The sequence below is a fragment of the Opisthocomus hoazin genome, chromosome 18 (genome assembly GCF_030867145.1).
Source record: "Opisthocomus hoazin isolate bOpiHoa1 chromosome 18, bOpiHoa1.hap1, whole genome shotgun sequence".
Taxonomy (NCBI): domain Eukaryota; kingdom Metazoa; phylum Chordata; class Aves; order Opisthocomiformes; family Opisthocomidae; genus Opisthocomus; species Opisthocomus hoazin.
The window spans coordinates 8,397,490-8,453,121 of NC_134431.1; the positions used below are offsets into that span (position 1 = coordinate 8,397,490).

At 56.9% G+C, this 55,632-nt stretch overlaps 4 protein-coding genes across 7 annotated transcripts in view; 3 read left to right on the plus strand and 1 right to left on the minus strand.

Moving 5' to 3' along the window:
* Window positions 1-2,061: 2,061 nt before the first annotated feature.
* Window positions 2,062-18,325, minus strand: RBPJL (recombination signal binding protein for immunoglobulin kappa J region like). The gene is made up of 19 exons (XM_075438474.1): window positions 18,252-18,325; window positions 17,028-17,170; window positions 16,879-16,947; window positions 16,723-16,742; window positions 16,355-16,437; window positions 15,896-16,082; window positions 15,603-15,739; window positions 15,100-15,308; window positions 14,712-14,787; window positions 8,195-8,320; window positions 6,461-6,531; window positions 6,093-6,208; window positions 5,025-5,199; window positions 4,497-4,634; window positions 3,824-3,933; window positions 3,579-3,719; window positions 3,072-3,227; window positions 2,745-2,848; window positions 2,062-2,335 (listed from the first exon to the last, which is right to left on the minus strand). Exons 1-19 carry the CDS (start codon window positions 18,323-18,325, stop codon window positions 2,062-2,064), a joined length of 2,409 nt encoding a protein of 802 aa, XP_075294589.1.
* A 7,110-nt stretch (window positions 18,326-25,435) lies between these two features.
* Window positions 25,436-32,377, plus strand: MATN4 (matrilin 4). The gene is made up of 10 exons (XM_009936619.2): window positions 25,436-25,511; window positions 26,891-27,460; window positions 28,688-28,810; window positions 29,284-29,406; window positions 29,508-29,630; window positions 29,761-29,883; window positions 30,341-30,754; window positions 31,096-31,248; window positions 32,035-32,139; window positions 32,319-32,377. Exons 1-10 carry the CDS (start codon window positions 25,436-25,438, stop codon window positions 32,375-32,377), a joined length of 1,869 nt encoding a protein of 622 aa, XP_009934921.2.
* Window positions 32,378-36,419: 4,042 nt separating this feature from the next.
* On the plus strand, window positions 36,420-38,345 carry LOC104331326 (caltrin-like protein 2). The gene is made up of 4 exons (XM_009936621.2): window positions 36,420-36,496; window positions 37,409-37,530; window positions 37,711-37,872; window positions 38,072-38,345. The coding sequence occupies exons 2-4, from the start codon at window positions 37,467-37,469 to the stop codon at window positions 38,074-38,076; spliced, it is 231 nt and encodes a 76-aa protein (XP_009934923.2). The 5' UTR covers window positions 36,420-36,496; window positions 37,409-37,466; the 3' UTR covers window positions 38,077-38,345.
* Window positions 38,346-49,409: 11,064 nt separating this feature from the next.
* Window positions 49,410-55,632, plus strand: part of KCNS1 (potassium voltage-gated channel modifier subfamily S member 1) — a 15,109-nt gene continuing 8,886 nt past the window's right edge. Inside the window, exon 1 of one of the 4 annotated variants that reach the window (XM_075438906.1) lies at window positions 49,410-50,167. The gene's annotated coding sequence lies outside the window, so the exon portion shown is untranslated. Of the gene's footprint in view, window positions 50,168-50,575; window positions 50,637-50,750; window positions 50,896-51,430; window positions 51,802-55,632 lie in introns of those variants that run through there. The other 3 variants (XM_075438908.1, XM_075438909.1, XM_075438907.1) reach the window with 3 other exon arrangements.

Here is a 55,632-nt window from a genome sequence, read left to right on the forward strand (position 1 = left end):
TGCTGTGCTGTAAACATAACAAGGCAGGCTTGTTTCAAGCCCTTGAAGTCAACAAGCAATGCTCCTCCTGCCCTTCGGACCGAGCTGCTGCTAAATATAGCTGAGGGTGCTTTCCATTCATAAAATGTGAATTATGCACTGGCCTCTGAGGGAGGGGAGCAGGGTGCAGAGCCCACAGGCTCCAGACACACGGGATGCAGGCAGAAGATGAAAGGCTTGGCCCCATCCTTTCACTGCCCTCCAACTCTTCCCCGAGGAAATGGGAGGGAAATGCTTCTGGGGAGATGCGAGAGATCCTCTGCTCAGGTTGGTTAAAGGAGTTTCTTGCCTCTCATCCGCAGCTGTGTTAGGGCTGGGGTGGATTTGCTGGGGAGGTGAGCGTAGGGAATGGTAAATATGGGCTGATGGGGTGGCCCAAGCGGCTGCCGCACAGGGGAAGCCCCTGCTGCCCCCAGCACCTGTACAAGATGCTCGAGCATTTGCCAGGATCAGGGGCAGTAAGGTCTCGTGCCAACTGCTCCCAACACCTAGTGAGCACACGGGGACCTGCCTGCTGCTTGAGGGACTTGCTTCCTTTTGAAACCCTCTTCGTATCGTTACCCTTCCTCTGTCCTCCAGCCCTTTCCTCCACCAGCCCTTAGCTGTTCACATGCGCTGTAGTATTCTCCCTGAGTTTTTCCCCCAGCAGCTGCAGCTCCGGATGCACACAGATGTGTCTGCCAACAGCTTTTCACCCTCTGTGAGGTTCCCATTTTGGGGAATAAGGAACCCCAACTCCTGGTGGAATTTAGGGAGGTGCTGCCTGCCGGGAAGCCCTGGGTTAGGACCCCGGAGACCCAAGCGCTTGCGCTCCCATGGGAGCTGGGGCCACGCACAAGCTGCAGACAGAGGAAGCCGAGACTCCTGGCATCACTGTGGATCTTTGTGCTGGGGGGTGCAAGGCCATCGGTCCCCTGCAGCCCCACGTTCAGCATCTGGAGCCGCAGCGTGGCAGGGGATGCAGACGGTGAGGCTGAGGACAGGCTGCGTGCCAGGGCTGTTGGTCTGTGTGGTGCCGGCATCCGAAACGCGCTGGATGGTGCAGAGCATGGAGGTACGCCCAGCGATGAGCCGGGGATGCCCGTGTGCGGGCTCCCGGGGTGCTGCAGGTCGTGGGGCACCACGCTCCCCCTGCTCCCCTGCCTGCTGCCGCCCAGTTCAGCGTGGGTTAAACACCTCCGTGGGTTTGGCAGTTGGCTTGTTGAAAACCCAGCTCAGGACTGCCAAACCAGCAGGTTTCCAGGTACACCATGGGCCTTTTGATGCCGCGGAGATCTGAGGACTAAATAAAGCTGTAAGACCCACTCTGCGTAACACTCGGGTCTGGCTCCAAGAAGCCTGGCTGCTTTTTATGGCACCTTTAGATCAGCACTTCCCTGCTGATGCCAGCGCTGCACTTTCTGTGCGCATGTAAGTGTGCAGAACAACGGAGCTCGGCAGAGCCACGCCAGCTAGGAAGGGGCTGGGTTTCACACTGAAGTTTTTTTCTCTCTCTTCTTCCCTTTTTCTTTTGAAATAACCCCATCTGGGCCTCCAGTAAAAAACCAAAACATCTGGTGCCGGGTATTTGGCTGCTGGAAATCAGCTCCTCGTTACTGAAAAGCACGGAAGCGATGCAGGGATTCCTGGTATAGATCGATAACACTGACGGGTGCATTCGTGCATCAACCCTGTCCTTCCTGGCCTGTGAATATATGGACTGAGGGCACCAAAGGAGCTGTGATCCTCTGTGCCAGCATGGCAGGTAAATCGTGAAGGTTAGTAAAGAAGCAATTGAATCAGTAAAGAGTCCTTGAAGCTTGATTTATTGCTGCTTTCATGTGAGATCTCAGCAGGGTGAGATGCTGCCATGAAGAAGAGACAAATCAGCAAACTACAGTAACATGGTGAGCATTCAATGCGTGGGGAGGACCTTTTGACAGGGCCACCCCGAGCCCTGGATGGGGACCCCCCAGCAGGGCTCGGGGCTGCTGCCCTTTCCCAGGGATGGCGGCGAGGCCAAGCCTCTGCCCACCCAGCTTGCTAGCTCTGCATGAAGAGATGGAAGTTGGTCCTGGTGAACTCCTGATGGATGCTGTCAAGTAATTTGTCCGAGTCCTGGGGAACATCCGAGAGGACCTGCTGCCCCGGGATGAAGCTCTGCTCCGGGGTGTAGGTGAATGTGAACGAGCTGGAGTAGATGAGGCCATCGTCCCTGATCAGCAGGAGCGGGACCGTGATGGGGTATCGCAGCCACCTCCAGTCACTGCCGAAGGCAGAGACATCAGGGACAACGCACACAAGGGACTTGGGGCTCCTGGGAACAGCACAGGAGAGGAAAACATGCATTAGCCCAGGAGGGCCTGATGCAGGAGCGGCCATCAGCGAGTGCCAGCATGTCTCCTCCAGCCTGGAGCTCAGCGTGAAGCCTCCGGATGGTTTCCCCTCTCCTCCCCAGGGTTTTGCTGCTCTCTGCCAGGGTTGCTTCCTTGTTTGCAGCCCCCAAGGTCCATTGCCCACTGCTATCCCCAGACTGCATCCAGAGCCAGCACACGCCAGACTCATCTCTGCCTCTCCTTGCAATGCTCGTGCTTGGTCCCACAGAAGGGGCAGCGCAAGTGTCCCCGTCCCCGAGGTTGGCAGCCACGTCCCTCCCAGAGCTGCCAGCGCAGCCCAAACCCAGCTGCCATTCCCTGCCTGCTCCCCGGCCCCCTCGGCTGCGTTACCTGTACATCGTCTCTGCTTCCACGTCTCCGAACCAGACCTTGAGGTGTGCGTGGAAATACTCCCCCTGCACCTCCAGCATGGCCACATCCCCGCCGCCCGTGAGCTGTGATGGGCAGAGCACATGGCAGCGTGTTACGTGGTGCCACGAGCACCCGCAGGATGCTCTGCCCGCGTGTCCCATCCCCGCCGCAGCGGTCCAGACACGGGCATTCCCACAGCATCCCAAAACCGGGAGACAGCGAGCGCGGGTGCAGGAGCTCAGCAGCAGGAGCCACGATGGAGGCAGGCAACGCAGGGGCGAGGGTGGCAGCCGGCACCGTGCCTACCTGCAGCGCAGCGATGAGCGGCACGGGGCTGACGGGCTCACGGACGCAGGCCAGGCTCTCGCTGAAGGTGTACTCCACCGTCTCGGTGCCGATGATGGTCCAGCAGGAACCGTCATTCAGCAGCTCCCGGTTGGCTTCCTTCGGGCAGGGAGATGCCTGCGGAGAGCGTCACAGCTCCAAACACACCGCAGCAGGGAGGGTGGGGGACTGGGGCCAGGACACCTGGCTTCTGCCCTCAGTGTCTCCCTTCCAGCATGTGACTGCTTTGCTCACTGGGAAATGGGAATCGTGATGCCTTTGCAAAGACCTCAGTGACGATGTCCCCACCGAAGCAGGCAAGCTGGAGGCAGATGGCTTTGCAGCTATTCTAACCTTAATTTGGACAAAACCCCCTTGGCTGGAAGACCCCTTCCAGTGACATGTTTCCCAGCCAGCAGCAACACAGAGGAGCTTGGAGAGAGGATGGGGAGCACCCCAGGAGTCCGCACTCCCCCTGCGATGCCGTACCTGGAACTGGATCACTTTCTCCGTAGACAGGCACAGGTACATGCGGTCGCTGCCCTGGAACTGGAAGGCGCATTTGTGGAGCTGGGAGATGGGCTCATCCACGTCCAGCACGGCGTACTGCTTCGTCACCTTCCGGATGATCTGCGGGCCAGCAGCGGCAGCGTCCCGGGGATGGTACCAGGTAAGCTCAGAGGCACACAGCGGCCAGGTCCACGTGCCTGGCACCTGTGGGGACGGAGGCTTACCAGGGGAGGCAGGGTGATGCCGGTGGCCGTGCAGACGAGCTGGACCACGGAGCCGTAGCGGATATACCCTTCGCGCAGGGGGAACTCGCTCCGGGTGCAGCGCTCATCGGCTTGGAGGGAAGGAGAGAGGCAGAGTCACTGCCCCGAGCAGCCAGGGAGCAGGTTAAGCTGGGCTGCCTTGCTATGAGCAGCTCTGCCTGGGCTCCCGGTGCTTTCTTACTGCTTTTTCTGCTCTGCAGATGCTCACTGCTTGGAGAGACCATTGCTCCCTGGGAGTCCAGCACGGGAGGGCAGGACTGGGATGAGGTTCCTCGCAGGAACACTGCTGGAGGCAGCATGGGCAGGGATGCTGCTGGGCTTTGGCCTCTTCCAGGCAAATTACTTGCCTGGATTCGTGACCCTCCAGACTGGTACAGCTCTTGCTGCCCCGGTCACAGCCCGCGTGCTCTCAGGGCGTGATGCCAACCCTCAAAACCAGTGGGAAATGGCCATCGGCTCCAGAGCCACACCAGGAACAGGGGCAGAGGTGAGACCTGAGCCAGGTTCCTGCATTCCCAGGCTAATTCCCACCCCTTTTTCCCCCAAGAACTGGCTTTGCAGAAGGGGAGAGCCAGGGCTGGAGGCAGGCAGCCCTGGGCACAGCCGGTGTCAGCAGCTCCGGGAGGGTCCGTACCCAGGTGGAGGGTGAAGGCTGCCCACTGCCTGGCGCTGGCGATGAAGGCCCCCCCCTCGACGGAGAGGTAGCGGGTGCTGACGGTCTGGGAGCGCAGGCGGTTGAAGAGAGAGACTTTGGAGCCCGAGGAGATGCAGACTGTGGGGAGAGGCAGCTGGGTTAGTGCTTGCCAGGTCTGTGTGTGGCTTGAACTATGGCCTTGTCAAGGCGAGGGAGGACAAGTCCTGGTTACTGGTGTACCAGCCTGGCAGGAGCCAGCACCCCCCCCAGCTGCCTTGCTCTGCATCTGAGTGCCAGCCCAACTGAGCCTTTCAAAGGTGGGGAGCCTGTGGAGTGGGGAGCACACTGGCATCATGCGTCATGGTGGGTGAACCCTTCGGAAAAGAGACATCAATATGCCCAGATTCATCCTTTTTTGGGGGTGCCCATGGGCTTTGGGTCCAGCTTGGACCACTCTGGACCCAAGCTGTGAGCACTCGGGCAGCGTCGCGCCCGCTTTCCTCCCCGCAGAGCCATCCTCATACGCACGGTCCGTGTTCTTCAGCGACTGCTTCTTCTGCGAGGGCTTGGAGATGACCTTGATCAGCTTGCTGTGGAAGGTGCCGATCTCCTGCCCGTTGCTGAAGAAGAGCTTCAGGACCAGGCGGAAATGCTTGCGCTTGTCGGCGTCTGAGATGTACAGCGCCTTGGCACAGCCGAAGCCCTGCCAAGGGCAGAGAGGGGCTGTGGACAGCTCCAGACCAGCCCCACCAGCCTTCCTCGCCCTCCTCGCCCTCCTCACAAGGACATAATAGCACCCTTTCAAAGAGCCTTGGGTTCATTTAAAGGGGGAAATGACCAGAGATGTTATTACAGGTGGAATGAAGAGCTGGGGATCGGCAGAGGTTTTATTTACACTGGGGGCAGAGAATTCCTCATGGAAATGAATGTTCACGTGTGATTTATCCCACATAACATGAGAAATCGCCCTGGGTTTATGGTTTCCCCCACGTCGTGGCCGATACACCATGCCTTAGCAGCAACACAAGCACTGCAAACAAAGGCTCTTTCTGTAAGGTTTCTGGCCTGACTCAGACCCTGTGCTCTTTGGGGACCCCAGATAATGCTTTTTTTTTTTTTTTAATTTCTTTTTTTCCCCTATCAAAAGACACCACATTGGTGCTGAAGCTCTTGAACTTTGGCACCGATCGGGTCTCTTTTTAGCTGTTTATCTGCAAATTAAAGACTGGGATTTCATTTTGTGATAAGCAGCAGTGCTGCTCATTGGGAGAAGGTACCAGGGCTGAGGAAGCTGTGAAATTTTTGGCAGCTCGCCTGCCACGGGGCTGCGGACCTGAAAAGATGCTTCCAAAGAAAGACGGGCTCTTTGTAAGGCAGGGGAGCCTGCCAGGCTGCTCGGGCTGCCGCACGTGCCACAGCAGGGCAGCAGAGCAGGATTGGTGAGCGATGGCTAGGAAGGAAGGACCATGACATCCCGAGGAAGGGGACAATGTGACATCCCAGGGTGTGGGGTGACGCCAGGGAAAGCGCAGTCTCTGAGCGAGTGGGGTCCCCATGGGGTGCCACTGCGCAGCCCTGGGGAGCATCAGGCTTTACCTTCGCGTCCGGCTGCTCCTCGAAGCTGAGCTTCTGGGTCTCCATCAGGCTGCTGCCCATGCTGTCCAGCCCCATGTACCCGCACACCCGAAAACCTGCCTCTCCCAGGTCCCTGGCTGGAAGAGACGGGGAGAAGCACCCTCCAGCTCCCGTGCAGGCACCAGCTTGGGCTCAGCTCCTCCTGGCATGGGGTAGCCCAGGCTCCAGCCCCGCCTCGGTCTGGACCGCAGAGGGTTCAGCCTCGAGGGGGAAAGAGGAGTTGGGGATGGGGCAATGATAAAATACGCTGGGTCACTCTGCAGAGATGGAGGGCAGCTCTCCGTGGCACGGGAAGGCGGGGAGGGGAGGTCTGGTCTGCCAGTGCTTACCTTTTATCTGCTCCTGTTTTAGCTTCCATCCCGGCCCGCTCAGGTAAACACAAGGTGGGGGGCAGAAAAACCTGCAGAGACAAGAAGACATTCTCTGACTGCATTTCAGCATCCAGAAAAGGTGCTCGGGGTTGACGGGATGGCTGCGCTGGGAGCGGAGACCTTCACCCAGGGCTGTCCGGCATCGGGGGCAACTCTGCACCCTGGGAGGTACGTGGTGCTGCAGCGAGGGGCTGGGGACCCCCGCTGGGGGGCACGGGCAGGGCTGCCCGGAGGAATCGGGCTCTGCTGAAGCAGCTGCCTCCAGCCACAGCGACCGGCCACAGCCCCGGGGCGGCTGCCGCATCTGCTGGGGCTGCTGGTGGCCACGAGCCCACTGGCCCCAGGATGGCCCCAGGAGGGAAGGATGGGGCACCTCGGCCCCCCTGCCCCCAGCCGAGGGGGGATCGGGCCCCTTGCCTCTGCCCGCCTGCCATGTGGGAGTTTCGGCAGGTCGGGAACAGAGTATGCATTCACAGCCAGGTTCAGAGCCCAACGCAAATAAATCTATAGCCAGGGCTTTAGAAACCCATTTTCCTGTGTTTTATTTGGGTTTCCACTGTCTTTGCACTCGTGTGAATGGTGCAAATTCATCCTCTATTGATACTGGGTAAAGCTCTAGCAGAGAAAACACCAGTGCAGGGGGTTGGATATTTCAGAGCCCTAATGTCCTGGGTATGGGTTTATTTAAACAAGTCATCCACAGCACGGGCCCCCGACTCCCACCATGAATTAAAATGGCACCAACTTCTTTAAACTTTAATCCGGGAGCTCTGTTCTGGTTTTCTCTCCCTCTCTGGACCTGGCATCTGATTTTCACACTCATCCCTTGCACGGGGTCTGGAGCAGGGGAGAGAGGCTGTCCCAAAGGCGCAGCGATATGAGGGCTGCTCTCCTGGCTGGGAGACCGAGCCCTGAAATCAAACCTTTACCTGTGGACCAGCAACCCCTGGCAGGAGGCTGGGTGCGAGGAGGACTGTGTAGGCACAGCCAGCCCAGCCTAGAGCTGTCTCCTGGGGTCTCTGGGGTCTGGGTGGGTTACGCCTTAGAGGTAGAGCTTGTCACCTCGTAGCTACTCCACACTCGGTAATAACAGAGGATTATTTATATCACAAGGATTAATGGAGGATTAATTATATTACAGTGCCACAGTCTGACGTCACTGCCCAGGAGTAGCAATTTTGGAGAGTCAAGCCAGAACCTCAAGGTGTTTTTGCAGTGCAGGAAGGATTTTCAAAAATAGCAGCTTTTGGAGACCGTGGGCATTGATGGAAACACCCCAGTCCCTGCTGTGGCTATTTGGGTTTTAAGACAAGATTTCCAGAGCCCTTAAAACACTAACCTTTCCTCTTCTTCATCTGTGTAATTTCATTCTTGGGGGGTAAGATTTGAATAGCATCTTTCTTTCTTTTCCTTCATCCTTCTGCTCTCCAGTACTTCATGGGAGGAACCTAACCACTGGGAATGTCTAACTGGGATGGATGCAGGTGGGGGTTAACATCCTTCTTGTGTTATTCAGTTCATGAAGACTAAATGATGGGTTTGGATGCAAAGAGGTCACGAGCGGATGGAGAGGGGATATGTTAAGTCATTTGCTTCACCAGCTTAGATGAGAGAAATCTAGCAAGGCTGAAATGGAGCTTTAGGTAGCTGGGTTTGGGAGTGGCTATTAGAGAAGCTGGAGCGATCTCCTACCTTTTTTCGTTGCCGTATGACTTCTGTGCGACTTTGGCGTGCAGTATCAGTACCGTCTGGTCTGCTGGCAGCTGCAGGTACCTCCGCACGCCATCTCGCAGCAGGTTGGTTTGGTACGGGTTGGTTCTACAAGACAGCGGTCCCTCAGCATTGTAACACCAGAAATGGGCTCCACAGCTTGCCCTAGCAGCCCTACGCCGAGCAGGGAGCCGGGAGCTCCCTCCATGTCCAGCCTGACGGGGCGAGGAAGGTGGAGAGGCTTTCCCGTCGGAAAGCACTGGAGCTCAGAGAGCATCTCAGATGCTGCAGCACCATGGTTGGCATTGAAAAATATAAAGTTTGGATAACTGAATAACTGCTTCATCAGGTTTTCAAACACACACACACAATCAAACAGTATGTTTATAGCTCTGAAATGCCCGTTTCTAAGACTTGCAGTCACACGTGATGGTGGCAGTGTCCTAATTGATTATTAATTTTTTTTCCACCTGATGTTCTTGTTGCTGTAAGGCTTTTGGGTGAGTTGGGAAACGGTGCTGCTGAGCCGTGAGTGCAGCTGGGGAGCTGTCACTCAAGGAAGAGCTGCTTGATGGCTTTTCTAAGGGCTGTTGGGTGAAAATAGCTGCGTTTTTCTCTGAGACGTAAGGAGTGTGTGGTTTTGCTGATTCTTTCTGCTCTATTAACTAGCAGGAGTTCTCATGCACCCGGCATTTAACTCTGCTAACTTAGTAGGTTGGGCGTAACCAGCTGGAGAGAGGTCAGGTGGGTCCAAGCCTGAGGTGTCCTGCTCTGCCATCTAGGACATGTGTGCAAGAACGGGGGAATGAGATGAGAGGGTTATGAGGTGTCTACTGGTGAGGCCTTCTGTGGTGCTGACTTGCTTTCAGAGGAGGCGAGACCATCCATCTGATAACCATCAGGTCCTGCCCTACTGAAAGTCCCTAAACCCCCCAAGTACCTTTGGCTGGACAAGAAGAAACCAGAGGAGTGGGAAGGAGTGCTGGCTGGGCAGGAGCCCCTCCTTGGCTCATCTGCCAATGTCTGGGACATGCCAGCTGGGCACAAGCAAGAAATTGCTCCTACCAAGGGGACCCAGCCTGGCTGCTTATGGAAAGGTCTTGACTGAAGCCTGAGATCAATTCTTCCATGTGTTGAGCTCCCTTACCTTGTTGCAAAGGGGTGTTTGTGCCTGCTGGTATTTGGGCAACAGCCTTGTGTTTCTGCTCTGCATGTCCAGGGGATGTTTTTTGACCCACCTGCATGAGCACCACACCCAAATCATACCCAGCACCCTCAGGAGAGAAAGCTGTATGGAAACTGGCTTCAGGCTCTGGCTCTGGCCACTCCCAAGGCTGCTGGTGTCACTCCTGACCTCTCCACACAGCGATGGCCTTGCATCGGAGACAAACAGCAGTGGCCAGAGAAGGCTGTGAAACCCCAAGCACAACCGCAAACACATTGCCAAGTCACAGGGAGAAAGTGGCCGGGGACTACAGGCAGCACTGGGGGATCGCTCGAAGGAGAAGCTATGAGGATGAGGGGCATCAGCCATGGCCACCCAGGGAAAATCTTGCAAGAGGTACGCAGTGGAGCATCCCTGTTAAAAACCGTCTCTCTTTCTCTTAAATGAGCTAGAAATGAAGAATAATTGAGGGCATAAATGATCAGAAGAGAGGTAGACCTGGTCCTGCCAAGCACCTCTTGCTGAGCTCAGAGGCCAGAGCAAGCTCCCTTGGAGAGAAGCAGCAAGCGGTCATCCCAAGCAGCCTTTTACAAAAGTTCACCTGCCAATTCTGTTCTTCCCAGTGCAACATGTGTATTTTAAAAGGACTGTGCCCTTCACAGCTTCTACGATCTACAATTCACTTTAAACCTATATCCCTTCACTTCTAGCTTTCCCACATCATGGATGGAGCTGATGCTCTCCTGTTTGTATATGGAAGGCAAACACATCTCCCATACAAGCAAATATTTACCCAGCATCTCCTCTGGGTAGTCCTCTGGGACCTGACGCTTTGCACTCCATAGATGTTCCCATCACTGCTCTGTTCAGTTATTAGATGGGCAATATAATCTCCTGCCCTCCTCCTTCTCCATTCTTTATCCTAGACATGTTAGCTGGATCACCAGCAAGCATAAATCCACAGAGCTCTGCCAAAATCAGATTTACAGCCGATGCCAGTGTCACCCACAGCATCAGCTGCCGCTCTGTGTCTGGGAAATGAATGTTTTATGGCCACGGCAAGCCCGCTCCTGACTGCAGAGCACGGCTTGCAGAGAGCGTGCTGCAGCCGAGCTCCTCTGCTGCCCGCACACGGCTCTGGGCTCAGCCACGGCTCGCTTCGGCCAGCACTCACGGCAAGGCAGAAGGAGCTCCTTTGCCAGGCAGACCCTTGGATCGCCCTTAGCAGCTCCCATGCTGAGGCTGGATCGGTTCCCTCCGACCCTCCATCGCGGGGCTGGCAGATTCTTGCTCCAGCATACTGAAGTTGAGCTTTATCAACCAGTATCCCACCAGTGCCGTCTCTAGGATGAGTTACTTAGAACGGCTGGAGCGAAGCTTTTCAGCAAGACTGTCTACTGACTGGTTTGTATCTTTGCACAGCCAAAGAGATCCCGTAAGAAAGTCATTTAATCTTTTTCCATAATGGCAATCTGCAGCTGTCTCCTTCCTCTGCTGCCAAGTGATAGTGTGATCTCAGCTTTGATCCATCTTTGCTACTTTTCCCTTAATCTAAAAGCACCATCTGGGAATCTCTCTGCAAAAGTATTTTAATTTTTTTACAGAACTACTGATTGTGAGCAGGATAAACGTGGAAACGGATCGAAGGAAAGCCTGTCCATTGGCCTGACCTTGGCTATTCTTTCACACTAATACAACGTGGTGAAAAATGAGTATTAAACCTTGCTGTCTCTGTTCAGTAGCATTTTGCTCTTGGTTTGTCAGGGACATTGGGCACAGAGCAGGGGAGAACCAGGCCGGGTGTGTGGATTTTTTCCTGGTGAGTCTCATCGTTCAGTATCCAGTACAAAATGAGGAGTTTAGCTTTGGGTCTTTGCTCGTGTCTCAGTGGCGGGGACACATGCTCCATCCCTCTTAGTGTCACCCACCAGCACTGACGCGCTCACCAGCGCCCATCCATATTGCTCGTGGTCTGCCCGGGAAGCACCGATCCCCGTGGAGCTGCTGGGCTGGGAGCTGCTGGAGAAGCCTCTCCTGTTAACCCATCGGCAGAGTGAGGAACAGCCTAGTACCGAGGCCAGGCAGCGGCAGGGAGTGTTCAGGAGCAAATTGCCAAAACCTGCGGATTAAGACGTGTGCTGACAGCGTGGCCAGCAGCAACGCCTGCTCACAGAGCCTCCCGTCGTACCAGCTCAGGGCAGGGCTGGGCTTGTGCCGGTATCACTGCTCCCTGCCATCTGTACGTAATACCAGAGGCACCTGGGTTACTGCCTGGAGCTTATTAAAGAGCCTTCTGGAATCATTATCCACTTGCTATCTACTGCTTAAAGTTGGAGCGTGCGTGCCAAAGGCAGGTAAACAGGTTGTAGTTCTCCAGATCTGATGTCTAGCCAGAGGAACGACTACAGAGAAACTTCTTTTTCTTTCCTTTGTTCTGTGCAGCCATTGCCTTCCAGATTTTGGGGCTAAATTGTTTCAGCAACGCGCTTCTGAACAGTGCTCACCATTCTGCCCACCGAGGCGACCACCCAGCATCCATCGTCTGGTTTAAATTTACCTTCAGAGAGTCAAAGGGTTATTGCTAAAGCAGCTCAATGTACCCACTTGGCTCCTTCTGGCACCTACAGCCTCCTCGGGGTTACAGGGAATTATTCACTCCTTCTGACATTTATTATATTAAATTATTAAAATGCTTTGATTGTAGCGCAGTGCTAGCTCAGTGTCATGTTAGCAGCACCGCACGGGCTGGGCTCTTAGAGCTCACGCTAAAAGCTGCCTTTTCAGAGCCTGAGGTCTCAGCTGGGACCCGACGGCTCTCGCACACAGTTAGGCATTATGTGCAAGCGGGGGGGGGGGGGAGCGAGGGGGGAGCCACCACCTTTCTCCTACGCTGGTTTTTGCAAGCCTTTCCCCCTCCCTGCTCAGCCTGGCATCGCTTACGGCTGAAGCTTTTCCCGCTCTTTAGGTCAGGATGTGCCTCAGGAGAGGGGTGCGAGCACCCTTTGAGGTGCATCTCTGGGGTGGCTCTGCCCTGGTGCTGGGGACGGGGGAGACCCAGGGTGCCCACGGGTGTCTGCATGCCCTGGCCGTGTTGCTGTGCCCCCTTCCACGGGGAGGGAAGCAGAGGAGGAGGAGTGCCCTGCGTGCTCTTCACAGGAGACACGCAGCTGGGCACACAGCCACCTTGTGCACGGCTGCTTCACGTGGGCACGCGGGGGAACGCAGGCAGGCGCTGAGAGGCTTTAGTAGGGTCGGACCCTGCAGTCATCTCGCTGATTTTAGGAGAGCTGATGTTCATCACCGCGGCTGAAAACCAGCCCTCGCCTTCCCAGCAGTGAGCATGGGGGCCTCACTCAGCGCCTTGTCCTACCTCAGCCTCCCCCCGACTGGGCTGCCTGTCCCTCTGAGACAGCCACACTTGAGGTGTGGGACATAACCTGGTGCCCGCATCACCTTCTGCTCTGCAAGGGCAGAGCAGGCCGGGAAGTCCCACCACACCCCGTATGTGCACCCTTGGGCAGCCGCAGGAGCAGAAAAAGCACTTTACAGGCACCGGGAGAAGCGAACCGCCTCATGCACTGCTGCTTCCCAGTTCGCTGACGTTCACTGGCTCAGTCTGCAGAGAAGGGATACGATTTTTTTGGTCCCCTAGGACTCAGGAGACCAAAATACGATCCTGGCAGCTATTGTTCAGAAACTGGGTCTTCAAATCAACTCGTTATACAAGAACTGTAACTCATGGTAACACTGTCCTCAAGTGCAGATAACACCAGATTCAAGTGCAGAGATTTAATTTGTTGCTTTTCCTCGTTTGGCTTGCTCAGAAGATGGCTGCTCGGCAGCTTGCTGGGGACTTGCTGCCACAGAGGGCAATTGTTCTGTCGTGGGCTTGGGGAAACCAAACATCCTAATGAAAAATATCCATTTTAGGAGTCTGGGTTGTATTTTGTACAGAGCAGGGGAGAAAATGCCTGCAGTGCTCTTGGGTATGGAGTGAATGCGATGTTTATGCAAAAGGAAAAGCCATTAGAAATCACAGAAATGAGAAGCCTGCAGTTTCTGGCTTCCCTCATTTTTTAATACCTCCTCTAATCCAGACCAACCCAACCCACAAGCCCTTGCATATATGCATGGGTATTTATAAATCCTATATTTTCCTCACTGCACACACAAGAGAAATTCAGCCTTTTCTGGGCTTGGGGGATTTATCGACCACACCAATGGCAAACACCAGCCGAGAGCAGGAAGCACGAAAACCCTGCGGCGGTGAGCTCTGCGGGGGACCAGGGGCCAGCCGGGGTGGTCACCCCAAGCATGTGCCCTGCTGCCCTGCGCCTGCCCCAGCACCACCAACACCCTCCAAGTGCCCGAGTTTGATAACGCAGTAGTGGCTCGTCTGGTAGAAAATTCAGATAGCGTGGGTGATTTACTGTAGTCTCCTTTCTCTTTTCCTCATGTAGCCATTGACGTTAGTGCAAAGAGGAAGGAAAGTGCTGTTAAAGCACTAAAACACAGTCCTGTAAAGCACTAAAGGTGGTTCCTACCACCATGAGACTGATGCAAGTGCTGAGACGAGGTGGAGGGCTGGGAAGGTCTATCCCAGGGTGCCTAAGGAGCCTCTGCTGGTGATCTCCACCGCCACAGTCAGGCACATCAGTGGACGTTCTTGCTGGAAGCTCAACCTGAGGCTCCGCAGCCCTCAGAGCTCTGGCCTGCAGCTCCCCGGTCAAACCCACCCCTCCGCACGCTAACGGCAGCCACTGCCTGCAGAGGTTCCTAAACTCCTAGGGCACTGTGGCTCAAACGGACGTTAAGCTTGGACTCTCCTTTTTCCAGGACCTTCTGAGTTTATGGGGCTCCAAGGCGCACTCCCACAGCAGGGGAAGATGAAAGAAAAAAAATAAAAGAAAAAAAAATGCAGAAAAAAGAGAAAGAAGAATACAAGAAAAAAAGAAAAAGAAAAAAGGAAAAAAAATAAAGAAAAAAGGAAAAAAGAAAAGTAAAGAAAGGAAAAAAGAGAAAGATGCCCCGCACACCGACCGCGCCCGCCGCTCCCAGCTGCGCGCAGCCCCCGCCCGCCCGTGGGCACCTGCGCGGACCCGATCCGCGGGGCGGGGGGGCTGGGACCCGCGGGCATAATTCCCCCCCCCCAGCCCCCAGCGCTGCCCCGGGGCCGGGCCGGGGGTGGCGGCCGTGCCCGCCCCCCCGCTCCCCCCGCCCCGTTAAATGCCGCGCGGGGCCTCGCCGCCGCCCAGCGCTGCCGAACCGCGCAGCCCCGCGCACCGCACCGCGCAGCTCCGCGCACGGCACCGCGCAGCCCCGCGCCCGCCGTACCTGACCCAGCATCGCGGCGGGGAGCGGCTCGGCGGCCGGCACGGGTGAGTGAGGGGCTCCGCGGGCACTGCCGCCCCTGCGGGGAGAGAAGGGAGAGGAGGAGGAAGGTGAGGGAGAGGGAGACCCCGGCCCCGCCGCTGTGAGCAGCGCCTAGCACTGCGCGGGGGTCGGCAGCCCCCGGGGCACTTTCCCTTTTTCTAGCAGCGGTCCTGGGCGTGAGGAGCAGAAAGTGAAGCCGGGGTGGTGGTATTGGGGAGGAAGAGCAGAGCCTTTGAAAGGGGTTTTATTCCCCAAAAGCTGTGGGCTAGAGCCCTCCCGCAGCCCCCTGTCTCTATGCCCCGTGCCTGGGCTGGGGGCTGTTTTGGGGGGCGGGAGGAGGGCACGGTACCCAGCTCGCTCGCGGGGTGCCAGTGCGGAGGGTGGAAGCTCTTTGCCGTGGGGATGGCGCAGTTTGCCGCCTGCCTGCTCCGCTCACCTTTTGCCTGGCTTTCGGGCAGGTTCCTGCTTATACGAGCAAGGATCTCTTTTAGCAGAGAATCATAAGGTCTGGGGCAGCTGGGCAAGGCGAGGCGCACTGAGCAGGAGGCGGCTGAGATCCTGCGAGAAGATAAGCTTGAAAGTGCGCCTTAAGTTTGTTACTCACCGTTTCTGCACGACTGGGAAATTGGGTCTGTGCATACTCATAAATACGTTCGCACAAGCAATCACCCACCTTTGGCCCGTAATTCCAACTGTTTCACAGGGAAAAACTAGCTTTGGGCACTTTTGTTTCAAGCAGTTATGTGGGAAAACTTGTTTGGGAAATCAGATTATTCTGCACTCGTCGTATTTGTGCTAACAGGCAGCCATCCAAGATCAGTGGAGCTGAGCAGATACGCGATGTGATGGTACGTGCTCCACTGGGGTTCTCCCCCTGGTGCTGCCAGGACAGCCTTTGCTGCGGTGCAGAGAGCTGCCGGATCGTCCGGGAGGCAGGGCGCGGGAGTGGGAACCGGCGAGGAGGCCGGCAGGGCAATGGGACCGTCCCGCTGCGGAGGAAGCCTGCGCGGGTGTGCAGTGGGACTGAGGGGGGAGAGGAGCCTGTTCAGAGCCCCAACTCTGAGACAAGGCACACAACTTCACCTCCTCTGCTTAAACCCGCTCTACTTTTGCTTCAGTCAAGCCCAGTTTATTTATAAAGTTACTATGAAGTCCTCCCTGTGGGACCCTCTGTAGCATCTTTTGATAGTGAAGATTGTATTTTTTTTCCCCTTTCCAAGGACAGGAGCAATTAGTCGCAGGCAGTGAGTGCACAGGTTCTCAGTAACAAGTAGAAACTGCACTTCACAAGCAGATTCTTGTGATCTCTTCAGGGATTCATTAGATCGGCATCTGGTGTTGGCAAAAAGTGTGCATGGGGAAATGTGCTTTCGGATGTCAGCCCTGGTATTTGCCACCAGGATATGGATAAATTTGGCCTCATCCGAAATACAAATTCCCATCTGGAAGGCGTGCAAGAGATCTTGGTGTTTGTAGTAAAATGACACTTTTCATCAAAGCGGGCAGGGTATTGCCGCATCCAACTGGAAAAAGCTGTTGTTGATTTTTGTGGAAGTTGCAACTTTTTTTCTTGAAGAATTAAAGAAATTTTACATGATTGGTACAAGATGGTCTCAGGAGCCGCACTGGTTGGCGACGGTAGCAAATAGAAAAGACGAAGCCCACAAGGCAGCCCATTGTAGGCAATCTGCGGTCACAGAAGATGTTTGTGCTCCGATTGCTCATAACATAGCATTTCCCTTTAGGTTGGCATTAGGGGTTAAAGGTTTTCAAGAGAAGCCTTTGTTTAAACATCTTTAAAGTTTCCAATAGGGGCCCCTTTGTTCGCTTTCCGAGCAGTGTGCCTGCCTTGTTAAAAACTCAGCGCTCATAAAATGCCATTTAAAACCGCTTGATGAATAGGGCTGGAACACGGAGGGGGAGAGAAGTAGTGTTTGTATCTACATGCACATGTGAATTAGACAAGCCCTACAGTGGGTGGATAAATGGGACCTAGAAAAAAACACAGGGGGAAAAAAAATATTGAGTGGTGCTTATAAAGAAACCTGTCAGTCCCTCTTGCCAGACGTCACACGTGTCTCCTCCAGCCGTGCGAGGAGGCTGAGTGGCTCCTGCCACTTGTCATTACCTCTCAGTAATCGTGTTTTCTCCACTTTGGGCCCCAACAGTAGCGAATTGATCTCTTGGGCTCCGTTGGCTGGAAGGGAGCCGACGCGGCTGCCATAAGGTCTCCATTGAGCAGCCGGGCGCGGGGACCTGGACTCTGCGCTCTGTTACCTGCCGCGGGCTGGCAAGAATCACCCCTCTGTAGGTACTTGCAGCACAGCTGTAGCTTTAGGTGTCGAGTGACATTTTTAGCCCTTAGAAGGCTTTGCTTCCCTCTCCCATCCTGGCTAAATGTAAAGGGTTTAAAACCAGCTCTGTTAAAGCAGAGGAGGGTATAGGTGTGTGCTCAGGAGACCCCAGAGACTGTGCACAGCTATGGCAGTGTTTCTGGGCTCCCATGCCTGGTCCTGTATCTGAAGCTCTTCTGGTTCTCAGGCAGCGTGTCCTTCCCAGCATTTTTCTTGGGAGGCCAGATCCTTCTTCCCCAGCAGGTTCCTGCCTTTGCCTGTGTGTCTCTCTCTGCAAGCTTCTGATGGTTTGCAAGGGAAGCCCTTTGTTGCACACATTAATCCATCACTAACCTGGTCCCTCTGGTGCCCATCAGCAAAACCCGTAGGGATCAGCTGTGGTCACAGAATCACAGAATGGTAGGGGTTGGAAGGGACCTCTGTGGGTCACCCAGTCCAACCCCCCTGCCGAAGCAGGGTCACCTACAGCAGGCTGCACAGGACCTTGTCCAGGCGGGTCTTGAATATCTCCAGAGAAGGAGACTCCACAACCTCCCTGGGCAGCCGTTCCAGTGCGCCGTCACCCTCAAAGGGAAGAAGTTCTTCCTCATGTTCAGCTGGAACTTCCTGTGCTTCAGTTTGTGCCCATTGCCCCTTGTCCTGGCACTGGGCACCACTGAAAAGAGCTTGGCCCCATCCTCCTGACACCCACCCTGCAGATATTTGTAAGTATTTATTAGGTCCCCTCGCAGCCTTCCCTTCTTCAGGCTGAACAAGCCCAGCTCCCTCAGCCTCTCCTTGTAGGAGAGATGTTCCAGTCCCCTCACCATCCTTGTAGCCCTCCGCTGGACTCTCTCCAGTAGCTCTTCATCTTTCTTGAACTGGGGAGCCCAGAACTGGACACAGTACTCCAGATGAGGCCTCACTAGGGCAGTGTAGAGGGGAAGGAGAACCTCCCTCGACCTGCTGGCCACACTCTTCTTGATGCACCCCAGGATCCCATTGGCCTTCTTGGCAGCCAGGGCACACTGCTGGCTCATGGTTAACCACCTGTCGTCCACCAGGACACCCAGGTCCCTCTCCACAGAGCTGCTCTCCAGCAGGTCCACCCCAAGCCTATACTGATGCATGGGGTTGTTCCTCCCCAGGTGCAGGATCCTGCATTTGCCTTTGTTGAACCTCATGGTCCCTTGCAGAGGGGTGGCAGTAATTTGGTTTCTCTCCAGACTTCAGTCTTCCCATCTCTGGGCTGTGTCATGCTGCTTCACTGATTGATTGTCAACGTGCAAGTTTGGGAGTCCTTGAGTTGTAGTCTATGGACCCGTAGGAGTCCATGGTCTGGTGGCAGGAATCGGTAGGAGCGCATCTGTTGACAGCAGAGGCAACCCACTATACAAGACTCTCTGTCTTGACTGGAAAATTAGCAAGGTCCACAAGCTGAAAAAGATGGGAAAATCCTGCCTTTGGGTATTCACAGCTCCTACACTTGCAGCTGGACTTGGATGGCTTCCTCAGAGTGTCACATTAGGCATCCCCCTCAATCTTTTTCTCCTTTCACAGCATCTTGCTTTGGCTTTAACAGTACCAGCTGGGAGGAGATGACACAAAACATTTCAGTCTGTGCTCAAATGCCAGGCGGCATTCTCCCTAACACTCCTCCATTTTGCTCTCCCTGTCATCTGCTGAACCTCTCATGTCAAGTTGTTGAGGCAGATGATGGGCTGAGAGCGGCTGCCCTCTGCCCAGGTTCCCTAAAGCACGTCTGGGCATTGCCTCAACTGTTTGAAGTGCCCTTGTTTCACCCTGGCTGGTGTTAGTGTGTGTTTTTTTCCCCTAGAAATATTCATGTTCTGTGCCCTCATCCTGGGGATGCAGGTGGGAGGGCCAGCTCGGGTCTCCCCTCTGCCACAGACCTCCCACAGCATTGAGCAAGTGGCTTTGACTCTCCTGGCCTCTGGTTCCTCATGCCATGCTGTAGGACCCTCCTTGGAGAGCCTTGTGAGGCCTGAAAGCTTCAGTGAAGCAACCTTGGACTCTTCCCTCATCTGTCCTGGAGGCAAAGACCTTGTAGGCACCTTTGGCAAGAACTCAGTAAATGCAACAGAATTAGGTGATTTCAGCTAGTTGCTCACAGGATGACCAGAAAGGGCTAATGCTGTGTAGGGGTGAGGTTGAGGTCAAGTGCTCCTCAGTCATGGCCTCAAATGCTGCTTTGAGTCCCTGGGGAGGTCTTGCAGGAGGTTTCCGCACAGCATCGGTGTGCTGACAATGACAGGATGATGCTGAGTCAGGAGGGTCCCCAAGGCACCTGCTCTTCAGCGTGGGCAGAAGTGGGGCTGCAGGCCACTGTGGTGCTGGTGGAAGTTCTTCTCTGGTGCATCCCCTGTGGGGTGACGGCATCCTGCTCCTGGGACGGCAGTTCTCCTGCTGTCGTGCTGTCAGAGGGGCATGGCAGCCGTGAAGTTAGGCGGGAGCAGTTTCCCATGCTACCTTTTGGGGTTCTCGCTGTAAAAAGTGTCTGGACAAAGAATTCAACCAGCTTGCTTTTCTGTCTTGAGGAGGGCTGAAAAGTCTCCGCGTGCTTTTCTGCAGCCGCCAAGCATGCCTCGCTTTCTGCTATTTCAATTAAACACATAGCAGGATGGGTAGGATGAAGGGGAGAGGCACAAGAGTATTCTCCCTGTGTGTTTCCTTGTGCCAACACATTGAGTCACGTCTCCAGAGTGAGAAATGTGATATAAAGATTTAGGGAAGGAGGTCAGGCAATGAATGTATGATTGCGGGGCTGAAATAGCAGGCGCGCTCTGTGGTTGTCTGTGCTGGGTAAGCTTGCTGGAGGTCAGCTGGGGATATTGGTCCCAGTGGATTCAGGAGACGGGCGTCCTGCTAGTCACTATCAATCTCATTGCTAGAGGGACCGGCTCTGCTGCATCAGGAGCTCAGCTGACAAACTGCACCAGCCTGGGAGCTGCTCTGGGCCACTTCTCTGTCCTTGTGGTTGAACATGCATATTTCTAGGGGAAAAAAATGCACACTAACACCTTCCTCCCAGAACAAGAACTTGGGCAATGGATTGCTGCCTCAGCTTCTGGATGGCCCAGACCTCCTTTCCTCCAAGGAAAGTCTCTTGGCCCAGCTCAGCTGTCCTCCAGGGGCCTGTTTGCAGAAGAGCATTTGCTTTTTGAAGAGAGTCAGTGAGGGGGGTCTTTCCCCTGTTGATCACTCTCCATCAAATCTAAAAGTATTCCAAGATCCCTCCAGTTTGCTTAAAATACCAGTCAGGAGCAGGACTGAGTTTGCCTGTCACACATCTCAGGGGCCAAGTGCAGGACTTCAAATGTCATCTCATAGTATAAGCATGTCACTGTTAAGTGCGTGAGCTGTGAGACAAAGATGTCTGTCACTCAGCCTGCAGATGGACCTGGACAAGAAGCCCATCTTCCTCCTGCCCTCCCTGTGAGCATGCTAATCCTAGTGAGCACAGGAGCAAGCCCCGTGAAACAGGAATTGGCTTTATGGGGTTGCAAGAGGGGAGAAAGAGAAGTCCATTCGGCACCCAGCAAGGTTTTCCTGTTACAGCACTCCTGCCGATTCGCTCCTGTTGGGTTTGGAGCTGTCATCCGCTGTTCGAGAAATGCAGCCTCGTTTTTCAAACAGCGTGTCCTTCCAGGTGGCATTTGGCCCAGTAAAGCTGCCATAGTGTTGTAACTGGAGAGTACTGCGATGTCCTGGAAAGAGTCTGCTCTTGTTTTCCCACACGTGTGTTTGGGAAGAATCAAGGACACATCAGACCTTAGAAAGAGTGAAAAAAAACATTTTCATGCCATTTTCCTGATGTTGATGGGCTTGTGCTCTCTGATGCCTCCTTGCTCTGAAAACTGCATTGCTGTTGTCTCTCATGGGATTTGCAACCCATCACCCAGCCACTGTGGAGGATGAGCACAGAGATGCTGGAACTGTGATTGAGTGCAAGGCCAGCACTGCCCGTAAAATGGTCCTGCGGGTGGATTCAGTGCTCGCAGGCAGCAGAGGCACTGGAAGAGGGTAAGGCTGGGTCGCACCCCGAGAGCCGTGCACCTGCAGACAGCGAGTGCCTAGGGATTGTGTCTTGTATTGGGGGAAACCAACCTTTGGGCAACCCTGTAACAGAGGGTGGATCCAGCTCCACGGCTGTCCTGAGTCTCATCTGTTCACACCGCTGGAGGGTCTTGCAAGTACATGGACAATGTGCCAGCAGTCCATCTGGTTTTCCACAGCAAAATCTGACATCAAGAGGTGCCTCCAGGTTGATGTAAGTTGTCTGTAGCTCTGGTTGCTTCCTTGTCCCCCATGCCTGGGGCAAGACACGCTTCAGTCATCGTCCCTTGTGCACTTTGTGGGCAATCTTTTTTGGGCACGGACCCAAAGGATGACTTGCTGTCCTGCCAACGACATGAAAGTCTGTCTCCCTATCCTCCAGCCTGAGGCCAGGTCTTGCTGAATTTCTGCTGTTGTCCTGGCGAGACTCTGGTGTCCTAAACACAAGGAGTTGGTGTCTAGGCTCCTGAGCCTGTTTCAGGGCTTTTTTGACACTTTCATCAAATAATACTCATGTGGGATTCAAAATGGCCTGATTCAGTCTCCACAAAGAGAAGCCATGCAGAACAGAACAGGGTACATGGAGAGGCAGGCGAGGCAGGTGAGTCTCAGGAACACCATGTCTAGGGCTGTTCTACCATCGGCCAGGGTTTCCAGCACAGAGATACATACTGGTAGCTGGTAGCACATGTGGTGTCAGTACCACATGCCTTGCCACGTGTGCCCAGGCACGCTGTGTGTGCCTCCTCCAGCACATGGGCATGCTGCATGGGACACCCCGCTGGCTTTGCTCATGTTGGGTACCAGCGTGCTTGGTCAGAGGCCCCTGGCTGCGCCCTGCTCCTGGCAATGCACAGCAATCCCTTCTCCTGACTTCTGGCAGGGTCTGGAGCAAGGGCAGAGCTGCTGCTGCTGCTCCCACAGCGTGCCAAGGGTCTGCCAAGCTCGAGTAGGGGGCTGGAGTCGGGTGTGTTTTGTTGTAAACAGAAATATCAGCTAAAGGCTGATGTGCCCAGTTGTATGAAATGTTGTGTGTGGTTGTACCTGAGACCTGGCCCATGAGTCCATAGCCATGGTCCACAACCTGCTTTCCTCCTTGTGACGCTACGGTTGGGGCTTTTCCTGGGCTATGAATGCACAGCCACCTCCTGAGCCTTTCACCCCTTCTTTCTCCATCTGCTTCATCCCCTCTACAATTCAATATATAAAGCCCCCACCCCTGTAACAGCGAGGAGGGTATGGAGGTGGTTGCATCCCTCACCCTGCTCCCTACGATGCCCTGTCCTTTGGGCTTGCCCAAGGGAGGATGCGCTAAGGTCCAACCTGTGCGGATGAACCAGAAGGGGAAAATTCAAAGCATTTCTGTTAACCTGTAGCCAGGAGAGAGCTGCCAAGGAGGCTGCTCTGAAACCCGAAGCGGCTGTTTTTCCTGAGACTCAGCACTTGGCAGGGAGAGCAGACGGACGAGCGGCGGAGCGGGGAGGGATGCGAGCGCCCGGGTGGCAGTGCTGCCAGAGGTGCCCGGGGAAGGCGTGCTGGCTTACCTGTTTGCCTCTGGAGAGTCATCTCCATGTCCTCCTTGTCCGAGATCATGATGGGAGCCGAGAGGAGGCTGGGGTCATTGCCAACCCTTCTGTCCTTACATGTGGCTCTTCCCTTGGTCACCCTCTTTGTGCCGTGTACCGAGCATCTCCTTCGGCAGGGACAAGCAGTGGGCTGGCTGTCCCTTTGCGTTGCTCTGAAAGGTTGGTGAGTGGTCTGAGTGTCCCTCTCAGCTCAGCTGCCGCAGGGTTTGGCTGAGCCAGCCCGGCCGGCAGCGCTTGCCCTGCCTGGACCTTTTTTTCTTTATAGCTCAGCCTTATCTCAAGGTCTCCGGTGCTGCAGCCGGTGCTGTGTTTGCCTTGCCCAGCAGCACCTGCCTGCCAGCCGGCCGCTTCCCACCCATCTCCCTCCCGCTCCTGGTGGGTAGCAGGGGGCTCGGGAGGCACAGGAGCCCTTGGGGTGGGGGGAACCCCCACGGGGCTGTGAGTCAGTCCCAGTGCTGCTGGCTCCGGGGCAGTGAGGACAGCAGGTAGCAGGGGAGTTGCCCAGCGTGGGATGGTGGGAGAGATACTTGGGGGCACCTTTGGCTCTCCATCCCCATCAGCCTTGTGCTGGGGCAGGGCTGGGTGTTCTGTTGAACTGGGGACCAGGGCACTGTCCCAGCCTGGGTCTCTACTGCCGGGACTGGATGCATGGCTCAGGAGACGTGCCCTGCCCTGTCCAGGCAGCATCGGCCCCTCCAGCCGTGGGGAGTGCCAAGACTTCATCCAAAGCTGAGATGCTGTTAAAAATAGATCAGCTGTGAACTGGTTTTCTCCTCTTTGGTTCCTGGCCCGAGAGCTCATTCCTCTCTCTGGGCTGGCTTTGAAGCTATCTGGATGCTGCGAGACATAGGCTGCGTGCCAGCCTGCCGCTGCAGGGAGGCTTGGAGAGTGGAGAGCTGCAGAAACGTTAGAGGTGGCATAGCTGTCCCCAAAATATTTAGTGGTTAGTGAGTGCTTTCTCCTAAACTGCCCCCCCCCCAAAAAAAAAAAACCCAAAAAAACAAACCCAAAACCAACCCACAAACGAAAACTGGGAAATGAAGCTGGGATAGGAGGGGCTGTTTGCCCTTCCGCTGGCACATGGTGCTCTTGTGAGGGGGCACAGACGTCTGGGCACTCCCAGCCACAAAGCAATGCTCACCTTGGCCCTGTGGCTTCCTAGAAAACGCCTGCCAGGCCGCAGCCTGCCCTTGGCCCCGGAGCAATCCCGCCGGCCCCTCGGCTGCACGGCTCTGCAGGAGCCCCTGACACCGGGCTGCTCACGTGCCCCGGGAGCCGGCTGCGTCTCCCACTTCAAGACTGGTGTTCTGGATCCCAGTTTCCTCTTATAGCGCTTTCCTGTACTTCTAGTTCTTCAGTATCGTTTTTCAGGTGTGAACACTGAGTCTGGAGACAACTTTAAGATGCAGCTGTGAAACCTATTATCAGCATCACCGCTATCAAATACATGAGGTTCAGGGCTGTACGTAACCACTGAGTAATTAAATGGCAACCCTGGTGATGAATTATAGCTGAGACCTCCTGGGGCTAAATAAATACCGGCTGATAACTACCGATAAAATGGATTTCTGTGTGCTTTTTTTAAAAGCACCCTTCCAGTATCTGTGCCTGGTCACAGCGCTGTGTGTCTCCCGGGGGAAGCCACGTTAACTGCGGCATTTCCTCCCTCAGCACCTTGGGTTTCCAACCAGAGCTGGAATAAAAATAAACCAAATAAATGGTTCCCTGCAGGAGCCAGGCAAGGGCAGGGCAGGGCAAGGCAGCACAGAGGTGGGCAGGGAGGGAGACAAGTGACAAGCTGAGGTTTTGGGTAATCGGTCTAAATATCTTTTCCCCCAACTAGCCCACCTCAAATGCATGAAAAAACCGTCGGGGGGGCCGAGCATCCCTCCGAAAAGCCAGCAGTACTGGGATTGCTGCAAAGCACTGGTGACAGAGTGGTGGGGTCCCCTGGGGTGACGCTGGGAAGGAGAGCAGCAGACTGGCTGTGCTTCACCCAGCACCCTGCCTGGGGGGAACAGGCGCAAGCCCACCGGCACCAGCACCCTGACAGCCTGTGCCTGCGGAGGCTTCTGCTCCCTGCTCTCCAGAGGTAGCTTGGGGAAAGGCAGAGAATAAATTTATGGAGCTTCTTGGAAAAACGGTCTCTGCCAGTGACTTTGAGAGACTTCTGAGCAGGTTTTGTCTGTGCTGGTGTTTCATCTGGGGGCTTCTCTTCCCAGCACGTCGCTGTTGCGAGGGAGTGTCAGGAGGGCCGGTGCTCCGCGTCTCCGGGTGCAGCTTTCCCACTCCCTGGCTGCCTGCGGAGAGCAGCCGCACTGCCGGTGAAGAAGCATTTGGCTGAACATCCCATCCGCCTGGTTTGCAAGTGAAAATAAGGCTTGTCCGATGGCCAGCTCCACCCAGAGCAGAAAATCAGACCCATTGGCAGATTTTTGCTACTGTAATGAAATGTGGCTGTGCTGAGACTGCCAGTCCTGGAATGGGAAAAGTCCCACGTGGGTTTAGAGAAGTTTGGGGATGGATCTGTCACAACTGCTGCTGCTCAGGGTTTTTGGCACTGCCTGGGGACACCCACTGCAGGCGAGTGTGGCCCCGCAGCTCAGCCCACCCTCAGCACTGATTGCAACGTCATCTTCTCCCCGCAGCGAGTCCCCCCAGCCCTGGAGCCGTGTGGTCTCGCAGAGCCATGATGAAGCTCCTGCCCGTTGCCCCTCTCCTCCTGCTTCTCCTGACAATGCTGGAAGCCAGACCAAAACCTGCAGGTGAGCCCTGGCCGGTGGGAATTGCCTGGAGGAGAGAGAGGCGAGTGTGTCAGGGCAGCGATGCCCTTGGAGGGTGGGTTGCTGCTTGAGGTGGGGGGACCTGATGCAGCTCCTTCGGGGGCATCCCTGTGAGGATGGAGGATCCCCCCAGCTGTGGGACCCGGCGCTGCCCAGGGGAGCGGGAGCCTGAGCCCAGCCCCAGCGCGGTGGGTCTGGTGCCACTTGCTCTGGGCCCATCCTCAGCATTGACACAGCCCAGCTCAGGGCTTGTCACCCTTCTGCCCATGGGCCCTGACCTTGGCAGGAGGCACAGGCAGGAGGGGAAACCCTCTCCCTGCATGGGTCTCCTGATGGGGGGGACAAAGCAAACCCAGGGGCACCAGCCTCTCTCCTCCCTGGGCAGAGGGAGCTAAATCAATTCCAGTTTGAAAACAGTGAAGACACCGAATGGGGAAAGGAGCAGCGTATGTCTCAGAGATCTTCAGAGCTGTTGAGATGACAGCCAAGGTCTGGGCATCATCCCAAGGGGACTCAAAGTGTTCACTTACCCTTATGGCCAAATTCTGCCAGGCCTGGGTACGCACAAGCCAAGCAAAATATGTTCATTGGCCTTTCACTTGCTAAACATTCTCCCGGTTTGCACTGGAAGTTGCACCCATGTGTCCAAGAGAGGCTTTTTGGCTCAGTCCCTGCCATGCGCATGCCCTTAGCTGTGCTTTTCGCTGTCTCGTTTTCTGCCCTTAAAAAAAGGAGCACAACAAAGCAAGCCCTGGTTTTAGGCAGAAACTGACAAAATGCAGTAAAAACCGGGGGAAGCGGGAGCTGCGAGGGAACAGAATTGCCCACAGCAGTACTTTTGTGCTGGGCACCGCAGCGGTGGGAGCCCGTGCGGTGCAGAGGTCTGGAGCAGGAGCTGCAGCTTGCAGAGGACAGCACGAGGCACTGGGCTGTTTTGTGCTTTAATGCTCTGATTTACTGCAGAGATGAAGACGTCGCTGCTTAAACCTGTGCCTAAACCTTGCCAGGGCAGATGCTGAGAGGCATTTCTGCAGCCCCTGGGGCTGTCAGCTGTGGAGCACGGGGAGCAGGAGCTGGGTCTGGCTGCAGGGACAGTGTCGGGGAGGAGGGGACGCTGCCATTTCCCCATAGCCCCGTGGCCAGGGCATGTCCCCCCTGCCTGCCGTCCCTGCTCCCCCTCTGCCAGCATCCTCCACGGGTTTACTTGGCAGTGGGAAGGTGCTGGTCTGTGGGGCTGCCCAGACCTGCCCTCTCCATCCAGCACTGAGCACCCCTCCCACTACCCGACGGGGATGTCCCCGCTCCGGCCCTGTTCCTTGCAGGCAGCCTTGAGGCTGAACCATCTCTTTGCCCCCTTCCAGCCCTGAAGTGCAGGACGGGTCCCCTGGACATCGTGTTTGTGATTGACAGCTCCCGCAGCGTGCGCCCCTTCGAGTTCGAGACCATGCGGCGTTTCATGATGGACATCATCGGCAGCCTGGACGTGGGCCCCAACGCCACGCGGGTCGGGGTGATCCAGTACTCCAGCCAGGTGCAGAACATCTTCTCCCTCAAGACCTTCTTCACACGGGCAGACATGGAGAAGGCCATCAACAACATCGTGCCACTGGCCCAGGGCACCATGACAGGGCTGGCCATCCAGTATGCCATGAACGTGGCCTTCACCACGCAGGAGGGCGCGCGCCCTCCACACAAGAAGATCCCCCGCATTGCCATCATCGTGACGGACGGACGGCCCCAGGACCGTGTCACCGAGGTGGCCACCCAGGCCCGGAACGCTGGCATCGAGATCTACGCTGTGGGCATCCAGCGGGCGGACATGAACTCGCTGCGGGCCATGGCCTCGCCGCCGCTGGAGGAGCACGTCTTCCTGGTGGAGTCCTTCGAGCTCATCCAGCAGTTCGGGAAGCAGTTCCAGGACAAGCTCTGCGGTGGGTGAGAGCCACGGCTGTGGTATGATGAGGGTGGTCCTGGTGTGCTCCTCACCTGGGCCAGAAGCTGACCTCCAGGGGTGTGTTCGGGGTGGCTGCCCTTGCTAGGAGCAGCATGGACAGGGAAGCAACCTCCCGGATGGGCTGCTGGGACAGACGGCCTTTCCTCTTGCTCGCCTGTCTTGGGGTCAGATAAGCAAAGCTTTGAAAGCATTGCAAGCAAGTGCTTTTCTTCACCCGTGCCCGGTAGCTCTTCCCCAAGCCAGGACGTCGTGGCAGCAGTGATGGGAATATTAAAGAGCAGGAGATGTGGAGCTGGTTTCCCTGGGTGTGATGGGGATGTGACATGTCCCAGAGCCCCGTATACATTTCAATGTGGCTCTAGCAGGGTCTCCTCCTATGCAGACACGTGCATGGCGTCTGCTGCATGCACATTTGTGTTTAATAAATCCCTGTCCGTGTGGCGCTGCTCCGGAGCGTGCGACCGGGAGCTGGGAGGCTGGTCTGCACCGTGGCCGTGCTGGCGCGGGTCGGGAGCTCGCAGGCTGGGACCTGTCTGGTCCCCCTGCCATGCTGGTGGGCTTTGCTGGAGACCTGGCACTGCAGCGGGCTGGCAAGACCCTTGCTCACGTGGTTCAGCGTCTTTCGAAGGGCAGCAGGCAGCTGCCAGCATCCTTCGGGCACCGTTTCCTAGCCAGGGGCACGGGCATGCCCACAGGGCTGTGTTACGTGAGACCCTGCTTGCTGGTGCAGGGGTCCAGGGCAGACCACATATTGCCCCCCTACCCCCGGGGCTCCGATGTGCTCCAGCGCTTGGTGCCTTTGCTTACAACGCCCTGCCCGTCACTGCGTGCCCTGGTGCCCGCTTCCCGGCTGGCTCTGCAGGCTCCCGGCCCCACAGACGGGCAGACCTGGCTCCTTCAGCACGTTCCCGCTGAGCTCAAGCTTTTGCTTACTCAGCTCAAGCTGTCGACAGTATTAATTAATACTGAGCATTAATTTAGTGCTGGGATAGCTCTGAAAGCCAAGGCAGTTCAGAAACCCACCCCGTGCAGTGTCTGTGTCCGTGCACTGGAAATCAGTGGGTGGGTGCTGGGACTGGAAGGGCTGGGGCTGTGCGGGTTGTCGTGGTGGCTTCGGCCTTGGGGACAGGGTACGGGCCAGAGCCATGGCCCCCATGCATCCAGCGTGCCCGTGGGCTGCTCTGATGCCCTTTCTGTCTTGCAGGGGTGGACATGTGTGTGGAGCAGGAGCATGGCTGCCAGCACAGCTGCGTCAGCACCCCCGGCTCCTTCTACTGCGAATGCAACCTGGGCTACAGGCTCAACGTGGACGGAAAGACCTGTTCCCGTAAAAACCTTTTTTATCCTAACTCTCATAGAGGGCTTGCAGTTGCAGGTCTCATGGAGGGAAGCTGAAACGCAGCAGAGGACCCAGGGAGGCAGCGGCAGCCTGGGTGCTCTGTTCACTGGACACGCTGCCTCCCGGGTCTGTAACGACTGTGGACATTCAGCATCACTAAATCCTGGTCACCTCTCTGGGACAGGACACCTGGGGCTCGTGTGGGCACAACCAGCTGTCGCCTGAGGGAGCTCCGGGCAGTGGGTACTGCACGATGAACATCCCAGCCACCAAAGGGCACAGTGTTTTGGCCCTGTGTTTTGAGTGCAAAGCTGTATTAGTTGGTTCTGGCCACCGCCCCAGGACTTTTCCTTCTTGTTTCGGGGTTCTGGGAGCTTCCTTGAAGCCCTGGAGCAGTCCTTGCTCAGCTTCCCCCGGGGAGAGCGGGGCGGGAGGGTGACGGGTGTCCTGTTCTTCTGCAGCCATCGATGCCTGTGCAGAGGGGAGTCACGGTTGTCAGCACCAGTGCGTCAGCGCTCGTGGGTCATACTCGTGCCGCTGCCGTGCTGGTTACTCCCTCAACCAGGACAAGAGGACCTGCTCTAGTAAGTGTCTCCCTTCCTGTCCCTTCTTCATTGGCTTCTCGCATCTCCCTCTGCTCTCGTCTCTCCCTTGCTGCCCACCTCTCCTCTCCTTCTCTCACCAGTGATCGATTACTGCAGCTTCGGAAACCACAGCTGCCAGCACGAGTGCGTGAGCATCCCCAACGGGCACTACTGCCGCTGCCGCAGCGGGTTCACGCTGCAGCCCGACAGCAGGTCCTGCAGGGGTACGTCCTGGCGCGGCACGGGCTGCAGTGTACAGCAGAGACCCTGCCTTGCCGGTCCCCAGGGGAAGGGCTGTTCCTGGGCCACGCCGCCTGGACCGGGATAACCCTGTGCCCTTGGCGTGTCTTCCAGCCACCGACCTCTGCAACGGGGTGGATCACGGCTGCGAGTTCAAGTGCGAGAGCACGGAGGGCTCCTACCGCTGCGTGTGCCCCGAGGGCCAGCAGCTCCAGGCTGATGGCAAGGCGTGCAGCAGTGAGTACCTGGACGTGGCGCTTGGCATCCTCCTCATCTGGGCTCTCTGCTCCTGGCGAGGGCTTACCTGGAGCTGGGCTGGGGTCTAAGCGGGACTTTGTCTGAGCTGGGTTGGAAGGAGGATGGAGAGCAGGCTGAGCTTGGGGGAGCGCCCCGGCTGCTGTGGGGATGGATGGCTCGTGTCCTCAGAGGCGTGGCCCAGAAGATGCAATAGGAGCTTTGAGGAAAGGTTCAGGAAAAGGGACACATTCAGGGGATGCCGCGGTGGCAGCAGAGGTTTTTGGGCTGAGACCCCTGGGCCCTCTTTGCCCTGTTCCCAGCTTCGCCCCAGCTGCAGATCCAGGGGACCCACATGGTGTCCTGAAGCCCAGCAGCTCTTCCCCAGCCCTGCGCATCTTCACTCCAGCAGTGCCCACGGCCAGGTTGGTCCTTTCTCACCCTTGCCTTGTGCCCGCAGAATGCGGGGCTGGGCATGTTGACCTGGTGATGGTGATCGATGGCTCCAAGAGTGTCCGGCCTCAAAACTTCGAGCTGGTGAAGCAGTTTGTGAACCGCGTCGTGGACCTGCTGGAGGTGTCCCCCCACGGCACGCGGGTCGGGCTGGTGCAGTACTCCAGCCGCGTCCGCACCGAGTTCCCCCTCAACAAGTACCACAGCGCAGATGAGATCAAGAAGGCGGTGATGGAGATGGAGTACATGGAGAAAGGCACCATGACGGGCCTTGCCCTCAAGCACATGGTGGAGCACAGCTTCTCCGAGCTGGAAGGTGCCAGACCTCTCTCCCACAACATCCCCAGAATTGGACTTGTCTTCACGGATGGGCGGTCCCAGGACGACATCTCCGAATGGGCCAGGAGAGCAAAGGATTCAGGTGTGGGGGGCCGGGGAACCCCAAATTACAGTGGTTTGGGCATCCCAGGATTGGTTCCTTGGGGTGGCTGGCTCTGGGGGAGGCTGCAGCATCCAGCCTTGAGGTGCTGCATCGACTGGGTCTGCAGGGCACACGTGCCTCTGCCGTGGTCACAGGGTTCTCTGAGCAGTGTCCTTCACGCAGCGGTGCTGCCGTGTTCCTGCCTGTCCTTCCCAAATTCCTGCTGTGTATTTGGGAAGCCCAGGGGAAATCCTGCATCTTTGGATTTGCTCCCTCGGGGCTTGGGGCTGCTTGATGCGGGGTGGCCAGTGCAGTGCTCAGGATCCGTGCTTGCCACACAGGGATCGTCATGTTTGCTGTGGGTGTTGGCAAGGCTGTGGAAGAGGAGCTGCGAGCGATTGCCTCCGAGCCAGTGGAGCAGCACTTCTCCTACTCAGCTGACTTCACCACCATGACCCACCTCGTGGAGAACTTCAAGCTGAACATCTGCCCAGGTGGGTGCCCCTGGCCACACTGGGAGGCTCAGCCCCACGCCGGGGGAGCCCTCCTCTCCCCACAGAGCTAGTGGGGTGGCTTGTATGTCTGTCACCCTGTGTTGTGTACCCCAGGGCTGAGCTGGGCTGGTGTGACCCTAGGCTGCCTCTGGATATCACCAGGCTGTTGGGGTATAGAAGTGGGCCTCAGGGAGGGCTTTGGAAGAGGAGAAGGTGGAGTTGGGGGGTTTAATGCATGTAAGTGGCCACCTCAGCGTTGTTGCACAGGCAGAGGCTGGGGTCGCACCCTGCCTTCAGGGGTGGATGCTGCCCCAGCTCCAAGGATGGCCCATCTTGTCCAGATCTGCGCTTCTGCTGCAGGGTGGAGGAGGACCAGGCCAGGTTACTGTGAGGGTGTCCCTGCTTTGGGGCAGGCTGGGGCTCCTCATTGTACTTGGGACCCCCGCAGGGCTGCAGACGTGGGGTCAGCATGTGCCCTGCCACCCAGCTTCAAGTCAAAGTGAAGCTCAGCATTGCTTGTCCTTGGCACACTGACCATGTGCGTGGCAGCTCTGCGGGTCACCTGGTGGGATGCCAGGCAGTGAGCCCGCTGGGCTAGCAGGGTGCAGCCTGGCGAAAAGGAGCAAGGCTGGTAAAAAGGAGAAAATAAAGGAGAGAGCCCCAAGGCTCAGGTCCAGCCCCGGTGGGTGGCTGCAGGGACAAGGGCCTCGTGCTGTGCGGGAGCAGCGGAGAGCCGGGTGCCGTGGGGCCGTGGCTCTGACTGCACCCAAACCCCTGTGGTCGCAGAGGAGAGCAAAGGGGAGACCGAGATCCGCAGCCCGTGCGAGTGCGAGGCGCTGGTGCAGTTCCAGACGAACACCGTGGCCATCCTGCAGAGCCTGACCGAGAAAAATATCCTTTGGGTCATTGCCTGGGCTTGCCAGGGTGCGGGGCAGGCGGGGGACAAGACCGTACACGGGGAGGGGAAGGATGGATAAATGGGAGCAGGGAAAATTTTAGGCTCCTGCAAGGGGAAAGAGCTCTTTGCCCACCAGAGCGTGTGGCTCACGCTGTTTCCTTAGCACGTTCACTTGCTCAGATGACAGCCAGACTCGAAGACTTGGAAAAGCAGATTGCCAAGAAGAAGTGATCCTTGCAGAGGGCTGCAGCGCTCAGACGGGGCCCGGGGTTGTACAGTAGCTACGTGGCATTGTTATTGCTAGGTTATTGTAAAGCATCAGTGTTTGTCCTTGTATTGCAAAATCCCAAGGGAGATGCGGAGTGTATTTCAGAAAACAAAAAAATCCTAGAAAAATAACCCAAAAAAGGACTTGAGCAAAGCCCCCCGCTGCGACGCCCAGGGCTTCAGCCGTTGTTGCTGTGTTCCTCCGCACTGGCAGGTCTGGGATGAGGTGGGATGTCTGCGTGGGCAGGCTGGGCTTTGGGCGAGCAGACATGACACCCAGCCTTTTCCCAGAGCAGCTGGGATGAACCGGCCCCTGCACAGCCCCTCTGGTCCCCAGCGCCCAGCAAGCTGCTTTGCAAGAGAAAAATCCTACGGTGATCGCACCCTGAGGGCTTCTGCCGGCTCAGCGTCTGCTGCCAAGTGGTGGGGCGAGGAGAGGTGGGCAGCACGGGCAGCGTGCGGGGATGTGTGCCCCCGGCTCCCGGCACGGTGCCCGGGTGTGTGCCCGTGGGAAAGCGGGTGGCAGGAATTGTCGGATCTCGTCCCTGTTTTGGCAGAATTGTTTAGGAGTCAGTCATTATCTTGTTTGGTTTTTAGTCACATAGCAAAATGGTACTAATTCTTTCTATAAATATCTATGTGTGTGTACATATATATATTTCAAGAGCAGGGTAGTGCTATTTTTAAACACTTCTTTTTATATATAGAAATTTCAGTCCTGACAATAAACACCCTGAAGATTTGTATGACATGTCCCTCTCCTTTTGCCAGGGCTGCGGAGGCATCTCTGCATCAGAGCAGGAACCTCTGGCTTTTGCAAAGGCCCATCCTCAGGCTCCAGAAATCCTTCTGGAACATCCTTGCTCTATGGGTACCCCAGGATGCTGCAGACTGGCCTTGGCTGGAAGGAGCTAGCACGGCACGAGTGCTGTGCCACTAGTCCTGGTGTTGGCTTTGGAGCCTGTGCTTGGTTGGTGCACGGGGAGCTCAGTGCCTGCTTTATGGGGGTGTAAATGTGCCAAGGCAGTGGAGCGGGGCCACTTACACCCACGGGAGATGTAGCCCTGGTGCCGGGACATGTCTGCTTGGGGCAGGAGAGCCACCGAGCTCCCTGGCTGGCTGCACGGGCAAGGATGCCGAGGCAGCCGGGGACCTGTCTCCCACAGGCGTGTGGTGTGGAGGTGGCTTTTTAGTGACAGAAGCCCCCATGTCCCACACCCAGGAGAAGTGGAGGTCTCCACTTAGCCCTGTGTCCTGCATGCAGGCAGAGGCTGCTGGATAAGCACAGCGACAGGTTTTTGGAGTGGGGGGTCCTCATGTACTCGCCTTGCTTGCTGGGTCTGTACGCAGGAGGCGAGAGCGAAGAAAGGGGACAGAGAGAGGCTGTTGCTTCTCAACTAGCAATTCATGGGGGGGGGGGGGGGGGATTTGTGTGGCTGGGGGGCTGTGCAGGGCACTGGGCAGCCCTGGGCTGGAGGGAAGAGGAGAAGGAGGGTTACAGCCCTGGGCTGGAGGGAAGAGGAGAAGGAGGGTTACAGCCCTGGGCTCGAACTGCTTTGGCACAGCTCCTTTTCCCCCGGGGATGCTGTTAGTGGCTCCAGCACCCACCTTGGCCAGTTTGCTTTGCAGAGCCTGGGTGTTTCTGCTGCTGTGAATATTCCTGGTGGGTTCACAGGGCACTTCTGGGGGTGGCAGTGGGGGGGGGGGGGGCACGTCCTGCTTCCAGGACTGGTTTGCTCCATGTGACTTGTGTCCTAGGGGGTGCGAGCTAGGCTGGGGTGAGGTTTTGTGTGCTTGAGGCTAGGATTTGGAGCTGAGGAGCAGGAGGCTGAAAGCAGGTCTTGGATGGGGGTATGGGCCTTGCTGGGGCTGCTCCAGGGAGAGGAACTGGAAAGGGCTCAGGTATTCATTTTATGAGGCAAAGAGTGGCTTTTTCCACAAGCAAACAAAAGCAATCGGGGTTTGATGGCTTCTGAGCAGGGCTCTTGTCCTGGCTGGCATGGATTGGAGCATTTATAGCCTCATTATGTGTGTGTGCTGGGCCAACAAACGAAGCACTGCTGATTAGCTCTGCACCCGTCCCAGCTGGCAGCCCCATGGCCCTCCTGTGAGCCCCATATCCCACCCATCAGCCCCATATCCCATCCATGCATGCCCTCCCACCCCGCCATCCATCCCACCTACCCGGCAGGGGTACCTGGTAGGGGGTAGGAAGGTGCTGATGGTCACAAGCCACATCCAAACCAGGTCCTGTTGCTACGGAGCACGGTGACCAATGAGCCACAGCAGTGTTCTGCAACCCTGAAACTGGGAGCTGGGACTTCCCCAGTTTGTGTGCGGCTCCCTGAAAAACCACACAGAAACTGCAGGGAACTTTTGGCTGAGTTTAGGGTTTAGTAACAGGCTGGATTAGAGCAGATAACGGCATGCCCTGAGGGCGTGATTAAACCTCAGTTGGCCCAATGTAATTTTGGCAAATATTAAGGGAAGTTGTAGACAAAGTGGAGCTGGGCTGGCGGGGGAGGGGGGGTTGGGGGGGTGGGGAGCTCCGGGGTGACCAGGGTTCGGTGTGGGGGTGTGAGAGGGCGGGCAGGTGGCGAGCAGCAGGAGCTGGGCATCAGCCCGGGCAGGATTTTTTCAGGAAAGCATCCCCAGGACAGGCTGTGGGATCGCGTCCGCGCGGTCCTGCAGAGCCTCATTAATGGCTTTTCACTAGATGGCACCAGACACCAGCGCTAATGGGCTGGGGGCACCCCCTTCTCCCGGCACCCCGAGGTCCTGGACCCAGCCCGGGGGTGAGCGGAGCATCCTCGGCCGTGAGCTGGGAGGGAGGGAGGGATGGATGGACGGACAGAACTCAGTGTCAGGCTGAAAGCATTGCATCACCTAGGGAGGGAATAAGGGCTGCTCTGTAAGGTGCAAGTTGTCCCTGGGGTGCTGTGTGCACCCTGCTCAGGCTGGGGCTTGGCCATGGGGGACCGGGGGCTGCTGACCTCCCTCCTCGCCATCCCCACAAAACACAAACCAGAGAGCCCTGGCCTGGCTGCGAAATCACAGCGTCAGCTGGCAGCATCCTCAGCATTGCACAGCTCCAGCTCTGCTGCCTGGGGAGGGGGCTCATGAAGTAGTTTCCACAGTGAGTATGAGCCCACGCAGCTGGGGATGGGGATGTTTTTGCAGGACTCTGGGGCAATGGGTGCTGCATGCACAGCAGAAAGCAGCACTGGGAGTGCAGGCAGCCCTGCGCACAGAAATGCCGTGGTCTGGGTTATTCCATGGGAGTTTGCAACAGAAGCAGATTTTAGACTTTTCTCCTATGGACTTGCTACAGATAAAGCACTCTCAGAAGTCCTTCAGACAGATTTTTCTCCCTCTCAGCTTTGCTGCAGCTGAATCCAAGCCTTGCTCCTTGGTGTTTTCTCCTCTCTTGGAGGTGCAGCCCCAAGCACCATCTTGGCCAGATCCTGGCACCAGCTGGGAGCACAGCAGTGTCCTCTCCACACCTAGCAGCAGCTGAACACCAAAGGATTGCTTAAAAATTAAGCCAGTGCTTGTATGTCTCATAAAAAGTACTAAATAATTGGTGCACAGCCCAGAAAGTCTATTTGGATTGGCTAAATACTCTCCTGGTTACTTAATAAATGACTTTACAAAGAGCTAAATGCAGCCACAGAGTCATTAGGGAAACTGGACAATGATTAACAGATACCCAGTAAGTTAAGTCCAGCTAATGTGACACATGGAGACATGAGAAGGGATGTCTGCCCAGCAAAGGGCACGGAGAGACGCCCACCATGCCCTGGACTGAAAGTAACAGCTCCAGGGGCTGGGGAAGAGCAATAGTGGGGGGCTCAGAGCTTGCGTGGAGCACATAGGGCAATGCCTGGGCTTTCATCACTCCTTGCCCTGCCTGGTTGTGAAATCAGGGGCTGCCCCAGCCTGCCCTTCACAGGCGCCTGGGGTGTTTGGCTGAGGGGTGCTTTTCCCTCCCAGGGCATTGCCAGCAGCTATTTCCAGCACAGCTAAGGTTCCTGCCAGCCCCAGAAATCCCAAGGAAAGACTCCCGGGAACCTGTTACACAAGGTAAGGGAGACATTGACCCATTGGTAGGAAATGGAGCAATTTCCCATTGCCCAAGATCACCTAAAGAAAACAGCTTTGCCTGGAGGAGCGGGTACAATCGCCTTATGAGGAAGAAGATGGGAGACCTGAAGGCTGGCGAGATTTTTGCCCTGTGAGCAAGGACTAGAGCCCCTTATCCCTACAGCCATCAAGAGGCAGGGCTCAGTCACACCAGGGATGTTTGGGTGATAACAGGGCTGTACAGAGCTAATGCTCCTACCCTGGTGAGGCCAGCCACTTTCTTCCAGCACCAACCTGCTGCCTGCATGACAGCGGCCACCCAGAGAAGATGCTGGGGCTCAGGTGACCCCCACAGAGCTGGGGAAAGACTCACCCGTGGCTAAGCCAAAGCTGCTTTCCTCGCACTAGCTTACACCACCACTGGGGCAGGAGCAAGGAGGGTTTGGGGCTGGGGCAGGTTTCCACTGGGAAAGCCTCAAGGCATCGTCCCTGGGAAGGCACAGGCAGCCCCGCACTTGTCTGGATCATGCTGTAAGGTTTGGTTGGCAGGTCTATGTGGAAGCAAGGTACAAAGGGAAACCCACATAATGGACCCCCAGATGGGAACTCAGCAAGATCCCCACAATGGTTTCTCCTGGAGAAGCGTACCAGCCCAGGAGAGAGCAGCTCCACCACCTCCAGCCTGCCTGGGGAGTGATGCCCTGGACCATCTCCCCTTGGTCTGTCCCTCAGCCCCAGGTGTGGCTGCAGGGAACAGTTGTGCAATGGAATAGCTGCTTCTTGAGCAACTGAACAATCACGTTTGCATCTTGTGCAAAAGGCTTCCGGAAAACACAATGCAATGGCAGAGGAAAAAGGTACAAACATCTGTACATGCCCAGCCCCATTCTCCACCCCTCATCCTCCCCAAAGGTTTAAATTTCAGCATCGTCCAGCTCCTCACGCTCACACCGCTCAGAGACACGGCAGCATGAAGTCGGTGGCCGCCCTTCTCCTGGTGGGGATGCTCATCCTCTGGACAGAGCTGCCGACAGGTATGGGATGTCCTAGGATAAGGTAGAGGGAGGAAAAGCACAGGGGCTGGGAAGGCCCCCCATGTTTGCAGAGATCCTCTGGGATGGGAAGGGAGAGGAGGGGGGTGTTTGCTGGGGAGCATCACCCCAGGGCCCCTCAGCTGCCAGCAGCCTGGGGCAGATAACTCCCTCCTCTCACAGGCAGCGCCTGGTCCTGCCCACCCGTCCGCATCACCTGCATGATGGTCAACCCACCAAACAAGTGCAACACCGATCAGGATTGTCCACGGCACACAAAGTGCTGCAGGTCCTACTGTGGGCGGAGATGCATCTCACGTCCATCTTCCATCCCTGTCTTCTACGGTAGGGTCTCTGGAGCTTCCCCCCCACCCCATCTCCCTGGGTAGCAGAGGGGGGATACAGTGACTGTGGCTCTGGGCAGGGAGCTGCATCCAGCTGCCAGAGCCTTCCACTGCCAAGCTGGTGGGGTGACTGATGGCCAGGCACGCAGGCTGGGGTTACTATGAGCACCAGACCTGACCTGCTGCTTTCTCTTCCCCAGTGTGAGCACCTGCTCCCAGGACAGACCGAGGGCCTCCTCAGCATTCCCATGTCACCCTGACACCAGCCAGCTGCCCACACCTCTGCTAAGGCTTGTTCTGCCTGATGCTGGATCCCAGGAGAACGGGGACAGCCACCAGCCCAAGCTCAGAGACCACCTCAGCTCCAGGACCACCTCGCTGACAGCTGCCGCACGGTGCTACGTGTTGCCTGCTCATCCTCTCCCTTCGCTCCTCTGCTGCTGTTATAACAAATAAAAGAGCTTGTCCCAGGGATGCTCGTAATGTGTGACTCCTTTCCCCGCCTCCTCCTGTCCCTTTCCAGGCCCATTCTGGCACCTGCTCCCACTGCTGTTTTCACCCCAGAATTTCTGCCTGGGAAGAGGATGAAAGCAGTCCAGCCACACACCCGGAGTGTGGTTAGGGGCTGACTTGGGGGAGCAAACCCATCCAGAGCAAACCCCAGGAGGAGAGGGCAATGGGAAGGAACTGGAGCAAAACATAATGGGAAGCTTTAGGAGAGTCTCCTGGCAGGCTGTGAGGGGCCCTGGAGAGCAGCATGTTCCCCCAGGCACAGCCTTGGAAGGGGGTGACCCTGCCTGCCCAGGGGGATGCAGAAAGCAGAGCGTCCCTGTGGGCACATCTGGAGGGGGGTTACATAGACCTGAACCCTAAGTGCTGCTGAGCCCCTCGCTGAACCTGAACCAGTGGGGAAAATTCACCTGAGGAAAGTTTCCTGTGAAAGCCTCAAGCCAGAGCACAAAAACATTACTCTAAGGGGTTCTTGAAATTTTTTGTACAACTGAGTGCCAGGGCCAAAAAAATCAGGAAATGCTGAGAAACATCAGTAGGAGATAGCATGTGCAGCCTGATGGACCTGCCCAGCCTCTGCCCACAGAGTCACAGAATGTCAGGGGTTGGCAGGGACCTCTGTGGGTCATCTGGTCCAACCCTCCTGCCGAAGCAGGGTCACCTACAGCAGGCAGCACAGGACCTTGTCCAGGCGGGTCTTGAATATCTCCAGAGAAGGAGACTCCACAACCTCCCTGGGCAGCCTGTGCCAGGGCTCCATCACCCTCAGAGGGAAGAGGTTCTTCCTCATGTTCAGCTGGAACTTCCTCTGCTTCAGTTTGTGCCCGTTGCCCCTTGAGCAGGGGCAGAGCATTTCCCAGCCAGCCCTGATGCCCAGCAAACAGTGCCCACCAGCTCCTGCCTGACCCCACCGCTGATGCCAGGCTTGTGTGTTGCATCATGGTATTCTCAGGCAGACCCAGTCCAGGCTGGGAGAGGAGCCTGGTCTGTCTGCATAAACTACAGGGTACAGAGAAGAAAATGAGTGGGTGCTTGGGTGACAGGGGGAAAGGAATATTTGGGTGGCTGGCTGGGAGGAGGCACTTCACCTCCATCTCCTTCAACCTGCAGGCAGACCCCGCAAACAGCCCAGCTCCCAGCCCCTTGCACCTTCCTGCCCGGGAGGAGCATCCTGCAGGCACTGCCTGACAGGTGCCTGGTGCAGGTGCTGCAATCCCCCACAGCAATCAGGAAAGCAGCATGAACCAGCCAGATATTTAAACCACCCACAAATACGGCAGGAGGAAACCTCCGGCTGTGGGATCGACATCGCACATGGCCCGAGGCAGACACCAGAAGCTCCCTGGCCATGGCTGGGGAGAGTCCTTCCATGGTCACCCCCATCGAGGATCTGCAGGGAGGGAGGCAAAGACTCAGAAATTATTCAGTGACAGAAGAAGCCCTATAGCGAAAGGCCACCTCTCTGCTTAGCTCAGCCAAGGGAAGGCAGAGATAAGTGGAGAGCTTATCTCTAATTTATATCTACACGTATCTACTACATTCCCAAGTAGAAACAGGGGTTAATACAATGGTTACAGTATTAGATCACTATGTATGCAAGAATACAAACTGTAATAATAAAAACTACTAACAACTAGACAATATCATTAAAGCTACTTTGTTATAGTTTCACATTTCTTATGATCCCATCTATCCACAGTGCCAGGGGAGGCTGGAAATGCCAGGTGGTCCCACAGGGACAGGCGAAACTAGGGCTGGGAGCTCAGTGTAGTTCAGTGTAATATCAGACATTGCTTCTGACCAGTACAGTGTCCTACTGGGTGGAAAACATCTCCACCCACCTTACACAGACCCACTGCTCTGAGTGGGGAGCACTGTGCCGCACAAGTCACGGGCTGGCAGGGGCAGAGCCCCAGCGCTCCCCCAGACGTCCCCGCACCGATGCGGCGATGAGGGTAGAGAAGCCTGATTACGCATCCCGACTGTCATTAGTCACAGATCACAGCCCTCTCTCCTCCATCAGGACCAGCTATTATCAGCTATTAAGCAGGCATTTCCATACAGCTGGCTAATTTGATAATGCTGCAATTATCTTGGTTTGTTAACAAGATTAAATTGCTAATTGGTTTGATTAAACAGAGCTTCAGGCATGGGGTGCCTCTCAGCTGGTAGCATGCCCAGTGCAGCAGCTCCTCTGAAGGAGACAAGGGCAAGACAGCAGCCTAGGAGGGGTTCATCCTCCTAAAACCTGCTGCCTGGGGCCTCCAGATCTCCATGTGAAGGCCTGGAGAGGTTCCTCCTCCTGCCCAGAGACACCGCCATCTTTGCCCCTGTCACCTAACTGCTGGCCCAGGCAAGCAGGAGATGGCTTTGGCGACATCTGGTCTGTCCCTGTCCTACTTCTTTCCATTTGGGAGCACTGCAAGTCAGAAACCCATAAGGCAATGCACCAACTGTGTACACCCACCTGCAGCTGTGCCAGCAAGTCCTCTGCCCACCTCTCCCCAAGTACAGGTCCCTACCACTGTGCACAGCGTTTCCAGCAACACCCAGCTCACCACTCACCCATACACCCCCACCCCCACCCATGCAGCCAGCACCCACCTGGAAGGAGCTGGGCAATGCACCAGAACATGCCCAGGGCAGGATCACCAGTTGGAGAAGCTCCTGGCAGCATGCTTTGACTGAAAATCGTTTGGATCTGGGTCTCCAGAGAGGCAGTGAATTCCCCTCTGCATTCTAAGTACATGCCAGCAAGACAGCAGAAAAAGCAGCAAGTCCTGTGCCAGAGATCACAGAATGGCAGGGGTTGGAAGGGACCTCAGTGGGTCATCTGTGCTGGTTCCTCTCACCTTGTCTGCTTCCCCAGGGCTAGAGCTGGCTGGAGATGGAGGGGGTTCTCTGCCTGGGTGCTTACTGCTGCTCAGGATTCGCTGCTGTGGGACCTTCTCCTGGGATGAGGCCACCAGGTCTGCTCCTGGAAACATGGCCAAAAGCTGCATTCAAGGACCCAGCTTTGGGTTAGATATGTCCACCGTAGCAGCAGCACCGCTGCAGGGTAGGAAGCTGTTCAGCTCCATTTGCACACAGCAGGTCTGGCTTACTCTGTATCTTCCCTCAAGACAGGGATTTTTGGGCCAGTCACTCTTGGACCAATCACAGAGGTAACATCCAACACCCCCCAACATCCCAGGGGATGGGATCCAGAGGGGCTCCCCAGGGAGCCATCAGCATCACCAAGGCAGCCTTGCTCCACACTGAAATGCACTTGAGTCCACACTGAGATGGAAACAGGGCAGCAGATGGAGAAGTAAGGTCTCACCCACAGCACACCCCTTGCACACTTGAATATCTTTAATACTTTCTTGGAACCTTCTCCCTCCATATGTTATGCTCTGGCTCAGGAGACCGGATGATCAGGGTCTGAATACAGAGCAGGTCTGGTGCTCAGGAGTGATGCGAGACCTTTTCAAGAGATGATTCAAACCAGCCTAATAAGAATCACTACAGCTTCAAAAACTTTTAAAAAGGGAGAGTTATTTAACTACCATGGCCCAGGAGCGGGAAGCTGTAGTCCCAGCAGGATGCAGCAGTCATGTCAAATCCAGAGGAGAAAATACCCCAGGCTGAGCAGATCCACACGGCAGCAGCTCTGCCCGTGGTCAAGTGCTACGCACAGCCCTCATCTCCTCTGCAGAGAAGCAGCAGCATTTTAGGTGGGAAAAGAAGTCAATACTTCTCTGGTCCCCGCCATCAAAGAAATAGATATACACCTCTGCAGAAAAATAAACCATCCTCACACTGCTGAAGGTCAACAGATGTACAAATGCACTCTGTGCTTTCTTCTCTGGGATGATTCACATAAACCCAGCTCCTCACCTGGACCCCGGGGAGGGGGTGGTCAGGGCCAGAGCTGTCTCACACCAGCTGATACCCTCCAGAATTTTCTTTCTGAAGACACAGGGATGCCTTTTTCCTGCTCAGGAGCCTTGCCATGAACATGCCTTGACTTGCCTGGTCAGGATGCACCACCAATCCTTCCCAGTGCCCTCCACTCTCCCCAAACACAGCAAGGAGGAACGCGCAGCACCAGCTCCCGCTGTGCTGGGAGGGCAGAGGGAACACCACATGCCGGGATTGCATGGCAGAGGGCGGCTGCCTCTGCCACCAGGAAGCCTTTGAAACAGCAGGGTGGAAGCCATCCCTTCTGTCTGGCTCTAGCACATCACCCTGGCTGTGCACCCACCTGCGGGCTGGGGAAACCCAGGGCAGCGGGGTCTGGCAGGGGATGGGACCGTGGTCCCAGGGATGCCACAGCAGCCTGCTGCAATTTCTCTCCTACCTAAAGTGCTGCCAAGCTTCGCAAGCTGCTCGTGATAAAGCCCTTCGATCTGGCACAGAAACGGCTCTGCATGCCCCGTGACAGCCAAGAGACAGCAGAGCCATGCCGAGCTGCTTGGCTCCATCCCCGCCTTCATCCCACCGGGAATCCTCACCCGGCTGCAGCCGCACAAGGCTGCACACCCGGGAAGCCTGTCAGATGCTGGCGGCACTTCTCTGAGCCAGGGAACCAAAAGGAAAGGAAGGCAAAAACTGAGGCGCTGGCAGCACCCTGTAGCTGGGGGAGATCCCTGCACATCCCCACACAGAAGGGGAGCAGAGGGGGCAGAAGCCTCTCTGCTCTTCACTAAACCACAGCGCACAAAGGCAGGGGGGAGAGCTCGGCAGGAGGCTGGGCAGTGGTGCAGGCGGGGCTGGGGCTGCCGGGCTCCCGCTCCCATGCCCGCTCCACAGCCCCAGCTCTGGACTCCAGGGCCAGCCCCGCAGTCCCTCCGGCAGGCTGATGTCTGCATGCAGCCAGGCAGCTGGGATGTTGTTCAAATATCGGCTCTGGCAAAGGCTGGTGAAGTCCTCAAAGACTCACACGAAGCAGTCTGCAGAGCGGAAAGCACCAGCAGCAAGCAAAGAACCTCTCATAGGTGCCTGCCCTGCAACAGCCCCTGCTTGCACACCAAACCACAGCACAGACCCCAACTCAGAGTCCACACACACACGCTCTGGGTCATAAACTCACCACCACCCCCAATTCCACCAGCACAGGCACCGGGGTACCTGTACACCCCCTCCCAAATGGGGCCATTCTTCTACACAGAGGCTCTTCCAGCTGAAACCAATACCTCTCCACAGCAAAGTGCTGGGGGAGAGAAGGGTGGGCTATTTATGCTACAGGGCAGCCCACGGGAGCTCCTGCCACTCCCTGGCTCCAGCTGCGGAGGGGAAGCCATTTTCCTGCACCTTCGGGTCCCGGCACCTGCTCCCCATTAGCACCAGCAGCATCGCCGGGGAACTCCTGCCCCTCCAGCCCTGCCAGTGCCACGGCGCGCACAGATGCTCTTTTCCGCGACAGCTATGTAGGTTAATCACATGCAATGCGAATGCAAGACATGGGGAACCGCAAAGCTATGTCAATATTTAGCTTTTACACATTTGGCTAATTAGAGAGCAACCTGCGATTCCCTCCGAAGCAGGCACGGCTGCTTCGCCCCTCTCCCTCCCCTGTTCCCTGTTCGGAGGGATAAACGTCAGCTCATTATTTCTGGAGTTCACTGGTCGCAAATGGTCTGTCCCAAAATGCTATTCCCAGGCACTGGACGTCAGAAATCATTATACTAAATAAAGCTTCATGAATGATTCATGAAGCTGGGTTTCACATTAATCAGGGAGAGATGGGCAAAAGCAGCATCGCAGACCGCTGGGTCGTGTTCTTGCATGGGCAGGCAAACGGAGAGGTTTGGACCTTCAAGGCACAAATCAGAGATATGGTGCAAATCAGAGAAACGCCCTGGTCCCAACACAATAGGAGCCTGACCGAGCAGAGACCAAAAGCAGGCAGTGGGCCGTTGCCCAGATACCTTTCTGCTTCAGGAGCTGCTGTGACTCGATCACGTTAATGAGCCCAGGGCAGCCTGCGCTGCTGCTCTGAGCATCCTCAGAGATGCACGACTGCTTTTCACATCAGCCCTGGTCTCCAGCATGGGGCTAGGCCAGCGCTTGGGACTCACGTACTGTCTCCCTGGCTCTGTGCACTGTGGCCACTAAAAACAGAAAAATGTTTTTCTGAAATATCATCTTGAGGCTCCTTCCAGGGCCCAGGCAAATGGGGCTTCTGCCTGGATGCCACGCTGCATCCCAGCACGGGCTGTCCACCGACGGGTATTTTCTTGGGACGCAAATGCCTCTTCCACTGCTCCAAGACTATGGAAAGAAGGTAGATGTGTCCTCTCTTGGTACCTGAATCTACCCAAAAAGGCAAGCCCTGAACTCCGTAAATCAATGAAAGAGTGAGGGGTGCTCTCAACACAGCAATGCTGGTGGAAGGAGGCGATGAAGCGTGGGATCCTGCGTGCATTTTGCAGGAGCGAGCGCCCGTGCCTCTCCCAGGCAGGGCTCAGCCAGCGCCTTCGGTCTGCCCCTGCATCCCTGGCTGCTCCTTTGCCGCTTGCTCAAAGGCTCCTGCTAAAAAACCCTCAAAACTACAAAAATACAGGGACAAGCAGCCAGGCCAGCTGTATGGCAGGGAAAAATCCATAGCTGGCATTGTAAAATCTGGGGTCTGGAATGAAGACAGCAGCGATTCTCCACACAGCAGTGGAGGAAGATCTATCAGGAGGCCGAGGAGCCGTCAGACATCCCTGCTCCCCTGCTGCGGCTCTGCAGCCTTCCTGGGCCGGCAGTGAGCCACCGGTCCTGAGCCACAGCAGGGCTGCTCCGCTGCCGAGGGCACATGAGGCGAGGGAGTGGATCCCAGGCCAGCCCGGGCCCCCAGAGCCACCCCACAGCTCCGGGGTGGCAAGCTGCCCTGCTCCCCATCACTGCAGCATCTCGCTGGGCAGATCACCGACGTTGCGGCTCCGTCAGCCGCAAGTCCTCCTCCCTGGACCGAGGAGTCCTGCCCACACAGGGATGATGTCTGCAAGAGGGAAAGGCAGAGGTGGGATGAAGGAAGACAACAAGTTCCCCGGCATCCTTCAGAGCCTTGAGACCTGAAGACCCTCTGCCACCAGACACCCTCTTGCCACCCCCAGCTCTGCCAAAACCTCCTGCAGGGAGCCCAAAATACAGCATCCTTGCAGAAACAGGCAAGTGTCTTCCCTTCAGCCCATGCCCCGTTAATCTCCAGCTGTAACAGCTTCTGCTCTCACACCCTCGCCAGCACAGAGGTGGCTGGAGGCAGTGCTGCAATGGGAGCCAGCCCTTCACCGAGAGCCTCGAATGACTGCGGCACTTTCACCTGCAAAATAACAACGGTGACAGTTCATCTGCATTTTATAGTTTTGGCTGGAAGCTTCCAGCCACGTCGTCACAGCTGGGCAGGGACCAAAGGGGCCCAAGCGCAGCCGCCACCCCTGGACCCAGCTCTGGAGCAGAGGCAGAGCCCCAGGGCAGGTCTGCTGCCCCTGCTCCCGCTGATGTCAGCCCCTCGTCTGCGTTTGCTGTGGGATGGAGGTGTCTGCAGCATCCACTGTGTCAGGGAAACAGCATCTCCCTTCATCCCAACCCTCTTATTGCACCGAGAGACTGATTTCCAACGTATGTCCTTGTATTGTCACTAAATACTGATTTATAAGGCAGTGCTGTGTCCAGGGCAGCGCAGCAGCAGGGGAGGGACGTCCCTGTTCCATCCTGCCTGGCCGAGCGAGGGGCTGGCATCGGCGGGGGTCAGGGCCACCGCACGCTCCCTCCGTGGCCATGGCCAGCTGTGCACAGCTCTCCAAAGCAAAGCGCAGGGCAAGCGTCCACGCTGCACGAGCCTGTGGAGGGTCAAAGGCTTGGCTGCACACTTGGTCACTCACGTGGTTTGACCTGCAATATTGCAAGATTTAATGGCAATGAAATTTGTGCTTCCATCTTCACCTGCTTCTCTCTCGGCACAGAAAGCAAACAGCGAGCCTGTGCTGCCTGTGTGATCCTGGGTACGGCGATGAGCCGCTGTGGCTTTGCCTGTACCAGTAAATTGAACGTGCCTGGGCTGACTCCGGCACCAAAGCCCGGTGGCAGGTAACAGACCAAGTCCTCGCAGTTCATCTCTCCTCTAGCAGCACGCTGCCCGCCCTTCTGCCAGCATTCCTGCCCGCAGCAGCTCCTAGCCCTTCTGGGAAAGGTCTGGAGAGGGCTGCCTGGCCCGCGGGAAGCCCTGGCCTGAGATGGTTAACGATCAGCCTAGGAATGGTCCTTGGTTTTGTTGAATTTGATTTTGGGGATGTGACCTGGGTGTTGGAGGGCAGTGGAACAACCTGGGGCAGAGATAGAGTGGAGGGAGGGGATGCAACACATGGGAGACTGCAAGTTGCTGTAAGATGGAGGAATGCGTGTCCTCGGGGCGTGTGGAAGCCCTCCAGACAGTAAATCATTGCTCTGAAGTGCCTGACCTTACACTGCAGCATCTCCCTGCTCCCTCTCCAGAGGTTCCCCGCCTATGTAAAATATAGCCACTGCTGCATTACAACTTTCCAAATTTTTTCATGTTTCTAGTTACAGCTTCCGAGCCCAACTGCAAGCCAAGGTCTCCAACAGGTTCAGCGAATGTTCATTAATCTTTCCTGGCTTAGGAATCCAGTGGGCTCAGTAAAACCCCAAGCCAAAAAAATTTCATGCTGGCAGAGCCATGGGCTGTAGCCAGGCAATCCACCAAGAGCCTGTTCCGCGCCCGCCGTGGGTGGATGGGAACGAAGTCACCTTTCTGCAGGGCGCTGGATGCTGTGGGTGCATCCAAGGGCTCCAGAGTCTGAAGAAGGTTGGTTAAATTATCTCCAGCACGGAGCAGGCTGAGATCCCCCCATCTGCAGGGCCTACAACCACCCTGTGGCTCTGGGAGGAAGATGGGGATTGTGGGGATGGGACCCCTGGAGCTGGTGGTCCGCACTCCCTTCTTCCTGCTTGGAGGATGCTGCTGTCGCGGCCCAGCTTTCCGTCCTTGCCACCCTGTGGGCCAGCCCTGGGGAGAGGCAAGGCTGTGCGGGGACAGCCGATGGCATGGGAATGGGGACAGCTGATGGCATGGGAAGGAGAAGCCCAGACCCCTCTGGCCAGAGCAGTCCCCTTCCAGAGCTCGCAGGAGGGACAAACGCACCAGTGAGCGCAGAAACCGCCAGGAAAACAGAGTATTAAGGAAAACCCAAATGTCTTTGCCACTGAGAAACACAAGCGCAGGCTTTTGCATCTGCCCTAATTTAGATTTTTCCCTCTGGAAAGGAATATTTGTAAATGCTTTGTGTTCGTGTCCCCAGCATCAACCAGCCCCCGTCGGCCGCTGGCGCCGTGGATCCCCCGCGCTGGCAGGTGAGCTGCCGCTCGCCCTGCTCTGTCCCACCCTCCCACGTGGCAGACACACAGCAGCTCCAGCCCTTCGCAACGGATGTCCAAGGGGCTGAAAAGTGCTCGAAGATTTTTTCTTTTAATTAAAGGAGCTCTGCAGAAATGCTATATTCATATACACATCCCCCTGTTTTTTAAATTTATTGCTACATCAGCTTTTTTTTAAAAAAAAGGCAGAAAGAAGAAAGGAAGGGAGCTGCCATAAGCTGAGCGCCTTTCGGGATGACTCACTGCAGTGCTGAAATGGCTGCTGGCTTCAGACTCACCCTGCCTCTGCGATTTGCTTCCAGGCTGCAAAGAGACCACGGCGAGAGGTTTCGCCCCCCGTCCCCGCGTGGAGGATTTGCCGTGTGGCTATCGACACAATCCCCCCCGGGCTTCGGCGGGAGGAGACCTGCCTTCCCCGAGAGAGGAAGATGGGGGGAGACATGAAAGGAAGAGGTGGCGAGGCGTTTCCAGCTGACCTGATTTTCTGCCTCTTGCCGTCTCCACATCACTGCCAGTTAGTTCAGGAGCGGCGGCGGAGGCGTGGGGCTGGTCTGTGCCGTGGGGACCTGCTCCCTCCCAGCGCGGCTGCAAACCCGCCGGCACCAAGCAAGGGCCCTTGCACCTCAGTTTGCTGGGAAAGAGCCTTCAGGGAGTTTCCCTTTCCTGCCACGGCTTGTCCGTGCACAGTCAGGCCAACAACCTCTGGCCGGCTAACGGGATCTGAATTTGTGGAGCAAAGGGAAGATTCACCTTGGGTACCATTGATGCTGCAGCCAAGTCCCTTCTGAAGGGTGCTGTGATGCCAGCACAAGCCTACGCTGGGCGTCTGAGGCCTGGAAGGTGAACTTTGCTCTCCTGCAGCTGCTTCCAGCCAGGACTTTGAGCTGCAGCAGGAGACACGGAGGTGCCTCCCCTGCCTGTCTCCCCAGCCCCTTCCCAGGGTGACCCCTCCAGCCTGGGGCACCGTGGCCAGAGCCCCGGCATCTCCCTGCCTCGCTTCCCACTCACCCCTCAGCTCCTCTGCCTGGCCCAGGGGACACTCCGCAAACCCCCCACTGCTGGGAGAGCCATTTTTTGGGGCAGACAGGGCTCAGGTCTGCCCTGTGGCGATGTGTAGGGGAGGCTCTGGTGCAGAGACAAAGTGCCAGGCGGAGCGGGCACCCTCACAGCACAAGGCACGGCTCTTTCCCTGAAAAATGGCTGGCTGAGAAATATTTTCAGAAGGGAAAAGAAAATTCACCCTGGTCACAAAATGTCGGTGACAAGAGGACAAAACCCCACATGGGAACCAGCCTGCTGGGCTCAGCGCCCGCTGTGAGCTGGGCTGAAGGTGTCTGCTGCAAGTGCCCGGAGCAGACAAAGCTGGGCATCTTCATCTTGCAGCTTCCAGGGATGCTCAGCCATCCCTAATTGCCATAAAAATAAATGCTTTTCGCTTCACATCACAGCAGAGGAATTTCCCTCAGTTGTGGTTTTTTTTTTCCCTCGGTTTGGTTTTTCTTTTCTGAGGCCTCCCTCAAAGTCGCCCCTTCCCCCTCCCTCCGCTGCCTCCTTCCCATGTCAACAAGCACACGGCACACACAGTCTGACACATCACACACATGGAAACACGCTGACGGCCCCGCCGCGGCGCGCTGCCTGGCGCGGGGACGGGGCTGGCAGCACAGGCGGCTGCGGGAGGCCGGCGGGAGGGCAGGGGAAGGATGCTCCCAACCAGAAAGAGCTCTCAGCCGTGCAAGCCTGGAGAGGGGTGAGCACCCGCAGGCTCCAGCCCTTCGGGTTGGAAGCAGCAAGCCGAGGGATCCGATGCGGAGGGTGGTGTGAAGTCTCGCCCCGTGCGAGCTGGCTGTCTGACACAGCCGCTCTGTGCCGGCTGCCGGAGCAATGAGCCATCGCTGCGTGGACATGCGGCCCCAGACGTCACCCTGGGAAAGTCTCCCATCCTCTCTTTCCCGTCTCTCTGCTCCAGCAGCTGGCTTCTGGGGGAGTTGGCGTGCTGGCAGCGGTCCCCGGGCTGTGCGGGGATGGCCCCGGGTGGCAGCAGCAGCCTGCTGACCTGAACCGCAGCATGTGCCATGCCTGGGACTCTCTGCCTTCTCCCGACCAGCCTCCAAAGAGCCATCAGGGAGCTCAGCCAGCCAGGGGGGCTCTTCCCTGGGGGGCCGCCCCAGCGCCCTACGTACCCCCCGTCCCAAGGAGGAAGATGGAGCCGGATCGCGTGGAGGGTGACTACGAAGGCCGAGGCGCATCGTCTGCCGGGCGCAGGGTGGCACGGCTGCCGGGGTGCTCGGCCTGAACGCCCGCAGGGCCGCAGGCTGCACCCCGGGTGGCTCCGGGGGCTCAGCGCTCGCAGCTGAGCTGGGCCGTCACCCCCACCACGGCTCCCACCGGGCTCTCCCGGCTGCCGGGGGCTCTTCCAGCAGGTAAGGCCGTCGGGGCGGGCGCGCTCCCGCCTGGCCCAGGTTCCCCATCCCGCTGCCGGCCCCGGCTCGGCCCCGCACGGCCCGCGGCGCTGCCATCGTGGGGGGGCACCTGGAGCCGCGCCGGCCCCGCCAGCCGGTTCTGCGGTCCGGGGGGGTTTCCCCGGGGGCGAGGTGGGCTTCCCCCCGGGTGTCCCCGGGCATCCCCAGCGCTCTCCCCCGCGCAGAGCGGCGGGGACGTCCCCCGGGGGAGCGGGAGGGCCCGCGCGGCTCCAGCCCCACCGGGCCCCCGGGGGGCGGCTCGGGGCGGGCGGGCCGGAGGGCGGCACCCCGGGAGGGGCGGCGGGCGGGACCCCGGGACCCCCCCCCGTCCCCCCCACCTCCGGCCCCGCGGAGCTGCCGCCGGCCCCGCACGGCCCCGCACTGCTCCGCGCCGGGCGCGCACGCTGCGGCGGGGGCGGCGCCGAGGCAGGTGAGCGGCGGCGGGGACCGTCTCCGGGAGGACCCGGGGCTCTCGCATCGCGGGGCGGGCTGGGGAACGGGGCAGTGGCATCCCTGGGCGCTGAGGGCACCGGCAGCCCGGGGACCCGGGCCACCGGCAGCCGGGGTACGGCAGGGACCGGCATCCCGGGGACCCGGGGCACCGGCATCCCGGGTGGCCGGCGAGGACCGTGAAATCGGCAGCCCAGAGAACAGCAGGGGCCGAGATACCGGCATCCCGGGAACGCGGGGTAGGAGCATCCCCGGGCGTTGCAGGGATCAGCACCCCGGGGCGCGGCAGGCACCCGGGGCACCGGCATCCCGGGGGGAGAGGGCAACAGGAGCAGCGGCACTGGGGGGTGAGCGGGGAGGGGGGGCAGCGGAGCACCGACATCCCACGACGAGCAGGGGATGCCGGCACCCACACCCCGGGCTGCTGCTGGGACCAGGGGCACAGGGGTGCTGCTCCCCGCCCCTCTGCCCCGCAGCCTCTCCCCCCCCCCACCCTACGGCTGCCGCATCTCCCCCTGCCCGGGGAGCGGGGCAGGGCGCGGGGGTCCCCCCCGCAGAGCTGCGCACCCACCGCCTGGGAGCCGGGAGCGGAGGCTGCCACAGGACAGGGCATCCTCCGCAGCGGGCGCTGGGCTGGAAGCCGAGCTGTCGGTAACGACCCCCCCTCCCGCACCCCTCAGCGGGCAGGGGCTCCCCCCGTCAGCCGCATCCCCAGCCCTGGGCGTTTTGACCCCTCCCGCCCCAGCTCATGCTCTGCCTGCGGCGAGCAGCCAGCGGTGGGAATCCCCCTCCCATCCCCGCCCCCCCCTTCGCAGCCAAAGGAAGGGCTCTGTCCTGAGCATCTCCTGGCCGACACCATCCCGCAGGAGCCGGGAGGGCAGCCAGCCCCCTCCCCCCGCCCCGGGACCCAGCGGGGGACCCCCAGCCCCAGCCCAGCCCCGTGGGCATCCCACGCGGGGCTTCTCCGGCGGTTTGCAGCCTCCAGCCCTGCACACGTGGGATACGCAGGGCAGCAAGCCCGGGGTGACGGGGCACTTGGGACTGGGCTACAGGCAAAGGATAAGGGTTTCCTTCTCCCCTCCGCCTTTCTAATGGCTCCCTTGAGACACGCCACACGACTCCCCGCCGGGAAGCCTCGCTGAGCTGTAAGTACAGGGCTTTTTATTCGGACTGTTAATCTAAATCCATTGTACCTGGTTGGAAAAGCCCCTGTGTGCAATACTCCCTGCACTTGCTGCATCCTCGCCTGAATGTCTGTTAGCATCTCCCTTCCCACTCCCTCGGGTCCCCTCTGCCAGTTAGAATAAATATACATAACTTCCATCTCAAAGCCTTTATGAAAAAAATACGTTGTCAAGGGAAACTCTTCCAGCATTTCTTACAGATATGCTTGATCGGTTTTTATATTTTTTACTGTCATAAGTGCATGTATCAGAGATTTTTTTCTCCACAAGATATATATTCTTTGAAAGCCCAACACCCAGCTCACACTGGGCTTGTGTAATTCTGATGGCTGTCTCCTTAAAATAGCTTACAATGTATTTCAAAATTTATCAGAAAGAGACTGGCTTTATCTGTTCTATTTTACGTCTCATTCATGGAAATTTTGGGTTAACTAAAGGAAAATTTTGCAAATTTACATTATTCCAGACAGACACTTTTGTATTCTCTGCCCATTGTGCTTTAACATAAAAAAACACCCAACGTAAGCTTCTGTTTCCCAGCAGATACCCCTGCGAACGTGAGACGGGTGCAGACTTTGATGATCCAACAGGGGGGATCACACCAGGTTTTAGTTCAAACCTCAGTTTTGTTCTAAAGCTGAGCTTAGCTACTCATAAAATGAGTAGGGAAAAGAGTTATAGAAGTATTAATTGCTGCTTTAGATTCCTAGATGAAAGCTGTATGTGGGCAGAAATAATTTGCTCTATTCGGAAGCGAACATCAGAAAGGACCATCTCAGACAGTTCGCGACCCTTCTCCTTGCTCTGCTTCCTGCGCCGGAGGGAGGGATGGAAGGATTTCCCTGGGGTACAAAGGCTTGCAGGGTCCTGACACCCACTCTTTTTTGAGCTGAGAGGGAGGTGGTAGCTCACGGCCAAGGTCTCAGGGCTCGGCCTTGCGCTGGGGATGGTCCTGCCGGGCTGGAGCATCGCTCCAGGCTTGTCCTGCCCTCCCAGCGCAGCCCCGGCAGCCACCCGGGCTGCCCCTGCCCCAGCCCAGCCCCAAAACCATTTTGCCTGTGACTTCGGTGACATTTGGCCTGGCCTCCCGGAGTCGTGCTGTACAGGGCAGGTGTGGAGAGAGGCTGAGGACGGGTCGGGCTAAGCTGGATCCCACAGACCCACCCCCACAGCCCCGTGTATGTTTGTAGCCTGAATGCCTGAGCATCCTTCTGGAAGGAACCTGGATTAGTCATCCCCACCCCACAGATGGGCTGCGTGATGTCTTCCCTGAAAAAGCTAATCTGTCACAGAAATTCCTGTTTATCCCTGAAAACGTGTGTTTACACCCCTTTTTCTCCCTTGCTTTTGTCTTAAGCGTTAAAAAAGTTGATCCTTCTTGTTTTTTTCCTCCCCTTTGAAAGGTGAGGCAATGAGTCCATGAAGCTGCGAGGCTGATCACAAACCCGCTGCCTCCTCCAGACATGGAGTAATGAGGAGCGCTGGCTTTGTGGCGCAAAGCCTGTGTCTTTAAGGAGCCCTGGCTCTGAGATGCAGTGGAGTTAGCAGATGCCTTTGCCAGGCTATTTCGCACCAGTCTGGCATTTGCTGCACCCACAGCCCTGCTCAGCTTAAAAACACACCAATGGGGGTTATTTCTAACCATTACTCTGCTGCCTGTCCCTCTCCAGCTCTGCTGTGACCTCCAGATTCAGGTGTGAAACTGTCCTCCAGGTCCCTGCCTGCCCGACAAACCTTTTACGCTGCGTTTCTCAGACACTGGAAAACAGGCAGAGCCCTTCCGCTCCCTTGGGGATTGCCCCAGAAACCCTATGGGGTGTTCGGTGAGCAACGGAGGGCCGGGGTGCAACGGGGTCTGCAGGGAAGCGGGGATTCCCCCGGGCGGGGGGACCCGCCTCGTGTCACTGACCTGGCCTTGGCCCTCGGTGGCTGCTGTCGGACCGGACCGTCCTGCGCAGGGTCTGGTGGCACCTGGGCATCAGTGTGGGGGCTGCTGCAGCCTGTGTCACCTCTGTCCCTGCCTCACCTCAAAGTCTGAAAACTCCACTGCGTGACACAAGACGGAGGAGGTGAGGGATTTCTCTAACAAGCGGCTGGCTGGTTAAAACCAGGGAGGGAAGCCTGTGAGACGGGAGCCAGGCCAGCCTGGAGGCCACCAACGCCTCCGTGAGCGCTGCAGCAAAAGCATCAGCGCCTGCAGAAGTCGTGTCAGTACCAGCAGCGACCCTGGCAGTGGGAGCAGAGCTCAGGATCAAGACACATCTAATAGCGGGATTTTTCCAAAGTAGTCAAATGTGTGGGGAAAAACGTAATTCCTCACCCAAGAGAGCAAACGCAGTGTCCCTTTGGAGGACACCCACACCCCCCCGTGCCAGGAGGGAGGGGATCGTGCGGGCATGGGGCTGCTCCGCACGTCCCCAGGCGTTTTGATGAATAAGGTAGGCTGAGAAGTCCAATTTCAAGGTGACACAGGAAGATCACAAACCTTTTTTAGTTGCCTTTTTATTCTATGCTTCTGGTCAAGGCGGGTGAAGGCGTGGGAATGCTTCTCTTTGTTAGATGCTTTAACTGCTGCTCGTTAGAAAATGGAATTTCTGCTGGACCGAAAAGCCCAGCTCCTTGAAACTTCGAGAATCCTGAAACATAACAGAAGTCAAAACTTTGATTTTTATTTTCCTACCAACATACAGGATTTTAATTCAGAGTCATCAGTGATTCTGAATTATGTCTTTGTTATGTTTCAACTTTGTAAAAATAATCTTAATGTTTTACATGACAGAACACACAAGAGAAAACAAAGCAGGCAGATAAATTGTTTTGACACTTCTTCCACTGAAATTCTCCCTAAAACTGACACCTTCTGTGAAAACACTTTGATTTTGGCAAAACTGCCTTTGCTGGTGGGGAGATTGCACTGTCTAAGGACTTTTTGACCAGGTCTAACTAGCAACATCAGTAGTTGGGCCACAAAGCTCTTCAGCAGAATCACTGCAGCAGTGATTTCACGAGATCTGCTTTTTTCCATGGGGGAGGCTCTCTGGGGGATCAATCCTCTCTTCAGTGACTAATCAGGGCTACGAGGATGGTGAGGGGACTGGAGCATCTCTCCTAGGAGGAGAGGCTGAGGGAGCTGGGCTTGTTCAGCTTGAAGAAGAGAAGGCTGAGAGGGGACCTTATAAATATCTGCAGGGTGGGTGTCAGGAGAATGGGGCCAAGCTCTTTTCAGTGGTGCCCAGAGACAGGACAAGGGGCAATGGGCACAAACTGAAGCAGAGGAAGTTCCGTCTGAACACGAGGAAGAACTTCTTCCCTCTGAGGGTGACGGAGCCCTGGAACAGGCTGCCCAGGGAGGTTGTGGAGTCTCCTTCTCTGGAGATATTCAAGACCTGCCTAGACAAGGTCCTGTGCAGCCTGCTCTGGGTGACCCTGCTTTGGCAGGAGGGTTGGACTGGGTGACCCACAGAGGTCCCTTCCAACTCCTACCATTCTGTGATTCTGCGATTCTGTACTTACCTGTATGAACATGGGAAGCCCCACGGGTGAGGTGCTGGAGGTGCAGCAGACTGCCTTCCTTAGGCCAGTAGCAAAGGGAGAAACTTCAAGAGGTTAAAAAAAAGTGAGGAAAAGTTCGACCTGGAAAAATCATTGTCTCTGGTTTTTTTCACCCTCTTCCGTGCCACTGAAGAACCGCCCAAAGCTGTTTCTCTCCTCTCCCCTCTCCCTGATCATCACTTCAAAATGCAAACATCCCTCCTCACTCCCCAGGGTGCTTCTGGCCCTCTCCCCCTGGGA

Bases quoted from the DNA above. Each gene is read 5' to 3' on its own strand.
- LOC104331326 (XM_009936621.2), top strand. From the start codon at position 37,467: ATGAAGTCGGTGGCCGCCCTTCTCCTGGTGGGGATGCTCATCCTCTGG. The intron at 37,531-37,710 runs GTATGGGATGTC...CTCCTCTCACAG, and splicing joins CTGGACAGAGCTGCCGACAG to GCAGCGCCTGGTCCTGCCCA.
- RBPJL (XM_075438474.1), bottom strand. From the start codon at position 18,325: ATGGGAAGACTGAAGTCTGGAGAGAAACCAAATTACTGCCACCCCTCT. The intron at 17,171-18,251 runs GCAAATGCAGGA...CTGCTTTAACAG, and splicing joins GACCATGAGGTTCAACAAAG to AGCTGGTTTTAAACCCTTTA. The intron at 4,635-5,024 runs GTGCGTATGAGG...CTCTCCCCACAG, and splicing joins GTCGCTGAAGAACACGGACC to TCTGCATCTCCTCGGGCTCC.
- MATN4 (XM_009936619.2), top strand. From the start codon at position 25,436: ATGATGAAGCTCCTGCCCGTTGCCCCTCTCCTCCTGCTTCTCCTGACA. The intron at 31,249-32,034 runs GTGGGTGCCCCT...CTGTGGTCGCAG, and splicing joins CAAGCTGAACATCTGCCCAG to AGGAGAGCAAAGGGGAGACC. The intron at 32,140-32,318 runs ATATCCTTTGGG...TAGCACGTTCAC, and splicing joins GCAGAGCCTGACCGAGAAAA to TTGCTCAGATGACAGCCAGA.